The sequence below is a fragment of the Lytechinus pictus genome, chromosome 17 (genome assembly GCF_037042905.1).
Source record: "Lytechinus pictus isolate F3 Inbred chromosome 17, Lp3.0, whole genome shotgun sequence".
NCBI lineage: Eukaryota > Metazoa > Echinodermata > Echinoidea > Temnopleuroida > Toxopneustidae > Lytechinus > Lytechinus pictus.
In genome coordinates this window covers 5,781,334-5,845,139 of record NC_087261.1, presented here as the reverse complement: position 1 = coordinate 5,845,139, position 63,806 = coordinate 5,781,334, and the positions used below count along the sequence as shown (strand labels likewise).

The window sequence follows — 63,806 nt, the reverse complement described above, 5'->3', positions numbered from 1 at the left end:
CGTTTCCACGATTCGTCAAGGGGAAATCAAACTTACCCTGCGAAACATTTCTCATACATTTCCCTTGCACTTTCAGTCAATTGAAATAAAATGGATATATTCAAGCATTTTGTAACAATTTTGCCACCCAAATTGAAATTTCAACACTTAGTAAGCACAAACTTTACCCTTTTTGTGCCAGCTGGATCTGAGGACATAACTGAATCTGAACAAAAGTTTATATCAGACATCTCCAGCATTCTTTCACTAAGTTTTTATCATATAAAGTGTGTTTACATTTCATTTTTCATTAAATTATTGTTTCTCTACACTTTTCCCAAGTTTGACAATGATTAACAAAATGAAAATCAAGCCTAAGCAATGTCATGTAAATCACAGCTCAGTGTAAAGCAAATATCGTCACGATTGCCTCGGTGTGTGGGGGAGAGTGGTGAGGCGCAATGCACTCTTCGAAGTGTTTTGGGCAAGGAAACAAGTTAAAAAATGTAAAAGATATCTTCAAATCAATTTTACTAGCTAAATTCCACGTGTTCTTCATGATTAAGGTCTACTTTTATTCGCAAAGCTATTTCAAAGTTCTGCGCAAATCATTTTTCACTAACTTTTCAAAAGTAAGTGGTGCTCACTGAAACGGAAACATTTTTCAACAGTATATCGTCATTTGCTTAAATGGATCTGTACTAATGTTAAAATGTGGAAAAATCTTCAGGATATTACAAATATATAATTTTACAGGATTTTTGTCTAAGTGTAAACTTTTTTTGATACGCACTGTATAGTCTATTACTGAACAAAACCCGTTTTAACACCATTCTTTTCTTATAGACTTCAATCTCATTACTAGTATATATGTACATTGAAAAAAATGCGTTCAGGAAAAGTTTGATAACATGTAGCGTTTTCCTCAGGTTTTCAGCAGCGTAATGAAGTGAGACTGAGAAATCATATCCTTATCATTCTTCTAGAAGTATTTGTGTAGTGTAGTCCATGACTGACTGAATAAAACCCGTTTAAACTCCATTCTTTTCTTATAGACTTCAATCTCATTAACAGGTACATTGGGGGGAAATACGTTCAGGACAAGTTTGATAACATGAAGCGTTTTCCTCAGGTTTAAGGACGTTCCACAGTTAAAGTGAAATCCATGTCATTTTCACCAAACTTTGCACATAGATACTTTAGAACCTTAATATTCGAAATATGCAAAAATTAACATAGGTCCATGTGCTTGATTTTTTGCTATAGAGCTTCAAAGTTCACCCAAATTGATGTTTTTAAGAATTGCGCATTCAAAAGAATTTGGCATTTTTAGACCGCCCAAGATTACTACAATGAGTTTAAACCTCTATTACTCAGTCAATATACATGAAAAAGTCATCAAATTTCGCAAGAGAGTTAATAATTGTATCGTTAGAATGGAGAATATATTTATAGTGCTATTTGTTTGCAATTTTAAGTTTAACAGCACTGTCAGTTCTTAAAAATGGCGTAAAAGATAACAAAATCCCAATCTAAAAAATGTAAAATTTCAGTAACAAACTACAAACGTACAATAAATGCTGCACTTTATTCAAAATCCATGTCATTTTCACAAAAATTTGCAGAGTTGTAGAGGAAGGTATACCTAAGAGGTACAAACATAAAAAAATAGGGGTTCATGTGCTTGTTTTTAAACTATCACCATTTTTATAAGGGCAAATGTGCTTTTTAAAACACCAAAAATGCGCCGAATGCTTAGTATCTATGTGAAGAAAAAAATCAAAACCACTCTACCATTTATTCAAACTCGGGCTAATATTCGTGATTCTTGGCAGCACTGCAGAGTAAAGTATTTTGAAATTGTAGAGAATATTTTTTTGAATGGTCCATGGGATAATTCCATTTTTTATATTCATGAAATAACGCATTGGATCTGCAGTTAAAGTGCAGAAGATGAGAAAAATCAGCTCATACCCGCAGCTAATTAATCACCTGTTCATCCATCGTGACGTCAGCGCGCAGAGTGTAAATTATGCGCAGATCATAATGTGCACAAACATAACTGTGGAACGTCCTTAAAGCAGTGTATTACCTTGAATTAAAGATAAATGAAATAAGCAAAATCAATATTTTTGTATAACTGCTTGAAATCTTCATGTCGTGCTCATTCACGATTCTCATGATTTATTCTAAGGAATCCAAGATAGGTATTTTTATGTACAAGGCTAATTTGTATAATTCACATAATATTCCTCTTTTCATCCACTACAGGATTAATCAAATAAAGAATTTTGAATTATTCTACATATAACATTACATTAATATTCAGTTGACTACATAAACACCACTGTGATAGAGCGTGTACGCTGTAAAATATGATGTGCTACTTTAGCACTTACTGAGCTTGTATAGTGACTGCACTATGAGTGCTAATTTTCTGGTTTAAATTTCATTTTTTACAGTGTACAAGTATGAGATTAATAGCCTTTAAAATAGTCATCTAATCAAACTAAGTGATTGATTTACATCAAAGAGTCCAACATCGACTCGATCATAATGATCAGGGGCCCGTTGCAGAAAGAGTTGCAATCAATCGCACCTTGTTTTTCAACCAATCAATAACGAGCATTGAGACTAATTGCGGTTGATTTTTTGACTTGCGTTTAAACGCAACTCTTTCTGCGACGGACCCCTGATGTCGTTTTGGGAACAATAAGGGATACCAGTGGCTTTGACCTATACTTGGCCTATAAAGATTCAGAAGGTGGTGCATGGTTTTATAGAATGAACGATGAGTTTGATACCTGTCTTCAGCAATTGCCTGATTTCAGGCTCTGACTACGTTACTGAATCTGTATATTTCCAGAACCAGTGGGTAAACTAACTGTCATCCCGGTTTGGTCTTTAAGGAGGTACTTGATCCTGCATTGTGATCGGGTCAATGAATCTGATATCGATGGATTGGTTGCTTTTAGTTTCTCTTCCCATTCGTTTTTGTTTTTTTGATTTTTTAATACCTTCTCTTTGTTCAAAATAAAATGACAAGACGAACTGTCCCAAGTGTCGTAACTAAAGTTATACTTTGATTCCTTTAAGATTTTCCGCACGCTTTTTTGTTGAAATTAGCGATATTGAATATTTTTTTGGCGAAGAAAAATGGTGAATTACCTGTACGTCTAGAAAATGGAGATTTGATATCTAATCTCTCTTTACAAGCTTTATATACCTACTTAAGTGCTGCTCTGTTTAATCATGTAAATAGCTTGTTGATTTGTTTGACTCAAATATATTGTGATTTATATTTTTATCAATAAAGATTGAAAGAAAAAAAATCCAAAGATTGGTTTATGAGCGCTTGCAGAACCACATGATAAAATGTAATATCTTTATTGCTAGGAAAATTTCACTTGGTTGATTAAAAAAAGAAACCTTTTCTGGAATATGCCATTTGAAATTGTTTTGTCTGCACTACATGTATGATTAATTGTTTCTTTGCTCTGGATGTACAATGATTAAACACTTTTCATACTGAAAGAATGATTTCATGTCATTCATTATCAGTTACAAACATATGTGTATTTCCATTTATATTCAAGAGTGTACATTCAATAATATTGCTATACAGATTTTTCAGGCAATAATTTTACAAAATTGTCAATCAATTTACTACCATTTAATATTTGTTGTTAATATGTAGAACCGTGCGAGTAAAAAAAACTTGGCACCTTTGTTATGATTTCAAAGATCTACTGAGGTATATAGTAAGCCTGTTGAAGTTCGCTATAGGCTGATAAGCTTTTTATCTGAAAATTTACAAATTTTGATTGGTGAATCGTTCTTAGAGTTATAATTGCATGATTACGAACGTTTATTGGCTAGAAATAGTTTCATACAGGAATTAGTCACAAATATTTAAGTGTAACTTAATTGGAGTCGCACTTAAATTCAAGTTGCGTGCGGTATAAAAGGCATCACCGCATTGGTCAAATCGTGCTTTAATAGAGGGCGCGTGCAACTGTGTATTAATAAGATTGTGCGTTAGAAACATGTGCACGTCGGAATTTATTCATGGCCCAAATACTCCATATCTGGCCCTCAATTCTTTTGACTGATTATGCCACTTTTGATACATATACGCCAAAAGTGTTTGTACTGCTTCCAATAGACATTAAATGCAAGTTCGTCAAGATGACAGTTTCGGAGTTCTGCCTCTTGTCTTTTAACTCTGGTCTGTCTTTCCGCCTCTTGGATTTCGCTGGTCTTTTACTGAATCATTTTGAGAACTTATGAAAATGCGTTGCGGTGAAGTAAATCCAATTGCAATTTGTTTAAGGTGAAACCCGGGATTCAACTACGAAATGGGTAGCTGATCAGCGACCTCAACACAGCCTGCGGCTGACCTTCATGAGCGCCCTCTTCTGTTTTTTTTTTACATTCAAACCTCCCGTTAATTTCGTCTCTCTCCGTTCCCATTATATCAATTTTTTTCTCCCATCTAATATCATAATTCATCAAACAAATTTGCAGCTCCCTTCTTATTTGATATGAGTGACCTTTTTCATCAACACAACGAGCTAAAGCATTTGAGGTCTTTGGCGTCTAGCGGAATGCATCATGTCTAATTATGGGAAGCAGAAATGGAATTTGATTAAGGTAGGCACATTTCTTTATTTTTTGTCGACCAAATAAAATAGAATTTCTACCTATTGGAAACTATAGGGGCTTATAAGTTATCGACAGGCCATCCGCTCCCTCCATTGTCACATGTATTTGTGTGTATTTTCGCGAAATATGTTCAACCACACTGAGAGGCGCTGGAATGCTGACTTGTAGGATCCATTTTCTTCCTAACCGTCACACAGTGGGCAGAAAATGAATTCAAATTGCCCCATTTTTTTTTCAAGTTCACCCTGACATAAAGATGATTGTAAAAATAGCAGAAAAAATATTGCCGAAGGTTTGAAAAAAATCCATTAAAGAATAAAAAAAGTTATTACAATTTTAATTACTTGATTTGTGACTTCACAGCTTTCCTATATATGAATTAAATTGAATAGAATAACTTATTGCCCATTAAGGAAATGTTTCTTCCACTGGTTTACACACATTTTGATAAAATGTACAATGTTAATACACAGAACAAAACAAAAAATGGTGATAACATGTCAACATAAGGAAATAATCCATGATTCAAGCAAAATGTACAATACGAAAGTATATGAATAAGAATTCAAAGTTAATGTCTGATTTAAGAATTATTCATATTTTGAAATAATTATATTTGGTTATATAGTTATCGGCAAAAGATTAGTAAAGGGCCGATAGCTGGTATGCATGTGCAATTGTAATTGTAGTTGAGAGTAGTGTGGTGTGGCTGTTTGCGAAAGAGAACCTCTAATTAATATATATGTATAGTAAAAATATCTATTGTGATTATCAAACAATCAATTAAAAAGAGTAGGGTATTGATTACGGGTGGACAGGGACCTTCGGACATGAGCGTTCATATGAAATTGTTTCGCCCAATTTGTCCAGCTAACATCACCTTAAAATACACGGTTTCCAACTGTGCGCACAGCTGATATGCGCGCATAAGGGCGGATGAACACGCAGAGCGAGCAAAGGCGAAGAGTTGGGCAGACGCTTCCATTATAACAAAAAGGGGGTGTTATGCCCTGTGTAAACAATACTGATTATGTACGGGACAATCCAGTGCATGGAGTGTCACTGTCACAGTACAGACACATTCTTTCACATTCCTCACATTCTTTCACACGCACCGTAACTTCGTAAGTGCTGAACGCTGAACGCTGATTGGTCAATGACAATGACAATGATTTTATTTCTTTGACGGCCCCTCCTGGGGGCATAGAAGAAATATAACAACTTACAACAATGGCAATAATAGGCATAGACGAGTACTCAACACCCCTATTTGCCGTTGGTACAGTCTACTGACCTTTCAGCTGCACAGGCCACGGCACAAAAACAAAACTAATACGTGTGAAGGGGTGTGAATACTTCCAAATAAACGAAGTGCACGTTATTTAAATGCGATATTAATTTATACTGTTCGTTTTACAGATGTTATTTTTCATGTCTGTAATATTCAAATTAAAAAATGAAGAGATCAAAAGTGGCGTTTGCTAACCGTTAAAATGACAGTTGTTTCCAGGCCACTGCACTAGTTGCTCACACGCTATAGGTTTTGTGTGTAGTAATCGCGACCGCGGTTTCTTCCCGTTTTGGCTAATCTTCTAAGGGAACATCTGATTAGATGTGAAAAATGACAGGATGAACTTTTATCCAATCCAAATGACCCTTATATCAGAAAAACTGAAGCAAGACTCTTTATTTTGGCGGTGCTACCAAAGGTTCGTCTGCTACCGTTTTCAAGTAACACTGAGATGAAAACCCCCTAAGTGAAAAAAACAAGCGAATAGACCAGTTCGTAGTTACTTCAGGGACAATTTTGGTCAAATGACCTTTCATTTCTTTCATTATGATAGGCAGATTTCAAAGCAAGATATTACGTAAGCATGCCTTACATAGCAGGATTAAGAAATTGAATAGACCAGGTGACTAGAATAGCACACCAATGAACACTTTATGAAGGTATTTGTTGCATTCCTACTTTGAATGCATATCATAGCATGTTGCACAATGTACTTGGCAAACTGTGAAATACCAGTCGTTCGTGGACGCATTGTTGTCGTTTTTGGATGTAAATGAAAAACACAATTCAAAAGAATATATGAATAATCAAGACATCAAAGTTGATGCTTATCTCATTATATTTTAAACCACCATGTCATTTTAGTACAAATGACCTTCCTCTGATCATGCGCAGAATCTTTTGATCGTGCGCAGAAAGGAACTACGAACTGGCTTATTTCACACATATCGTGCACAAAAAGGGGGAAATAGAGCAAAATGTGACTTTAGAAATGTGAAAATTGACGAAATTCAGTTATTTCAAAATTAATTAAAAAATATATTATGGGGATGAGAAAATGTTGGGAATTTTAGATCTGGTTCTGCCAAAGCGATTTGCATACATGATATTATGTTATCGCAATAGTAAGCGACTAATACACGATTTTTCCCATAGGCGTAACGTTATGATAATTGTGAGTTTGGGCGGCGCTGACGGGTGATCGCTTAACTGAACCATGAAATTCATATGAAGTGAATGAATAGAATTGGGGACAAATGATTGTCTCAAATGGGTTTTCGGTGTGCATAGTGTAGCCTACACGAAAGCCTGAATAGCTGAAGTAAAATTATCGTAAAGTGGGTGGATGGGGTAAGGGTTCTGCATAATATGCATTAGAAGCGACTCTCTCTAGGTAGAGATCATCAAGAGATTGTAAGTCTAACCCTAAAGCGTCGTACTATTTTCTGGGCTAATTTAGCCTATTCAAGTCATGTTTTGCCGCATTTGCACAATAACACACAATATTAGATAAAATTACACATCAGGGGCCCGTTGCAGAAAGAGTTGCAATCAAACGCATCTTTAAAAATCATGCGCAACTTCATTTTCAACCAATCAACAGCGCGCATTTTGGACTTGCGATTGATTTTTTTTACTTGTGTTTAAACGCAACTCTTTCTGCAACGGGCCCCAGAACACTCTAGATGGTGGACTTGTAGAAAAGAACAATGATCAATGATATCGTATGGTGAAATATCAATGAAATGTCATTTTTCAGAAAGTTGGAAATGGTTTTAACGTACCTTTATTACATGAAGACAATAGACAATCATTTCACACCCGTTCCTAAAAAGAAAACAAAAATAAGTCTTCACAAAATGAACAAGAAAATGAAATTTATGCATTTTATATTACATAACATATGGGGCAGCTGCTCTACTATGACGTAACAAATCCAAAACATTGAATTCTAATAACTTTCTTTAATTATAATGAATTTTTCTCAAACCTTCACCAATGTTTTATCATTATTATTATTATTATTATTGGCTATTTTACCACAAACTTTTCTTCAGGGTGGACTTCCCCTTTATATGTAAAAGTTGAGCCCGCCAAAAGTTGATTTGGATACAAAGAGACTTATACCGTTTTTACACAGTGACCTGGCTCGGGGGTTCGACACCAGAGTCGTGCTCAACACGGCGATTTTATGCTGTGTAAACGCGATCAGTGTGATTTGCGAGCCGTGTCGAACACGGATTTTTAATCCGCCAAAATCGTAGGTTTCAACCCCGAGCCGAGTCAGACTCGCCTATTTTTTCGTGTGTAAACAGAAAACTGTATCGAACCTGCATGACCTAAGTAAAACACAGTATATTTCCCGCATTTGTGACGTCTATTCTACTTCCGTTGGTGATCCGTGGGTCGTGTCGAATTCGCTTTTTTTGTTTCAGTATAAACGCGATCACAGTTGCCCTCTTCGCAGCGTTCGTTCCTGATTGCATTGATGATTCAATACTCGAGCCGAGTCGTGTGTCTAAACACGGTATACAAGTGCAATTATAATTACCTATTACCTTTGACATGTTCGAGGATGAGAAACGGATATTGTTGTGCACCGATGACAAATGTCAGAATGCTAATTCAGTAGAGTATAATAGTGCTAAAATGATATAGCTATCTTTATGATTTCGGTAGATCCTGGTTTTGGAGGGATTTTAATTCTGATGTCACCAGAGACACTTTCCAAACGATGCTTTGTATTAATACTTTTTTTGCGGATTATCATATTTATACGCAGGGTCAATCTTGTGATTTTGATTTCGCTTTCAGAAGCAAAGGTAATAACTACAAATCACTGATTGATCATTTTGTGAATGATAATTGGAATCAGAATTATAATTGGAATTTAGCAAAAAAAGGATGAGTTGGATAGGTAGGCTACGTGGATAGGTTGTCTGAAATTCTTCATTCGATTGATATTCCGCATGGTTCATTCAATTGCAGAGAAAGGAATAGTGGATATTGAGTGAGTTTCATGATGTAATGTATGTCTATATAGATCAGGGGTTCTCAAACTTTTTATTTGAAGGGCCAGATGAGACTCCAAGTAAACCTGAAAGGGCCTGCGCAAAGCGCAGAGACCCTTGCGGTCGGGGTCCTAGATGCTCTCTTGTGCAATGTTGCCCTTATTTTGGGAGCATTTAATGCAACAGTTTCATATGGAATGCAGGCAATATTAGAAAAGATTTCAAAATACAGCGAGAGTCAATATTAATGATAACAAAATTGCATAGTACTTTGTTAAAAGGAATCTAGATTGTACCTATATACCTGGTATTGGGGAGACAGATAATGTCTTGAAGTATCAATATTTTTTGTAGTCAAAGTAGATTTAATAATAGAGCATGTCTGTTGTAGACTCTAATAAGGGTGTCAGTCCCCTAGTCACTTTCAATGTCTGTCAGCAACAAGTTGCTTGAACCTTGGCACCAAATGTGTAATTGCCAGACGAAGGCACTGGTGCAAATGTTCACTGGTCAAGGTGCTTCGGTATGAATTAGTTCTTTAAAATGTTCATAGTGGAAAATGCACGTTCGCACCTGCATGTAGATCCAAACATGGTGAGAACAGCGCTGGTCATCTAATAAGAAAGTAGATCGAACAGACAGAAATGACTCTACTAAACTTTGTTTAAAAGTCAAATTTATTTGACTGTCATTACTTTTATTACGGTTATGTCTACATGGATACACAATGTAATCATATTGAGCTATGTTTCATATTGTGACTTAAAAGTGATTAAAAAACCCAGCAGTCTCGCGGGCCGGATTGAGAAGCTCCGCGGGCCGTAGTTTGAGAACCCCTGGTCTAGATGCTGCTATGTAATGTGTAAAAGTTCTCAGAAACCAAAATGTAAGGTAAAACCTGGCTGGAATGATCATTTAGATGTTTACATGTATTCATAAATAAATCATTTGATGTTTTTATCATATTCAGGAAACTGGTCAAGGAGCAATTACTTTTGTCATCCTGCTCGTGACGGAGATTACATTTTGTGCAACAGGTAAATTGGCCTACCCGAAAATACTATAGGCCTACATGTAAATACATTAAACAGTTTATGTCAGCATTCCGTACTTTATTTGAACTTTATAGGCATGATGGTGGATTAGTGGCACGAGATTGTATTATTTATATTAATTTCTCGTCTGTACGTAGTATATTGACAAATATTGCATAGGTAAACTTCTCGTATTCATTTAAAACATGAAAGTTATTTGTGTGTGGTAATGCAATACAATTAGGTGGGTTTCGTTTGCATTGACAATATTATTAAGGTATTGGGAAAATGGACATACAATAATCTAGGATAAAATAATGGTTTGGATGAAGCAAACCCAGGTGCTTTGGATCAAAGGATCCACGAAAAATTCCATAATAAGTCGCAGTAAGCTTGACAATTCAATGCATTTTCCGTTATGCTCACATTGCATTTGTCTATACCCATTTAAGTTTGATTTAATTCAGGATTCGCTGAACAGGATCTTTTTTAGGGGGTATTATTATTTTTAGGGTAATATAAATCTCTCATGCTAGATTTGATAAGTAGACCGTTATTTTAAAATATATCGATACAAGCAATTTCGTTAACGACGTTGTGCAGCAAGCGTATCGAATTGATTAAATTAACCTTGGAATTAAACTCGCTTGCCGTGAAAGAGTTGAGTCGGAAATAGGGGTTTCGTGCACACCAACAAATGCGATGCCAGCCCGATTAAAGCTATTGTACTCTCTTGAAAGGCATGCCACCGATCGTATTGTAGTCAGTATAATAAGTGTGACTAATACTGCTTTCACATCAAGGTCGCAGGGTATGGTCGTAGAGACCGTACCGAGCGACCGATCGGACGTGCTTTCACACCGCCGTCAAAAAGTTGGCCAGGCCCAGGGCGATCGGTCGCTGTATAGCTGACCTAGACCAAAGCGGAAGTAGAGATAGCGCGTGGGCATGTATTGGGGGGGGGGGGGGGTATTGCATTTCGATCGGTCGTTGAGTACGATGTGCTTTCACATCAAGCTTTCATCGGTTGCGATCGGTCGCTTAAGTACCTCTCAGACCGTACTCAGCGACCGATTTTTTTTTTAACAAAACGATCGGTCGCTTAGTAAAATGAAATGCTTTCACATCATGATTTCATCGGTCGCCGAGTATGGTCTCTGCGATTGTACCCAGCGAACGTGCCTTGGTGTGAAAGCAGTATGAGACACGGAGGATGCTCTTTTGTGTCAATTTTATCGCAATCAAAAGTAATACATTTTGAAATATTTGCCCTTTAAAGGCCTGGTATACCACTGCACTATACGGATGCAGAGAGGCTATAAAACGGAAAAGAATCTTGCCATCCGTTAGAAAACGTTAGGTATTCCTTATGTAGGCCTACTCTTTGCGTATGTGTTTCATCCGTCCACTGTGATTTCATTGTTCGCCCATTTTGTCCATTGTCTGAAGCGGATGAAAACGGAAATTTTGCTTGTCTGCTGCATCCGTTATGAATACGTCTTACGTCCGTCGGCCAGTGGGACCGGACCTGTACCTAAGCAAATTAAGACATTAATACTGTCATGAAGCATAACAATATTCTTGATAATAAATCCTCTTTCGTATCGAATGTAGATGTTTTCCATTAGTTGCTGATGCAAAACTTTGAAAAAAAGCATGAACATTTTGGCATAAACTTTCATTTCATCCCCTAATAAAATATTACCAGGAATGTCCAGAAAACGATTGCAATCAATTTCTACTATCTAAATCATTGTAAAAAGACTTTAAAAAAAGATTTTCTAATTTTCTAGGCAAAAAATATGAAAACACGACACGATTTGACAAAGGGATCATCGAAATTCATTAACTAAACACTTCAAACATTACACAAAACGTCGTTAAAAATATATTCCGATGGTGCGCGAGAACCCCTATTTCCGAGTAGAGTGTTTTGACTGATAGTCAATAATTCACGTTTTCATGTGTCATGTTGTATATACTCGGCATTAAATATTGATGTTCATTAGCCTTTCTATTGAGGTTAGATGACAATCATCTTAAATGCTGTGACATGATTCGGAGTCAATAATAACGTTTGCTTTTACTTAACCCAGCCTTGACATTTGATACGAAAATAATTGAACGGAAAATAATACACAAATAAAAAAAAAATAAGTAAATGATATGAATAAACAAATAAATAGATGAATAAATGAGTAAAAAGTAAACAAATATAAAGATAATTACAAATAAATAGATAAATAAACAATTGAAAGAATGAATGAATGAATAAATAAATAAATACATGAATAGAATTTGTCCAAGTGACTCATAACAACCCATGACAATTATGATAAGACCAATATAGGCCAACGCGGCTTAAAAAAAGCCTATATATGCATAACATATTTTAAACAGTTACCCTGACGATAACTTGTTTCTAATAAAAACGAAAAGGAACGGTGAAAGTTATTATGTCGAAGAATAACGAATTTTCAAAGCTTTTTATTTGTGACATCACAGGCGAGCGGCTCCTCATATTTCTTGTGATACACTGCCAAAACTCCGGTGTTGATTTAACACCAGCCCGGAATCTATATATATCCACACCAGAGAAGTATTGAAACAACACCAGTTTGGAATCAAACCGATGATGTTTTAATACTAATAGGTGCTGTACAAACACCTATCTGGTGTTAGACCAACACGAAATTGGTGTTGTTTAACACTTCTCTGGTGTGGACATATATAGATTCCGGGCTGGTGTTAAATCAAAACCAGAGCTTTTGCAGTGATAAGTCCCCGGAAATGACATTTCATATAACAAATGAAATTGATTATTGAAATTCGATTTGTTCATGTCTTCATATGATATACTCGAAATTTTCAAATTCCTGTCTTACATATTTTGTTTATTTCAATGTAGATTTGAAGTCAAGCAAATAATAAACACCATTTTTTAAGATTGAACTTAATGCATCCCTTCAAAACCTTTTAATGCAGCATCGTTTGACGTCCATGATGTGTGTCCTCACGTGACCATGACGTCTTGTCCAACCATTACTCGAGAGAATGGCGACACTGTGCAATACATACCGAAACTCCTAACACCCGATCTGGATTGGATAACTCAAGAGATATCCAAAGATCATCAGATTTCTGAGGACGCTCGTCATTATTTTTGCACTGAACCAGGTAGGCCTACGTGCATAGGCATTTGGCCATTTAATTACTTAACGGACAAGTCCATCCCCAAAAAAGGTTGATTTGAATAAAAAGGGAACAATCCAACAACCATAACATCAAAATCGGATGTAAACTGAGAAAGTTATGACATTTTAAAGTTTCTCTTAATTTCACATAACAGTCATATTCACATCCTGGTCGGCATGAAAATGAGGAGACCGATGACGCCATCCACTCACTACAGTATTTCTTTTGTATTTTATTATATGAAATATGAAATATTCTAATTTTCTTATCATTGTCAAATGAAACAACGATTAATTCCTCCAGGAACACGTGGAATCGATTGATACTATATGTTTAATTAAATTGTCAAATCTGTAAAAAATGAAATATTGTATAATTCAAACAGTAGGAAAAAAAGAGAAGTAGTGAGTGAGGGACATCATCGACCATCTCATTTGCATATCATTGAGTTGTGAATAATTATCACTGGTTTTGTGAAAAATAAGCGACACTTTAAAACTTTCTTATTTTACATCTAATTTAGATGAAATTTTCAGCGTAATGCTGGTTTGATTTTTCTCTATTTATTCAACATTTTCTGGGGTGGACTTGATATTTTGTTGTATTGTTCATCTCCTTCATAAAAATCTGTTTCTATTATAGAAAAGTTTATATACCTTGGAATGATTCCATTATTGTGGAGGCGTTGTAATCAGTGTTTAACACTCTCGTCTTTTAATCAGAGGGACTCGGGTTCGAATCCCAGACATGACGTGTTTACCTTCAGTAAGAAATGTACCCACATTGTGCTGCACTCAATCCAGGTGAGGTGAATGGGTACCCGGCAAGATTAATCCTCAATGCACCAAACGCCTTACGCAGCTGGAGCTAAAGCCGGGGTAATATAAAGTGTGGCATTGAATAGGCAACTAGATAATCGGCGCCTAATAAATTCTATATATAATTATCATCATTGTTGTTATTATCACTATTATTATTATTATCTGCGGCAATGTTTAATATCTAAACTGAAAGTATAAGTTGTTTTTAGTTGAGAATTAATATCCCAAACACTCGATTGGGTAAACAGGATATTATCTCATGGAAAGGTGATTATATTGCCAGGCTACCTACCAGTCTTCATGCGATTTCCGGTTGCACTTGAAGATGAAAATGTTGTCGAAACACAAGAATGAAAACAAAATAAGTCAGTTTTTGAAATATTTGTATTATTCAGAAGATTAGATGTAGGCTCTTTAATATGATAGATACCCGTGCTCTGTGTGGGGTTCTGTACGCTACTTCTATTTTCTTATAATCATACAAGGAAAACCGAATTTAAATTTCACAATTTTCCATGATGATTAGTTTTGAAAAAAAGAGAGAGATGGAGAGAGTGGAAGAGAGAGAGTGAAAGAGAGATCCCAACACTGAAAAGGGAACATAAGCCAATAGCATATCGTGCATCTTACATTCAAAAGTACAGTGAACTATATAGGTAGTAAGGGATGTGAAAAAACCCTCACAATTCCAGCTGGGTAAAGGATTATTACATCAAATATACCCCTCTTTTAAAAATTATTTAGAGCTTTCTAGTAAGATTCTTTTGCACTAACATGAAAAATTTACTTGTAGAATAGGAGCACCGAGGCTGATCCTTTCATTTCCATGTATAGTGTATTACTGTATATACTTAGGTTGATTATATTCCCTTTGTTGTAAATGTATTATACTGATGAATTTTTCTTTGGGTTTCTCATGTTATAGAGATGATTTAAAAAGCAGCGGATTTAATGAATGAGGTGGAAAAAATGAACATTTGTAGTGCGACTAGGGATAAATAATTTCTGGATAGATGATGCTCCAAAGTGTCTATTGTCATTTTATTATTATTATTATTCTTATTATCATCATCATCATCATCATCATCATTATTATTATGATTATCAATATTATATCATAATTATTATTATCATCATTATTTTTGTTGTTGTTGTTCTTTGTATAATTACTAGCAGAATTTTACGTGGCATAAAGGGGGGGGGGGCAAGTTTTGATTTCTCAATTAAAGTTTGTTTGTGCGTATAGGGGTAGCCTGTCTACGTATGATTAACTCCCACTTGATGGCTAAATGGTTTATTGATCAAACATTGGAGGTTCGAATGTAATTAAGAATCTAGTAGGTCCATGGTCGAACTGTAAGAATTTAAGTTATCATTATATACATGACGCTGAACAAAAAAACTCACCGTAGATTGGAAAGAAATTTCATCGCAGTCCAGTTACCGTTATTGTGACATTATAATGTTACCTTGATAAGTGTGAGGTTGGAAATAATTAAGTGCATGTACCCAAAATGTTCAATAACTGTATTTCCTTGCAATTGAAGGTTGCCCAATTATTAATTGAAGTATATTATGGACCTTAATCATCTGGGCCCCGTCTTACAAAGAGATACGATTGATCCAATCAATCGTAACTCTATGAAAATCCAACAGTGTCATAACTTTCTACAGGAAATTTGCAAAATGTTCTTTGTAAACAAAGGAGAACACACCAAATTGTCAAGATAATAAGTATACATCATATCTAGAGTTTTTTTATAACAAATATGCATTTTATATGTTGACGTTCTATAGTTGCGATTGATCGGATCAATCGCAACTCTTTGTAAGACGGGCCCCTGGTATAGCATCAGAGAGGAGGGGTCGCGCAACTGTTTTAAAAGTGGGGGGGGGGGGGGCTGACTCAATAGACAACCACAATTAGATACCTCCTCCCCTGATTCCGCGGAGCCTAAAGGATGCTTGTTGAGATTACAGTTTGGTATTATTCGTTTGCAATACTTTTTGTTGGCCTCGATTGTTCAATGAGCTGACAGAAGCTGAATCAATCAATCAATCAATCGATCAAATCATTTATTTCCACAATAATATATAAAAAAACGTTACAAATATGTACAAAATAGGAAATAAACATAATTGAAAAGGAAAGGAAAGTGAACCGAGTAGGGTATTCAAAAATAACACTAAGAAATTTACATTATTGTGGGGGAGCCAAAGAAGACAAAATAAGTCACCCAACATAAAATAAACAGATTAGTGCTATCAAAATAGATATTTTTTTACAATATATAGCATGTGAATATGGCTCTCATTCATAACTTTCAAAATAATAGTTAAGAAAAATCAACACAATCATAAAAAAACAAATAGCGTTACATATGAAAAAAGAATTAAGAATAATAACATAAGTAATGACATAAACAATACAAAAAAAAAGAAAAGATAAGTTTGATTTTTAAGCTCGACTGTTATTTGTTAAATTTGTATCAATCAGATGCCTTTTGAAATTACGTTTGAAGGAATGGAGTGATACTGAGTTTTTAATTTCTTTTGGAAATGAATTCCACAGTTTATGGCCAGTGAATAAAAGAGTGGATTTAGCATATGGTGTTTGAACTTTTGGAAAACGAAAGTCATTGGCAGATCGGGATTCATAATAATGTAAATCTATATTAAGGGGAAATATATCAGAAATATGAGGAGGGTGTAGACGATGTTTACATTTATACATAAAAATTCCAATTTGTAGATTCATGATATCATACACAGTTAATAGTTTGAGTTTATGAAATAATGGAGCAGAGTGTGAATAATATGAAGAATTGGAAATCAGGCGAACCGCTTTTTTCTGCAATTTGAATATTCTATCAGATAGATATTTTGAACAACAAGCCCAGATAATGTTACAATATGAAATATGTGTGAGAAACAAGGTATTATAAATGGAAAGAAGTATTTTAGGCGGGAGAACATGACGTAAGCGATACAATACACTGACAACTTGAAATATTTTAACACAGACATCTTCGATATGATATTTCCATGACATGAGTTCATCAATACGGATAACTAGAAATTTTGAATGATTTGTATGTAATAATTGAAATCCATTCATTTGTAATTTAATGTCCTTAATATCATAATTAATGTTACTAAATACAACGAAATTTGTTTTAGACACATTTATAACTAATTTATTAAATTTTAGCCAATTGCTTACATTTTGCTGTTAATTGTTTAGAGTGTAGGTTATAAAGGAAATATCATTATGAGTAAGAAATATACTAATATCATCTGCAAATTGTATAAAAGTTAAAATATTTGAAGAAAATTGAATATCATTTATGTAAAAAACTGTTCAAAGAGCGGATAGATGTATGAATGAGTGACAAGTTTCAGAAATCGATTGACATTTAAAACTATTTACATTGGTTTTAAAGCATGTACCACATGGAGCAAATGCAAGCCTTGGAGATGAAAAAAATGTCAAAATATAATACACAATATCAGCATACAATTTCAATTACAATTGATTTGGGGTTTTATTTGAACTCGTAATATAACAGTACATATCTCTCAAAGAACAAAGGGTCCTAAAGTGTGTTCACAGTGTGTTTCACAATGTGTTCACACTGAATCCCACCGTGTCTTCCAAAATGTGTTCACAGTGTGTCCAAACAGTGTGTTCCACACTTCCACAGTGTGTTCACATCGACTCCCACATTATCTTTTATACGGTGTAAACGGTGTGTTTACATCAACTCCCACATTATCTTTCATAGTGTGTTCATAGTGTATTCCACAGTGTGTTCAGATCAACTTCCACAGTGTCTTCCATAGTGTGTTCACAGTGTGTTCCACGGTGTCCCACAATGTGTTCCACATAGTTTTAACAGTGTGTCCAAAAGTGTGTTTACAGTATGGAGCATGATGTGAAATTTGAGTATTTTCAATAGTTAATTCACATTTCCACATAATGTGCGACACTGTTTTTCTCCAGTAGGCATGGTAGGTATGCTGAACACATTCTTGATGACGTCGACAAGTAGACTGTAACTGATTAATAGTTATCATGCGCTTATTCGAATGAACAATTAATTATAATTGACGCGAGTCTTAATTTCAGTTACGGCAAGTGATGATTTTTTTTTTTTCATTCAGGGTATAACTGAAGTGTCTAATTAGTCTGGTCTGTTAGTGAAATTATATGGACACGGCAGATAAAAGCATGAAATTCTCTCCTTTGTATATGTATATGGATTAAAATAGGGTATGCTTAAAAATCTGACAGCGGGAACAGTGAACAAAATGGGAGAAAATGGCAGAATTTATAAATTTAACGTGGTCCGATATAGTCTAGTGCCAGTGCAAAAGTCAATACTCGTGCATTATTTTGCATTCACTTAGTTCTTAAATTCAGATCCATTTTGAACAGATATTCTGTTTGTTCTGAAATCTCAATGCGCCAAAATTTCTGAATGCAGATGCATAAACAGTCAGAAGAGGTGGTGGTAGAGGGGGTTGTAGGTATGTATATATATTTATACATACATATATATATATATATATATATATATATATATATATATATATATATATATATAGTGTGAAAGAAACGGATGAAGAGAACAATGGTAGGCGTAGCTTAAATCAAGGTTCCCCAGAGCTATCTACCCTTTTTGGAAAAATTGGTGATGCCGAAAAAATGTCTCTGCCGGGAATCAAACCCGGGCCCCCAGCTTTGAACGCCGGTGCCTTACCCAGTGCACTAGACCACAGAGACGGGTTAGTGGCTAGGGCGACCCCGATCCAATTGACCGTCAGATATATATATATATTGGCCTGTAATAAAGATGTGCAAGACACATTTTCCCATGTGTTGGAAATTGTGTTGCCATGGAAACAATATATTATGGAAAAATAAGGTAAAAATCTTGCAGTTATAACTACTTCCTCTCTTTTTAACAAATTCTCATGAAATCTGGCACACACATTAGTATTGAGGTGCAGATGTGTAAGACACAATTTCGTGTGTGTTTCAGAAATGTTATTGCCAAGGTAACAACACACTATATGGCGAAAATTAGGAAAAAACTTCCGATTCGAACTGCTTAATTAGTTTTCAAGCAATTGTCATGTTGTCATCAGACCTGGTTTTCATAATCAACCGGAAAGACTTTTATTGTATTAATTATAATTCATGGTCTTTACATGACTCTTGATCAGGGGATATACTTGTCTCCTAAAACACCTTTATGAAATAATGATTTATGAAAATTACTCCACGATAGCTGTTTCATGTTTCTTTGTTTTAGGCCTTATTATTTCTAACTAAATTTTAACTAATGTAATTTTTGCTTATGTTCTGTATTATGCCTTGTACATTTTTTTTCTATTATGTTGTTGAAATGCAAATTCAAACAACCAAACACACTGAAATAGAGTCAATAAATATGCATTTTTTGGTACTTTTCGTTAGTTTTCTTAATTGTGTTTTCTTCTTATATAAACAATCATCAGTTTGATTTTAAAGAGTCATTTTTGCATAAACCTCCACTGAATTTGCGAATTGTTTTATCAAAGAGTAAGACGATGTTTATATTGGCAATCCCAGGTAATACCTCCGACACCTTGAATTTTTTTTTTCAGCTATACCCTGTTCATATATACGATAATACCTGAATACTACGGTAACATTAATTTGTCTGGGGCCCTATTCGCTAAAAATGGAGGAAAAAATGCAATTTGATTAAATGACCCTTGTGCACAAACGCCATGGAAATGACTACATCTGTAAAATATTCGCAACATTTGGCGGATAGCTTGTATATAAACTCTTGTATAACAGATAATATTGCTATTTCAGAATTTCATTTATTGAATTGAGGTCAGATATTCATATAAATTGGTATTGGGAGAATACAAAGGTTGATTATTATACAAAACGTAACTGACCCTCTCGATTTTTTGGTCAACGTTGACCACCGATAGCATTTAAATTCATCCATTTTAATTTTCAAGAAATAACAATATTTGCAATTGGTTGCCAATCAATCATCGATACAAATGGTACACTGGCCTCTGAGGAGCAGAAGATAATTTAGCAGCTGATACATATATATTACTTAACGTTATGACAATGATAACTGACCTGATAGAAATATCCCGTTTGTTGCTTATGTCAATTTTGTAAACATTTTAGGGACAGCAGTACTAGATGATTAATGATAGACCTATCATTCTTTTAATCATCAATTTGAAGAAATATTATGGAATATAATATAATAACATACTTATGCAGGACCCGATGGTAGAGCAGTTGCATAACTGAAGTGGCTATTCTGGTTAAATAAAACGTTAGTATTATTATTTTATATGTTTACAAGAATAATTTTCTATTTATTTTGTAGGGCCAGGCTCGATTAGCACTTGTGCTATTTTCTGGTCCCATTTACCATCGTATTTTTATACATTTGTAGCTGTTATGCAATTTGTTTCATAACCTGTAAACATGTGAATATTGTTGGTAAATAAATAAATCAAATCAATTCATCAATTAATTAATCAATCAATCGATTAATTAATTTATTTCAGAAATGGGAGAATCTACATTAAAGGAAAATATAGGGAGAGAGAGGCAGAGGTATATATAGAGCGAGAGACAAAACCACCACCACCCCAAAAAAAAAAACAATTAAGCAAAAACACGTACTTGTTTCTCAAATATTTTTCTTGCAGAAAACGCATGAAAATACGGGAACTTGGAGTCCTTTCCATGTAGAGTAGGCATAAAGGGGAGGGTGCTCTATACCTGGGGAGGGGGTTGGGGTGGGAGGATGAACATCAATTTTTGTCATTGTTTTTTTCTCTTTGGTAATTAATTTAATACATCTTGTTAATATTTTATTTTGTAATTGTTGAAACGTATTAATTTCCGGTATCTTGAAGTTTGATGTATATTTTGTATAATCATATGGGATATGGATTTATTGTATAATTTATGACCATGTTAAACAAAATATGTACAACTTGTTCATGAAATGTGAATGTGTATTTTCATTCTAGTTTTTATTTGATATGATTTTTCTTTTGATTTACTAATTAAATAATAAATGAATGTTTTTTTTTCTTTTTATATATTTATTTATTTTTAGTTAATTAATTAATTAATTCATTCATTTATTTATCTTTTTCGGGGGGGGGGGGGGGCTTCGGTAAGTTGGAAAATATGTGACAACCATTTCAATACAAAAAAATGTCTTATCGTGGGCAGCATGTAAGTGGAGTAATATAAGTTTCCACCGGTCGCAATAAATCATTGTCAATTGTAATAGAAGAGAGCGTATATCAAATGTATGGTTCAATATGAGGATACGCGTTACTCTCTTTGCAAATGATTTTTCCCCTTGACAAACAATAATATCGAAAATATTGATAAAGTAAATTTGGTTGATGCCACAATCAATACCGATATATCACATTTTCTTAAGTATAAAGTGATGGTGGATTATGATCATACAACAATAACAAAAAGATTTTCATAGAATATCATTATGGTCTAGGGGTTAAGACTCTCATCTTTCAATCTGAGGGACGAGTATTCGATTCCCAGCCATAGCGTGTTTTCCTTCAGCAATATTTTTTTCTACATAGTGCTGCACTCAACCCAGGTGAGGTAAATGGTTACCCGGCAGGAAGAACTTCCTCGAAAGCTCAAGCACCCGATCTAGTCAGATGTGCTCCAACCGGGGTAATAATAACAATCGTGTTAAGCAGGGCTCGCTGGGAGAACAGTTTTCGGAACTGAAGTGGCAACCATCGGGAAATATGATGTTTTTATTATTATCATTAATCGGTATAATGTAAATGTCAGTTTTGCTACCGGGTAATGTCTTTACATATTATCAAACATAAAAAACACTATTATGTCCTACAAACGATATATATATGTTATCCATCTTTCGTTCTGTCCGTGCTATTGCAGCATGTCTTTCGAACCCTTGCCTGCATGGAGGAACTTGTGAGGAAACAGAAATTGGATTCTCTTGTATCTGCATCAATGGTTACCAGGGTAACAGATGCGAGAATGGTAAGTGACCCTAACCCTAATCCTAGCTCAATCCTAAACCTAAATCTAGACTTTATTTCCTGCAATTCTTTGCCACGATGTGAATCCATTTACTTGCAGCAATATTATCATACACTTCATTGTCTATATGAAATAAAAATAGAAATAATGAATAAATCCCATTTAATCTAAAAATTGAATCTGCGACGCACACACACGAGTCCTTTGGTAGAAACAATCCTCCCTAAAGCCGATGATGCATAAAACCATTTTGGCATTGGGATTTTTTTTGTCCCATTAAATAATTATCCAGTAGGAACTTTGTGTTTTGGGATCTAATCTATTCTGTGTTCATTTTCTTTCACTCACTCGGTATTGCAAGATCGCTGGAAAATATCAATATTTTAAAAAGAATTATGGTTTTGTATTTCATTTACACCCAATCAATAATTGAAGGATCAAGCAGTCCTTGAACCATTTCTTAATGATAATATTAATAAAATTTTGTGTTTTTATTGGATCGAAATCTATAGACATGAATATCCTGTCTGTAAAGCTTCTTGGTGATAATGTATCCGAGGGACCACTAGCTCTGACATCCCGTCCGCGCTCTAACACGTATGTCTTGATACATCAACAACAATGGAACATGAATCTTTCTCAGCTGGCATGTCAGTACCTAGGTTTTGAAGGTATTCAACACCCAGGGGGGGGGGGGGGGGTTCTCAAATTATAACAGGATACCTATGTGCCGCGCCAAAGCCGGGGGTCGGGGGCTCTTGAACTAAATCTTGGTCTTAAAACGGGGGTCTCCGGAACGGCTCTTGGATCAACGATTGCTAAAATGCAATGCTCTGGAACTGACCACATAAAAAAGCAGAATCTCCGGAACTCATTAGATCGTAGGCGTAATTGGTAGCGGCTATATTTAAAAAAAAAAGAAAAAAACACGCGCGCGTCTTGCTAGATTCATATCGGGCTTGCGCAAGCTAGCTGCGGGCGTCGGAGCTCGTCGCTCCGACCGGCTGAGTAGTTCATGATAGTCCAGGATAGGCCCCATAGAAACTTGACCAAACCTTGTTTTTTTATATATACAATATTTTTTGATGGTTTCTTGTCAATTCGAGGGTGTTGATTACGAATCTGGATGATCCCACTCGTGTAACCTTGAGCATTTTCCGCAAATTGGCAAAATCCAATATGGCCGCCAAAATATGCAAATTACCCATGAAAATCATAAAATTGTCCGCACATTGGCTATGAAATGCATGAAATCGTGTGGCAGGAGTGAAATACTCTCTGAAAAAACGATTTTTGACAAAATATTTATTTTCCTGATATTCGAAATGGCCGCCATAGGCCATTGTATACTCTATTATGTACAAAAATGAGCACTAAACCGCAAAAAATCGATGTATGAACGAAGTAATATATGCAAATCATCATTACTAACGAGATATATCATTTATTATGTCATATATGGGAACATTGCTGTATTTTTATATGTAAAATAGCCGCCACTGGCCAAAATAGTATTATGTACAAAGGCTAAGGCCGGGGCCAAAAAAATGACAAGAGTGATCACTAAAATGCATATTATTAAGATAAACGAGAGGACTACTGACTAAAAACATTATTGTTAATATGCCATTTATGTGATAAATGCTGTATTTTGAAATTCCAAATGGCCGCCATAGGCCCTATATTTATCATGTACAATGCGAATGGAGAAACTAATTTTCACACGAGTAAGAAACATAAAATGCATGTAATTGTAATCTACGAGTAAAATATTGTCTCACAACATGTTTTATAGCAAGACATATCATTTCGTTTGTCATGCATGAGATAAATGCTGTTTTATGAAATTCAAAATGGTCCCCTAAGGTCCTAACAGTATTATCTACAATGTGAATGGGGACATATAATTTTGTAAGAATTTTGATTTGCTTGACTATGACATCCATATAATCCTGTTGTATGAGTAAAATGTTATTTGAAAACACATATTTTTTTATTATAGCATTTCTTCTGCCATATAGGTGATAATACTGTATTTTGACATTCAAAATAACCTCTACAAGCCCTAAGTAAATTATGTAACATGCGAATAGGGAAACTAATTTTCACAAGAGTGAGAATCATAAAATGCATATAACTGTGATGTACGAGTAAAAATATTGTCTTAAACATGATTTCTAACTAAATACATCACATATTGGTCGTGGAGGTAATAAATGCTGTACTTTGAAATAAAATAATGGCTGCCATAGGTCCTAAAAGTATTATGTACATTGTAACATGGGACATATAATTTTGACGGAATTTGGCTTTGCTTGACTCTAAATATTGCATATAATTGTGAGTTGTGATGTAAGGGTGAAATATTGTCTAAAACCATGGTTTCTAACTAGATATATCATAATGTTGTGTAATTAAGGTGATAAATGCTGCATTTTTAAATTGAAAATTGCCACAATAGGCCCTTATCGTATAATATACAATTTGAGTGGAGACAAATAATGTTCACAAAAAGGGCATATGGCAGTCATTTTGAATGTTGAAATACAGTATTTATCACCTAAATTACATAAGATATGATATATTATGTTATAAATCATGTTTTCAGACTATATTTCACTCATACATCACCATTTGGCCAAGCAAAGCCAAATTCTGTTGAAATAATTTGTTCCCATTCACATTGTGCATAATACCGTAAGGGCCTGTAGCGGCCATTTTGACTTTCCAATAACAGTGTTTATCACCTAACTGGCAGAATGAATTATATATCTTAATAGAAATTATGCTTTCAGACAATATTTTACTCATAGATCGCTATTACGTGCATTTATGGTGCTCACTCCTGTGAATATTGGTTTCCCACTTTGCATTGTACATAATTATTACTGTTAATGTCTATGGCGGCCATTTTGAAAGTCAAAATACAGTATTTAACACAAAATTGAAACCTGAATGATATATTTCGTTAGAAAATACGTTTTTAGACAGTATCCCATTAATTTATCACATGTATATGCATTTTGGTGCTCACTCTCGTGATTTCTTTGCTCCTCTTTCTCATTGTGCATAGCACTTTTAGGGCCTCTGGCAGCCATTTTGAATATCAAAATACAACATTCATCACATACATGGGATATTTATAATGTCGTGTTGGGATCGGTTCGGTGATTATTGAAGGGAAGCGTAATAAGGAAACTTTGGCGAAAGGTATGCAGTTCAAATCACAAAGTATTTAATCATCAATATTCAGCTACAGTTCGAAGTACATGAAGATTCAGATATAATAGAAGACGATGAATATAAAATAATTTCGAAGTATAAGATTAAGATTCGAAGTGAAGTTAAATTAATACTGGATGGACATCTAAGTCTTGAAGTCAGTCAGTCAGGATTCGTGTGGGTCTAGTATTTTATCGTTGGTATTCTCTATCTCCAATAATCAAGAAGTCTTATTTATATCATTAGTTTTGGGGGTGTAACAATTTAAGGTGGGAGTGATCTCTAAATTCGATCTGATTGGTCTACATGTAACTGTCTATCAAACTTTCTCTGGTATAAGGGGTGTGGTGATTCTCTGTGCGAGTGACTGGGGCTGGAAGTGTGAGTCATACTTCATACTTCAGTCATACTTCAGTCAATGTTCATATATATGACATAATAAATGATATATCTTGTTAGTAATGAAGATTTGCATATATTATTTCGTTCATACATCGCAATTTTTTGCAGTTTGGTGCTCATTTTTGTGAAAATTAGTTTACCCTATTCATATTGTACATAATAGAGTATACAAGGGCCTATGGCGGCCATTTTGAATATCAGGAAAATAAATATTTTGTCAAAAATTATTTTTTCAGAGAGTATTTCACTCCTGCCACACAATTCCATGCATTTCATAGCCAGTGTGCGGACAATTTTATGATTTTCATGGGTAATTTGCATATTTTGGCGGCCATATTGGATTTGGCCAATTTGCGGAAAATGCTCAAGGTTACACGAGTGGCATCATTCAGATTCGTAATCAGCACCCTCGAATTGACAAGAAACCATTAAAAAATATTGTATATATAAAAAAACAAGGTTATGCCTCTTCTATCCTGGACTATGATGGGTGTGCAATGGAACGAGAAATGATAAATTTGAGAGTCTCCGGAACGGGGAAAAATAAGAATTTTTATGGCTTTCTGAATTGGTGATGCTCTGGAAGGGAAAATGGGGGTCGCAACCGCGGCAAATACGTATCACACATTAATACTGAGTACTCCCCGGGATTTAACACCTTATTGAGTATTATTTGCCGATCATCGTGGCTATCCATGTCATTGTCATCCTCGCTATTGTCACAGTCATCATAATCACCATCGTCATCATCATCATCATTATCATCATCATCATAATTATTATTATCATCATCACCATCATTACAATCCTCATCATTGCATATTGATATTTGTCTATACGGCATGCTAGTTAGCTCTTAATTCAAGTGCCCCTTTTTACTTAAATATTCATAATGATTAGAAAAAAAGAGGTTCGGGTAAGTGGAATCAAAGGTAGTGGCACAGTTTATTATAAGTATCATTTTAACAAATAGGTTTCTATGGCAAGGAATAGATTGGAGCTTGTTATACAAAATATTAAGATTAATGTACAACTAATATTTCAACACTTGAAGACTCCGGTACCTTATCAAAATATGATTTTATGATTGCAAGGGCAAAGGGGAAGGCTGATTAGTTCTTGTAGTACCTGTCTACATGATACAATCGTTCATATTTTTATTCAATGTATGGAAGCATCGTGTTCAGTCACACGTTCTATATATGTATGTGTATATATGTAGTATATGTATATATTTGTTCGACAAAGCTTGTGATTTTCTTTCTTTACATTCCCGCATCTCAAACAAGGAGTATTTGCTACTGTAAGTGGTGCGGTGTATGATTTCATCGCCCCTTCTGAGGTTGTATCAGTGGTGTGTCCTGATGACGTCATGAACATAACTGAGTGCTGGTACGAGACTAGAGTTGGTGGAATCAACGAAAGCGAGACTATAGCCGTAATATGTTGCCCTGGTGAGTATATCTGCTATGCAACTATTGTTGAACTACTATTACTACCACTACTTTTGCTATTAGTTTTTAACTAAATACATAATCATCACCATTATCATCAAGATAGCTTAAATCAAGTATTTATTAACTCTTTAAATGCCGTTGGCAGCTATGCGTGCCCTTAGCCCTCTAATGCCATTGGCACGTATGCGTGCCCAGATAACTTTATTTTTTTAAACCAATTTTACAGCCAGAAAATCAACACCATATTCTCTGTTTTTTATGTTGTTATACTGGCCAGGAATTCACAATTCATTTTATCATATAAAAAATAGTGGTTTACATAGACATTTTTTGAGTAAAATTGTATTTTTGCATCATTATTTTCAAGAGTTGATTTCGGATATTGCTGCGATCTGAATCAAGATTTCCCCTATTGACACGTGTGATATAACGGTTGTGTGTAGCAATACACGTACTTCTATGGGCAGAGCAAAGGCGAATGTGCGAAGACATTCAGCTCGGAATTGACCAATGACCGAGCGGTACGATGTTCCTCACCCAACACTACTCGCCCATTCGCTATTGTTATATGAATATTCATGAGCTATCGATCAGGTCTTTTGCAGGCCTGTATGGTAGTATTCTTGTGTCAAGGCTTTTTTCTGCCTGCAATTGTGCACGGTTTGGGGATTTTTTTTTTTTTGGGGGGGGGGCGGGGGAAAGGTCTTATACATTGTTTTTAGCATTGTCACAAAATTGTTCTCGTTATAAATATATTAGTAAAGAAGCCTGTCATTTCCAACTCTCGTCTGCGCACTGCAATCATCACACTCATTATTTATTTATTCATTTATTATTGTTATTAATATTATCATTATTAGTATTAGTTGAGAACACCAATGATTGATGCAATTTAATGTGTATAATTCTACATGTTTGTTACGTAACATTTATATTTATATTTTATTTCTGATTGTAAGCGCTGTGATACTTTTTGTGTATAAATAACCATTATTATTATTATTATTATTATAATTATTATTATCATTATTGTTATTGTTATTGTTATTATAATTATTATTATCATTATTCTTCTCTTTCACCTTCTTTTTAGTATAAAAGGGATGGTCCCGGCTGAAAGTATTTATAGTTTTATATACAAAGCAGAATTCACTGAGCAAAATACCGAAATTTTCATCAAAATCGGATAACAAATAACAAAGTTATTGAATTTCAAAGTTTAGTAATATTTTGTGAAAACAGTCATAAATATTATAATTATATATTATGTCATAAAATGATTGTAATCATATCAATTTCATTTCCGCTGCAGCCAAACTCTCTCTTCATAAACTTAAGATCAGGTAAATAATGGTTCATATTCGTTTGTGTTTTTATAGCCCATACCATTATAAAAAAGAATTATTGATATTGTTACGCTTATTAATATCATATTCAAACTTCTCACAAAAATATTAATTGTTCAATTTTCTCCTCGAATAAAATAGGACGAAGAAAAAAGAGAGTGATAATTAACCCTTTGCGTGCGGGCCCGCGAATCCCGATACCTTTCCCTGCGGCGGAGCCGTTTTGGTACATTGCTGGTATTTGGATCTGTGGCGGTGTTTTCCGAATCAATTGCTAATTGCGCCAAACTAAAGTATTTTCAGGATTTTTAGTAAATGTAAATATGAAAGAGCAGACATTTTTTTCTTTCTAGAAACAAAGGTATTGCTTCTCAAATCAACAGAATAGTTAAGAAATTTACGAGGAAAAAGTCGTGTTATTTTGTAAAATCTTCGCTTTTCCCCAAGTCATGATGACCGTTTTGATAGATTTAATTGTGACATACTTAATTTTTGAGAATAGGACCTCCCGCCTTCGGCACATATACGTTGGAATTATGGAATTCATAAATGGCTCATTATAACCATATTCACTTTATACTCCCTTTTTGCCAGCAAAACGATGATGGGTAAATTCCCCTACACGCTGAGCTCATATGTCAAATCTGATATCATATACTACTAAATGAAAAAAAAAATGGATCAAGAAAATTTGATAACAACACCAAATTACGTACCAATTTTGGTGGAAAAAATAAGCATCAAATTTGCATCAGTTACGGAAAGAAACCTAAATATTATTTTGATATTCAACAAAATATATGATGTCAATGTGGCAAGGGCGAAATAAAAAGTATGATGTGTGTAAGGAAGAAAAACAAGAGAAAATGGGAGTGAGCGAATCAAGCGAGTAAACGCACTTTTCATGATCTTTTCACTTTTCATAATTCTGTGAATGTCAATTCTGTGAATTCTGTGAATGTCATGCATTTTCCGCAATGCTTTTTTTATTCTTCCTCATTTGTTTTATTAGCGAGAAATAATTTATATCAATCAATGCATAATTTCTTCCGATGTTCCGCTTTCTTTTGTTTCTCCCTTTTTGCCAGCAAAAAGATAATGGGTATATTCCCCTACACGCCGAGCTCATATGGCAAATCTGGAAGCATAAACTGGATTACTACTAAATGGAAAAAAAATATATATCAAGCAAATTTAATAATTGGAAATGTAAATTGTACTAACATATCGAGTATGTTGATTGTGCATAAGTCCTACTGCATGAATATTGACAATGCACGGTATAAAGAAATTTAGTGGTGTCACTTATATATCATTTGAACAGCAAATAATGTCCATTTAATTTATTATTTCAGGGAAGGGGAAGTAAAAATAATCCTTACTAGATTGATATTTTAATGACGGGGTAATTATAAATATCACAAATAAAGAGGTGTAGAAAATATAATTTCTGATATTGTCGAAAGCAATATCTTACTTTTCTGATAGATGATCAATTACAAACATATTATTTGAATAAACAATCGTAAGGTTCAACAATTTATAAAGATCTAAATTTCTACAAATTGTTAGTAATTTCTACCTTCACACCCCATTGCTTCGTTATTTATGTTCCCTCTTTTATCTTTCAATTTCCTGTATTTTTGATTTGTCAAGGATTATATAGCCTATACATTTCTTCAATCTTAAATCTTATCTTTATCCTTTATTTCTAAATTTGCAAAATAGGCTTCAGCTACAAGTTAATTAAATTATTTTAAACTATTTGTTTTTCTTTATGCTTTTGATAAGTGGAAGTAACAATGCCAGTGTTTGTGCTGGTGGTCGTGGTGGTGGAGGTGTGCTGTTTCCCCGTGATTTCTTTCTCGACATTATCCATGCCATCTTTACCATCATCACTATCATCATCATCATCATCATTTAGATTACAGGAAATTTGACGCATATTGTCGATGCTAAATGTCTTAAAGTCGAAACAGTGTTGGGGAAAGAGACAGAGGAATCTTAATCTTGATCTCAACGGAGAGAAAAGCTATTGTGCGTATCGGAACCTTTGAAAGTATTCAATTGTCAAATCAAAAGACGCGCGCGTGGCACGATTTCTATGAACATCCTGTGCTAAATTGCTCTCCTCGATAATAGGTCAGGAGGGAGTGCGGATTAGACATTCCTCATGAAAGAGAGTCTGGGGATCTATTGTTCATGACTTGGTGGAATGAACAATAAAAATGCAGTCGCTATCAGACAGGTGGCTACTTTGCTCGCTTGCGGAATGAATGAAGCCTAAAGTTTGAAAATAATCAATTATTCAAAGACATAATATGCAATGGGGCCCTTTTTTTGTCTAAAATTTCCATTATATTTTCATATTCATATTGCATTATATTATCCACACGAAAAAGAATATCCGGCATGTATTGTCCATTCCTTGGCATGTACGAGATGCATAGTTGGCCCAGATTACAGTCTGTAAATTGTCAGAATACCAGTATTATAATGACTGTAATCACAAAATTCTAATTGCGTAATTATTCATTATGTTTATCTTAATTTTGGTTACCCTGGAAGCCGCGGGGGGGGGGGGGTCTCTTACTTCAAAACGGCTCAACATTAACATTTTTTGACAGTTTAAAAATGAGTGTTCACAAATATCAACGTTCATAATATTTTAATACTTTGCCAAAAACGCCCATATTATTTTGTGGGATTTTACACCCCAAACCTGTTAGTATTGAATCTGTCCGATCCCTCTTTATCTATATTTCAATATATCATCTTTAGTTTTCTATATTTTGTCTCCTTCTGACTGGCAATAACTTTGTTACAGTCGAAAGCCCGTATAGTATGTACGACGAATCGACCCTGACAAAATATGGCCAAACTTTTCACTGATTCATGCTTAAAGCCCCTTTCACAATTGACGTACGACCATTTGCGACCTTTTGGTCGTGCGACAGGCTGCAACAGGCATCAATCGCTAGTCATCTCATAAGATCGCACAGAGGCTTTCACAGTTGCAACAGCTGTCGAACAACAAAAACAACCAGTAAACCCCGTTGCACGAGTAAGTCGCATATGCTCTTATTGTGCTCGTGCGATCACATGCGAGTGTTGCACGAGGGATTGCGAGTGGAACGGTCGCATACATGCGAATGAAACGGTAGTGCAATGTTGTAAGCCGTTGCGATCGGTCTTGCAACAGTCTTATGGCCCATATTATTATCGCAACCAGTCGCAAGACAGGTCTATGTACATGTAGGTCGCTTGCACATGTGCAAGTGTTGTACGACCTCCAGTCAAGTAAATGCGACTACTTAGTTGTGCCACCTCTCGCACCAAGTCGTACAACGTTGAACAACACTCGCACGATGATCGCCCGAGCGATGGTACGACCCCGGGTACGGCCTGATGCGAGTGAATCGATCGTATTTGATCGCGTTCGGATTTTGAACATGTTCAAAGTTCAGATGTGACCAGTCACGACCACCTCGAGTTCGTGCGACCGTCTACAACGACTGCGAGTGCTCGCAAGACACCAAGAGATCGATCGTGCAACAACAAGAAAAAACTGTTGCAGGCGGTCGTAAACTGGTCGGACGTCAATTGTGAAAGGGGCTGAACAGTCGCATACAAGCGAATGCAACGGTAGTGGAATGTTGTAAGCCATAATTTCGATCGATCTTGCAACAGTCTTATATTATCGCACCCAGTCGCAAGACTGGTCTCTGTAGGTCTCCAGCACATGTGCAAGTGTTGTACGACCTCCAGTCGACTAAATGCGACTATACTTAGTTGTGCCACCTCTCGCACCAAGTCGTACAACGTTGAACAACACTAACACGATGGTCGCCCGACCGATGGTACGACTTGTTGCGAGTGAATCAATCGTATTTGATCGCGTTTGGATTTTGAACATGTTCAAAGTTCAGATGCGACCACTCACGATCACCTCCGACCACCTCGAGTTTGTGCGATCGTCTACAACGACTGCGAGTGCTCGCAAGACACCAAGGGATCGATCGCGCAACAACAAGCAAAAATTGTTGCAGGTGGTCGTAAACAGGTCGTACGTCAATTGTGAAAGGGGCTTTAGAACGATAGTTGAGTGGGTCGCAAATGTTTGTTGCCGACACTGGATAGAAATCGCCTACATTATCCAAAACAGTATATAGTTGAGTGCATCGCACACCACAACTCGTATCCAGGTTACGATTTTTCTAAAACATGTTTTGCATTACGACAATATTGACAAGAATTGAAATGACATAATATTTACACTGCGCTAATAATTTTGTTTCCCCAATAGCGGTAGTTTCGGAATACCGCGCATTCTGAAAAATTACAGGGTCTTGTTTTGAAGACTACACGAATGTAAGGGTACGGTTGGCTGCACTGTGAAGATACATGGCTCCAATATATTATTGTGTGTGTTTGCGTGGGGATCGCAGCTGTGCTGTGATTGGTCACTTGATCGACGACAATGCCCTTTTTTGGAAAGGTCGGTTTCAATTACGTGTGTATAAACCCTCTCACATTTCAGAGGAAATAACTTGAATAGCAAAATAGTATTTCATTAAAAAGAGCATTATTTTTCATATTTCTGTTTGTTCAATTTCATCAATAGATACGTCATTTGAAAGGGTAAACATTGAACTTTCATTTTATCCTCTTAATTTGTTGGTATCTCTATAATTACTGAGGTTATTTACTCTTTGAAATGTTCATGAAATCATAATTTTCTATGTTTTACTTATTGAAAAAAAACGATGTAAAATATTTCATCTTTTCTCAATTTTTCCGATTGCAAATATGAAAGGTCATAACATGATCATAAAGTTCATGAACCATGCATCATTTCATATGTAGAAGGTTTCATTATACAACGTATGGGTAAAGAGATATGACCGTTTTAAAATCGGTCTCTGCTTACGTTTCGGTCAATTTAGGATTCCCTCGAATATCCCTGGCACTAGAGGGGTATTGGGCATGGCATAGTAAGAGTTAATTACTGATATTATGATAAGACATATGGAGAGGAGTAGACGTATAGTAGTTTTTATGGTATTGTGGTAATATACTACAGAGGGAGTTGAATTTATATTTCTTCTAATAATCATCGCTATTGTGAGTCTTTTTTTAACTGATTGAAAAGAAAAACCCAGGCTTGATTAAAAGAATCATTGAGATTTTGTCATTTTGATTACAGCCCTGTCACCAACATTTGCAGTACATTGATATATATTAAGTTATGGTGTGATCAGGGGAGCATTATATCAACATGTTGTCAGATCTGTCAACTTTCCTTGCTTTTGATTGGCTGAAAAGCAGTGTTACTATGGTAACTCTCGGATAAAACAGGACCTGTCGGGGAAAAAAGTCCTACAAGTCAATGGAACGCTGTTTAGTTGTCACTGATAAATAATTATAAAAAAAAACCCGGGGGCATCATAAAATATACAGTCAAGCTGCCAAATAGACATGCCAAACTTAATTCCAGATTAACAGTTAAAGACATGTCTGGTGTTCGATGCCAAATTGTCCCAGATGATTTTCTTCTTCTGTTAACAATGTGTATATCTTAAACCTTGGTTTATTGCACGGACAAGAACATGGGCTCAGGTAGAGTGTGTGTGGAAAAAGAGGACAATGTGATCTAAAATGAAATGAAATGATTAGCATGATTAGGACGCAATGTATTACCGTATTCACTTCTATTGTTTATTCAATATTATTTCAAAATATGATTTTATAACGAGTTTCCTTCCATTTACCACAGTGAACTCCTGTAATGTATCTGGTAGACCTCTTGGCCTTGAAAGTGGTGCGTTGCCTGATTCGGCAATATCTGAGTCGGGTTGCTATGGAACTGGTAACCTGTACTGCGGTCGTTCTGGTCGGTTAAACGCTCTGTCTACCTGGATTCCATTCTATTCCAATGAGTATCAATGGATGCAGGTCCAATTCGAGTCCAGTTATATCATAACGGCTGTAACCGTTCAGGGAAGGCACAACGCCTATCAGTGGGTCACATCATTTGTCGTTTCTTCTAGTCTGGACACCATTACTTGGACTGATTACCTAAATGTGTACTCTGGATCAGTCGAGGTAATTAGAAATGAAAAAAATAACGACTTTAGCAGGTTTTGTGTTCTGTATGTAATGGATTTATAATTGAAATATTACTATGGAGCCTATGGAGTTCAAGTTATTCCATAAGGTGATATCTACATCTTCTCATGAATAATACTTATAATGTAACAATATTGAATAGAAATGTACTCATAAAATATGTTTCAAGGGTCAATTCTCGTTCATCTGCAGTTTCATGTTAAAAAAAAATAGAAAAACTCTGTTTCTATTTTATGATCCAGATGTCTGTATCATTTTTCATAAGAAAGAGAATTCAATATAGCTTGGAACCCAAGATTTACTTTAGTATACATTGAAATCATCGAAACTTTTGTCCAGCCAACCATCAGACATTTTTTTTTTATTTGAAGTTACCTGAACATGACGCTATTCGTTCTTGTTTTAGTTTGCCCCCCCAACTTCCTCCGAATAAAATGAAATGGTTTGGTTTACAAAAGAAACAACAGACAATGTTATCTATGTTGCTCAGAATTCTCACTTATGCTGTTTGTAAAATTAAACGAAAACTTTACTCATAGTCATAAGGACATTTTTTTCTCTAATTATCCTTTTAATTATTCTTTAAATGGAATCCTATTCCAATTTTAATCAAGCCAAATTGTACCCGTAACTGTAGTCAGAAATATTATTTAGTCGAATTGATATTCGATATTCAGTATTGATAATGCTGCTTGTTTGCTATGGGTAAATTGGTTTCCGATCGAATCACCCCCAAAGAAGATAATAATGAACTTTGGTAAAAAAAACATATATAAAAAAAAAACAAAGAAACCAGCCCCTCCGACAAATTTCGCATTTTTTTAAATTACCGATTACATCGCTACAATGAAAACGATACGCATTGCTTTATTATTATTCTGAAACATGTTTTCTGACCAGTTAAGAGGAGTCCTCCAGCACATCGAGAATAATTTGTAATTGATATGGTTTTTGTCTCTCTACTATCATTGTTATAAACCTTTGCTTTTATTTACCAAATGGCGATTTTTCACAGATAAATATTCCTAGATTTATGATTTCTTATGTGTGTAACCTGTTGAAATCATAAGTCTTGTATTTTGCAATCATGCATACAGTATTTTTCGTCCAATTAAACATTGTCCCATATAGGATTACGATTGACTTGTCAAAATTTTTTTTTAACGATTTGTCATAAAAGATTTGGTCGTTAAGTAAGCATGTATTAGAGCATGACTAATGATCATGGGTGAACTGCATAGACCTTTGCCTAATCTTTTTATTTCTCTTCTCTTTCCCTTCACATTGGCAAATCATTACGTAATACATACTGCACAATCGAGTGACAACCTATACCAAATGTCAAGTTTTTTGTACTTGCTCTGTAATTACAAACGCTGCTGGTTTTATTCATAAAACAACCTTTGTTGGTTTTGCTATTATTAAAAAAAGAAAAGAAAAAAATCTTTGTATAATAAAAAGAAAGAAAGGGAGAGAGAAGGGAAAAACACCCTTTCACGTATCGTTGCCAGTATGTTGACTATGCTTATGAACTACAATGGCTGAGCCATTATCGTACTTGACATTCCTTAAGTATTTTTTCCCGCCATTTCTCAAATTTCATCCCTATACATACGCCCATTGTATGTCAACCGCTTAATCTCTCAATCCAATTAAGCATTGTTCCAAATTGGTTTACGATTGACATATCAAAATATTTTAAACGGTTTTTTCTTTTAAATTAAAGATTTGGTTGACGTGCGAGCATGTATAAGAATATGACTGTTGACCCTGGGCGAACTGCATTGACCTCGCCTAATCTTTTTTAATTTACTTCTCTTCTCTTTCCGTTTACAATGGCAAAATTCATTACGTATCATTCATGTATCATTGCCAGTATGTTGACTATGCTTATACAACTGTATGTCAATTGAACTACAATGATTGAACCATTATCGTACTTAACATTCTTTAAAGGAGAATGAAACCCTTGAAACCAGCTGAATCCATATCAAAGAGAAAAATACTTGTATACTATGTTCCAATTGATACACGAGCACCACTTTCAAACATGAACACACCTTCACGCACACACACAATCACCTGCACCACTTGCATACTTGCAGTTGACCTCTCTCCAAACCTCCGGTACTTTACATTTTCACGCCCCCCTGTCTGAATCACATACTTTTACCCCGGACATTATCATTGATAATTCACAAGATAGCAAATATTACACTCCCCAAGAATTCAACAACAAATTTAATAATACTTCAGACAATATTTCACTTTTTCATGCAAACATACGAAGTATAAATAAGAACTTTGAATATTTAGTTAACCTCTTACACTCGTTAAACAACTTTCCCTTTTCCGTAATTGGCTTAACCGAAACATGGCTACATGAAAATTCCCCAGATATTTTTAATCTACCTAATTATAATTTAATAAGGACAGACCGTAAAGAAAGAAGAGGTGGTGTTGCTTTTTATATTTCACATAATCTTAAATTCTCAGTTCGTTCTGATGCAAATTTATCTCATGCTGAGTCTTTGTTCATAGAGATCGATCATAGGATTGGTTTATAGACCCCCTAATTCAAATACAGACCTCTTTCATGATGAATTAGAGCAACTTCTATATAACATAAGAGATGAAAACAAACATATTTTTCTACTCGGCGATTTTAATATTAACTTCTTGCCCTCAACCGATAATAATAATGCAACTAATTTCATGAAATTGATGTACTCATTTGGCTTTCTTTCTATTATTAATAAACCCACCAGAATTAATCTGAATTCATCAACTCAGATTGATAACATTTTTTCGAACGTCCATAATAGCATAGCTATCGGAGGGATCCTCTGTTCTGAGGTTTCGGACCACCTACCTATATTTTTAACTTGTAATTGTAAACTATCTTACCCAAATTCCAAAAAAGAATATCTTTATCGTAAAGAATCTAAACAAAATATAGAATTATTAAAGCAAGATTTATTTTTAGAAGATTGGGAAGACGTTTACGATGAAGTAGATCCCAATAGTGCTTACAATCACTTTAATAATAAATTAAAACATTATTATGAACAAAATATCCCTTTAGGTAAAGTTAAAACCCAACGTAATAAGCCCCAAAATCCTTGGATAACAAAAGGTCTACTGAAGTCAATACAGACACGCAATCGACTCTACAGTGCGTATCAAAAAAAGTTTACACTTTGGAAAAATCCTGTAAAATTATACATTTGTAATATCCTGAAGATTTTCCCACATTTTAACATTGGTACAGATCCATTCAAGCAAATTACGATATAACTGTATAAAAATATTTCCGCTTGAGTGAGCACCACTTACTTTTGAAAAGTTAGTGAAAAATGATTTGCGCAGAACTTTGAAATAGTTATGCGAATAAAAGGAGACCTTAATCATGAAGAACACGTTGAATTTAGCTAGTAAAATCTATTTGAAGATATCTTTCACCTTTTTTTAACTTGTTTCCTTGCCCAAAACACTTCAAAGAGTGCATTGCGCCCCACCCCACTTCCCCACAAACCAAGGCCATCAAGACGATATTTGCTTTACCCGGAGCTGTGATTTACATGAAATGGCTTAGGCTTGATTTTCATCTTGTTAATCATTGTTAAGCTTGGGAAAAGTGTGGAGAAACAAGTATTAAATGAAAAATGAAATGTAAACCCACTTTAAATGATAAAAACTTAGTGAAAAAATGCTGGAGATGTCTGATGTAAACTTTTGTACACTTCAGCTATGTCCTTAAATCCAGTTGGCACAAAAAGGGTTAAGTTTGTGCTTACTATGTGTTGAAATTTCAATTTGGGTTGCAAAATTGTTACAAAATGCTTGAATATATCCGTTTTATCTAAATTGACTAAAAGTACAAGGGAAATGTATGAGAAATGTTTCCCAGGGTAAGTTTGACTTCGCCCGTTCCCCTTGACACAGCGTGAAAACGAGCATTTCTGCGCAAACAGATTTCTGCGAGCTTTACAAAAATGGACAGTGCTCACTCAAGTGTAACATTCTCTCAAAACTTTTACTTTCATTTGATAGATGAGACCCAAACCCAAGATTATATGTGAAAATATTATCCACATGTTGTATATTTTTCAATTCCCAGGGCTTTTTCAAAGTGTAAACTTTGTTTTGATACGCACTGTATAAGTCCCATTTGCGCAATCCAACTGATAATTCCTTAAAACATATAAGATATATGGTAATAAACTAACTAAATTGATTCGAATATCCCGAAAATTGCACTATACTAACAAAATAAATAATTCCAGTGGAAATACAAATATAACTTGGAAAATTATTAAAGAAGTCTTGGGTACAAAAACCCACCCCCCACCTAATGAAAACATTACTCTTAATGGATCAAAAATACTTCATCCCAGTCTTAATGCAAACTCATTCAATTCTGTCATTATTCATTATCTGTCAGATCCAAATCAGGAGTCTCTTTTTTAACCCCAACAAACCCTTCTGAAATTATCAACATTGCCCGTACCCTTCACAATTCTAGATCTTCTGGGTCTGATGGCATCAGTATGATTTTACTTAAGCAAATAATTCACCCTCTTGCTAGCCCCTTGGCTCACATATTTAATAACTCCTTATCTCAAGGCGTTTTCCCAAATTTATTTAAGATAGCTAAAGTCAATCCAATTTTTAAGAAAGACAATCCCCACGAAATAAGTAATTACCGTCCCATCTCTTTACTTCCAACAATATCAAAAATTCTAGAAAAAATAGTATACACAAGACTTTACAAATTTATCAACAAACACAATATTCTCAATTCGAATCAATATGGTTTTAGAAAAAATTATTCAACAGACTCAGCTTTACTTCAAATTTATGACAAAATAACTAATGCCATAGCAAATAAAGAACACGTAATTGGTATTTTTTGTGATTTAAGTAAAGCATTTGATACTCTTAACCACGATATTTTACTCTCCAAACTCAATCATTATGGAATACGAGGCCAATCTCTCTTATGGTTCAAAGATTACTTGAATAATCGAAGGCAATATGTCACTTTTAATAATAATGACTCTGATTCTCTTTTAGTTCGATGTGGTGTTCCCCAGGGTTCGATTTTATGTCCCCTTTTATTTTTACTCTATATTAATGATATTATAAAAACCTCCTCTATTTTGTCATTTGTCTTATTTGCCGACGATACAAATATATTTTATTCTCATCAAGACCTTAATTCATTAAACAATGTAGTAAATCGTGAAATTTACAAGGTATCTCACTGGTTTAAGGCCAACAAACTTTCTTTAATTACAAAAAGACACATTTTATGTATTTCAGACATCAATCTCATAATATCAACACACCGATTTACATTAACATTGACGGTACGCCTTTAGAACAGAAAACCAATTCTAAATTTTTGGGTGTAATTATGGATGAATTTCTGTCTTGGAACCAACACATACACCATAATACAATGTGCGTTTCAAAAAGTATTGGAATCATTTCAAAGTTAAAATTCCTTCTTCCTCATAAAACTTTATTCTTATTATACAATTCGTTAGTTCTTCCATATATATCATACTGCAATATCGTTTGGGCAAACTGTGGCTCTTCTAAACTAAACTCTATATTTAAACTACAAAAAAGAGCTATCCGTATATGTACAGGCTCACATTACTTGGCTCATACTGACCCATTGTTTCACAAACTCAAAACATTAAAAATCTTTGATATTAATAAGATTCAAATTGCAATATTTATGTTTAAGTATTTTAATAATCAACATCCTCAGTCTTTTAATAATATGTTTAGATTCAACAGGTCTGTCCATTCCTACCCAACCCGCATATCTGGAAACCTCCACCTCACTAACCCCAAATTATTAATAACCCACAAAACCATTCGACATTACGGTCCCGATATTTGGAACAACCTTCCAGACAATATTAAATCATGTTCAACAATCTACTCCTTGAAAGCTAAAATTAAACGTAACATTATTACATCTTACGCAGCCCCCTTTTAAACTTAATATCTCAACTGCTCTCTGCCGCACCTGCACCTACACCGGCACCGCACCCACTTGATCAATGAAGAACCATTATGTACCTTTTACGAGGCCTCCATCATCATCAAGCCTAATCGCTCACGATGGCGGTCTCCTGCATTCATTTATAATCTTGTTTTGAAAAAAATGTATAACACATCTTTTTTTATTTAATATTTGTTTACAGTATTTATACTATGCAATTATTATTTTTTGTTATAATTATGTATTACCTTGTATATATTGTATATATGTATTTTGTAATTCTGATACTGATGTGAATGCAGAAATAAAATCAAATCAAATCAAAATTACTGACTTTACAACTGTAGAAAGCCTTCAGCCATGTCGTCTCAAGGTTAGGAAAAACGATGCAATATTGCAAACAAACGATGATTGTTTTGTTAACTTAACAATTTGTGTGAAATAAAATGTCATAATGCCCAAACACTACGATTTTTTTAACACTATTTTATTTAATAATTGCTTTATTCTAGGTATTTCCAGGAAATTATGACAAAGATAACCACGTGACTCAAATGTTCATTAGACCAATCGCTGGGCGATCTTTTCGGATTAATCCAAAGACATTTTACGGACATATAGCGATGAGGATGGAACTATTTGGGCTTGGACCTGTAACAGATATCATAGGTAGGTTCAGGATACAGTATTCAATTAATTTTACAAATATGGCCTTCGGGGAAATCGGGGGTCAAGGGTCGGAGAATCGAAACAGCAGTTCAATCCGTGAATCTGGACAAACGACATATTTGCAATTTCTCGTCAGCTCTGCAACGTGGAACAAAGCTGCTGTTCCGATTAACCGACCCTCGACAAATATTTCATTGTGCACAGCAAAAACTGTGGTGTTAACCGGTGTACATAGAGGACCACGCCAGTTATTTTACACCGGTGTTAAATTGGTGGTGTTAGTTTTACAACTATATGTGTTATTACAACACCTATGGTTGTTACATTTACACTCTTTGGTGTTATGTTCAAGCTCTAGGATGTTATTTTAACACGGCTCATCAGGGCGTGGTCCTCTATTAACACCAATTGGTGTCAGTTTTAACACCACAGTTTTTACAATGTGGTGACTTGCATTTTCAATGGATTTGATGTGTTGTAGGATTCATTCTGCGCCGCTTTGCGAAAATCCCTATTACTCACTACTACTTTGCCATCCAATGGTATGATTGATTGATTGATTTTATTCGTCAAGAATATCACAGGAGATTACAATGAAATTGAGGAAATACCTTGACAGGATAGCACATGAAAGCCGAAAGGCTTATTTCCATTGGGGTCCTATAGTTAGTATAAAACATGTCACACAAAAGTATAAACTACGACAAGTACTGGAATATTGGGGAAAAAAATAAAATACATGAACACATATCCATCAGTCATATAATTTGCAAACATCTGAAGCAAACAATAACCTTCCTAATATGTGAAACAAGATTATATTTTAACATACCCTAATGTATACATTATCTACTATACTAGAAACCAACTGTACAAAATGTGTTATTTTACTAACGTGGTACTCCACAGCCAGTCAGAATCAAGAATTTCAGGGATCCATTTGCATGGCAAATTTAATAAATAGTTATTTTTATGCAATCGGGCTCAATTGAAATCGTATAGATGTATGCAGGAAAAAATGAAAAATAATAAAGTTACGAGTCTACTACTGAATGTTGACATCTTGGTCGAAAAGACTTTAAGAGCACGGCATTAGTGTTGCTGACATTCAGATGCTCACAACTTCCTTATTTTCTCAACAGTTTGTTGATCTTAGGATTTTTTCATTCTCATTTAGAAATTTGATCTGTCTGTTGGCTTCAAGGCATCCAGTGTGTAAATCAAATTGGGTCGGGGGTAAAAGAGCCATAATAGGGTCAGTTCCAGGGGATATATCATTAGACTTGATTTGAATATCTTGAAGGAATCGCTAATTTGAGTTCCATGACCAAATCCACTTAAATCTTCTCTTTTTTCTGGAAGAGGGGAGGGGGGGGGGGGTCACCGTAACATAAATTTAATCGCATTGAAAATAAATTATAACGGTTCATTGGCTAGCAACGTTAGGAAAAGTTATATCCACAATTGCTTTAATTGGAATGGGTTATTTGCAGGCTCGAATTTATTCTGTTCTCTTATTTATTTCAGCGGCACTCACCGTCGATGGAAAACATGGTTGCCGTCCTCTGCGAGGTGAGGGACTCGGCGTAGAAGACGGTGGTATACCAGACAGCAGTTTAACTTCTTCATCAGTCTGGGGAGCCGGACATGAACCGTACAGAGGAAGACTTAACAAACCTGAAATTTCAGGCAGTGTTGGGGCATGGGTCGCCGTAGATGCGGATAGCAACAAATGGGTGAAAGTAATCTTCTTTAAATTCTGTTTCAATGTAATGGAAGCGTATTTAAAGGTCAAGTCTACCTCAGAAAATGTTGATTTGAATAAATATTTAGAAAAATATCAGACAAAAGATAATGCTGTAAATTTCATCTAAAACGAAATGTGAAATAAGAAAATTATGAAATTTTAAAGTTTCGCGTATTTTTCACAAAGCAGTTACATGCACACTTTAGTCACATGCAAATAAGAGAATTGATGATGTCACTCACTTCCTATTTCGTTTGTTTTTTATTGTTTGATATATACAATATTTCAATTTCTACAGATTTGACAATTCGGACCAACTTGACTGAACCATATACCAGGCGCGTATCAGGATTATGCAGCCCGGGGCCCAACCTAATATTGGCGCCCCTGTGAACTTTTCGGAACATGGCGCCCCCCCTTTTGAATTTTTAGAAATATCACAATTACATCAACCATTATTATCAATAGATAATTGAAACCAATAACAACCAGATAGTAAATCTTTATAACGATCGAGAATTTCAGTATGGAATTGGGTGGCCTGTACCAATTGACAAAACTATTGGGTGTGTCTTTTTCAAACGAATAATGATAAGTATAGCTTCTATAACAGAAAGCGAATCATGATCTAATAAACTATAAGCAATGCTTTCATGAAATAGGTGGCAACACCAACACCATATCGATTTCTATCCTAGCGAATAATGACATAAATTGGGAACATGCTGTTCACTTGCCTTAACACTACAATCCAATCTAGGTTCATTCAAGGCAAATATATGAATCTTATTGTTGAGAATCATGGATTTTATTTCATCTATATTCTTTGGTAAACTGACAATATTCAACTATGCAAACCTTAGTTCCTTGGCTGCAAATTGCCCATATTTACAAAAGGTATTATCTCGTATCATACGATCGTTGATAGGTCGATCCATATTAAGACTAACTGTAAAGTGTTAAAGGTTGGTTGCTTCAGCAAGTGAATGGATTTGTTTCTTTGTGGTTTTTCCATTTGATGTTGGAAGGACTACAACGATTCTACCATCTTTGGACCAGGTTGCAGTCACCTTCTTCGAAGACCTTGCTTTTTTAGTATCTCATAGTGAGAAAAAGTCAAGTCTTCCGCGATGGCGACTCCCTTATGTTTTAGTTTCCTTCGTGCTGTCATGATGGACTGTCGAATACGGTACGTCCTGAGTTTGACGATGATTGGTCGATAATACTCTTTCTTTTTGTTGTTCACTGATGTCGGCGATTATATCGCAGCAGCATAGGACTTTGCAGATTTATCTGATGATGATGACGACAACGAACTCTGCAGCGGTGTGTTTTGATCCTGGTTGACTATTATACCTGGTCTACCCGTCCGATGACTGCTATCGATGTCGCCGTGTTGAAGATCAATCTGGAGTTTCTCTTTGGCGATTTCGAGCATCATGTTATCTATGTCGAACATAAATTATGCGCCACCTAGGTTGAACATAAATTTGGGGCCCCTAGGTCGAACATCCAATTCGGCGCCCCTAAGTAAAATATCAATTAGGCACCCTCTTCCATCTTTTCCTTTCCCCCTTTTTTCTTTTCTTCCCTCCTTTTCTTTCCCTCTCTTTTTCTATCTCATTTGGCGCCCCTTTTTCGCCTAGCCAGGGGCTCAGGCTCCGAAATCACCCAAGGAATACGCGTGTGTAAAATGTCAAATATAATTCCACGGGTTCAGAGAGGAATGGAACTTTATTTCACAGGATAATGAGAAGAAAATTAGAATATTTCATATAACAATATAAAAAAGAAATAATGAGGGAGTGATGTCATCAGTTCCCTAATTTGCATACCAACCGGGATGTGCATGTAACTGTTTTGTGAAATAATCAAAACCTCCGACTTTGATGATATTTTGAATGATATATTGGAATTTCTCTTTTTATTTGACTCAACTTTTTTATTGGGGAAGACTTGTCCTTTAGCGTCATAGCGTAGGCTTTAGTACACCACAGTTCGTGTTGAACTCGAGTCATTCCGCTCAGCGACGTAAAGGGTTTTCAGCAACGGGATGCTATGGCAACACCTATAAAAACTATTTATACATACGTTTTTTAATAAAAAATGTATTTCTTGATATCAAGAAATAAGGATAAATGTTTAAGGGGCTTGCCATACGCCCGCGTAAGTTGTTGAAAACGAAGATGGTGGCTGACGTTTGGGTTTTCAAATTCTGTGGATGAGAATTCCGGCATGAGCAGAAGCCCGTTCACCCATATGGTTTCTTTGAAACTGAAACTTGTAAAAGATTAGAAGTTGAGGGTATTAAGTTTCACAAGGGTTGGTAGATATGGATCGAACATTTATTGTAACTGGGGGAAGATGTGATAGACCAAAAAGAAGTATTTTGAAGACAATTGCCCTCAGGAGCAAAAAGATTATTTTTTGTTAGTTATTTTTATATTTTATCCTCTCTTCGACATTCCAAATTTTCTAAAGGTTGAGTTAAACGATGAAACTTTGGTTACTGGTGTAATCATTCAAGGACGAGCTAGGGAAGCATATGGTCAAATGGTCACGTCATTACATATCTCATACTCCAGGGACAATACCAATTGGATCTTTGCACTGGAAGACCAATGTGGCGTGAGGAAAGTGAGTATTAGCCCTATGTATAATTATGATAACGATGTACGCAGGAAATTGATTTTGGGGTTATATGATAGGAGTCTACTGGTTTTCGTTATATTTTGCATTTATTATCATATTATATTTTTTTTGTTTTACCAATATTGCATGTTTTTATGATTGAAGTCTTTTGAATTTGTGTTTTTGTCATTACCATATTTATTTGTATATTGTACTTTTTATTTTGTGTGTATGGACCCTACGATAAGCAGCATTGGCTGATAGGGTGTCCCATCCCACGAGTGGCACATGAAGATAAAGAAATATCGACTGTTAAAGACAAAAATAAAATGAAAAACATGAAACAGATATCGATATTAAAAAAGAATTATGGAGATGATGCTTACCATAATTAAGAGTTGTATGATTATCATTATGATAATTTAATAAGATATTGTTTCTTCTTGTTTTTTCTTCTTCCTGAGACCTATGCAGGAAACTTTGATGCCAACTCGTATGTGACGATATTGTTCCCTCATCCTGTAACTGCTCGATTTGTCAGATTTCATCCTGTAACGTTCCAAAATCATGCGTCAATGAGATTTGAAGTACTCGGTATTAACAACTAATCTAGTTTATAACCATAACTAATTATTCTTTAATCGCCAATACCTATTTGGACACTTCTCAGGCTCTCCCTGAAATATGCATACCCACTCCTACACACGTGCTTGCACTCTTATTGAAACAACATCAAATGCATAGAAACAATACACACACCGACACACACACATGTCAGTGGGGGACTCGGTTTGGTAGCTAATGTGGGGATGTGTGTGAGTGGTGCCATGCACTCGATTTCCTGAATTTAATTACACAATCCGAGCTAAAAAAACCCCTAAACATACGCGTTACTTCCCGAAATTCGACCCCATACATACACACCTATTTAAAGTAGTGGTCACACCGCCAGAACTTTGCTGGAGCGGTTCTTGAACGGTAGGGAGAGGGGGTCGAATTTCGATAACGCTCGTCACCGCGCGTAAAATGGGGAGAGAAAAATCGAAAACACGCGGGCGTTGCCTTAGCGGTGCACCGCTAAAGCCGGCGTTATTGATTTAATGTCCAGGGGGTAGATGTCCTAGAATCGTCGGGCGTTGAATATAGCGATTCACTGCGGTGATGAACTTTGGTTTGGCGTTGGTATGGAGGTTTCATCGCTAAACCAACGCTAAAGCAACGCTTGCTTTAGCGGTGCACCGCTAATGCAACGTCCGTGTTTTCGATTTTTTCTCCCCATTTTGCGCGCGGTGACGAGCGTTATCGAAAGTCGGTCGAAACTCCAACCTGAAACTGGACAAAACTTTTTTGTAAACTGGAACAGAATGAGTACCTTACTTAACGATAATTGATGCGAATGCAAAACGAGGGCCAAAATTTGTGATATTCCAACCAGAAAACTGGACATTCTAAACATTTTTATAACCATGAAGAGGATTAGTACCATACTTTACAATTCATGCGAGCGCGATCCAAAATTATGCGATTTTCAAATCTAAAATGTATTATGTTTTACTATGAAAAGGGTATTTCTTTTTGAAAAGGGTATATTTCATTTGGAAAAAAGGCATTTTCGATTTTGAAAAGGGGGCATTTTTTCCTGAAGGGAATTTTTAGGGGGGGGGCAAGAGAGCACAAGTTGACATTTTCAAATGCTGAACTAAAATAGGGATTAAAACTGCCTGCAAACTCGTTAGTTGAGAAGTCCAGACATACGATCTAACGTTTCAGCTGGGCTGGCTGTGCACAGCCAAATCTCCACTGCAGGCCCAGGCAGCCGTAGGCACTGGCCCCCGGCGCGGCCCTGGCATACACACACAGCTATTGGAGGTCTGAGGCTGCCTCATACCGGTACTCATAGATCTAGACTAGTCAATGCAAAGCTGTATCTGGCATTTTGGGTATAATAATGCCTTTGTGCCAACATATTATCAATTTAGGCATACATATTTATGTTGTCCAGGGTTATTAAAGGATCTGCATTACATTTTGGTATTTTCATGCATCCGGTAATAAATCATGCGTCCAGTAAAAAAAATCATGCGTCCAGTAAAAAAAATCATGCGTCCAGTAAATATTTTCATGCGTCCAGTAAATTGAATTTACCGGACGCATGAAATTATCATGCATCCGGTAAATCATTAATTTTTGTGGTTTATTCAATAATTTTTTTCCATTCTATAAAACAGATGATGCATGGGTTTCTTTCGTGGGTCAGTGGAACTGTGTGCACGCGGTAACTTTGGCATTATGGTCTAAACCCACTCGGCTGCGCCTCGTGGGTTAAACCATGCCAAAGTTACCTTGTGCACACAGTTCCTACTGACCCACTCTAACCCATGCATCATTTGTATATTAACTGATATTGCAGTATGAATATTCTGCCTAACCAGCCAAATTTGTCGCCCCATCTTTTTTACGCCCTCACACGTTTCTCCTCCCCCCTCTCTCTCCATTCCTCTTTTCTCGCCTGTTTAAAACATATCAGACCCCCCCCAAACAAAAGGAAAAGAGAGAGGGAGAGAGAAGTTCTACCACCACAAAAAAAACCTTTTTAAACAGGAAAAAAGGAAAAGGAGTAAATGTGATATTATTTTCTTAACATATTGCCACAATCGCTCGTTCGCTTCAATCGCTTTCAAAAATTTTTTGTCAAAAATGTTGCTCTTTATGCCATGCTTGGCCCCTCAATTTTTTGGCTTTTGACATAGTAAGTTTATTTTTATGAATACCTTCTTTTAAGATTGATAAGGTAATGATCATTTTCAGTGATCAGTAAATTTTTGAGAGAAACAAGTGTTAGGTTCATAGAGAAATATAATGTGTAAAAGTCCAAATCGATACAGATGTGCATGTGATCACTAACCGGATATCATGTGATCTAATCACAGCGGGAAACATGTGCGTTGTGGAATATACAAGTAACGTGTGCACGTAATAAAGCCATTGCAGTCTGAAATTACTACGAGGCAACAAATTTTCCCCTCCAATCCCACCCAGGTACATTGGTAATAATAGTCCCGACCTTTCGTTTGGGGACGCGCACGCTTATTTACGACGTTAGTTGATTTTGGAAGAGACTTTTTGGGCCCGTCATCATGGTCGTCCTGCAATGCAAAATGTGTGACATGAGATTTTTTTTTCGTTTCGCATCTGCGACGGAAACATTCAATATGCGTTTCGTGTGCAAAATTTTGGTTGCTACTATGGTAACAGCGATAAATCTCATTGAGGACGACTTTCCAAAGCCACATTTGACTCCTCCTCGAGCTCGAGAGGCCGCCCCGGGGGCGAAATTATTTTTCCCACCGAGTTCTGGACCAACATATGAATATTCATGACTTGCGTCTTCGGATTAAGAGTACGCATGCGCGTGGACTTTGCCTCGACCAGTGCCGGTCGTTGAGCATTCACGTTCAGTTGCTCAGAATGAATTAGCATCGCCAAATTACCGGTACCCTTACATAGTTACATAGGCCTTATAGGCTAGCTGTCATTAATGGCAAATGGCAAGACATGTGCTAGGCTAGGGCTAGCTTAGGCTAGCGCATTAACTTTACCTCAAATCTGGGCATGTCTAATGCCTAATACTAATAGCCGACTAATGCCATGGTTAACTTCGAACCGGTAAATTCCGAACTTTACGTTTGATTTTATTTACCATGGTTTAATATGTCTAGTCCATATACAGAACCAGTCTTAGATCTAAAAAAAAAATTCTTAGTTCTAGTCTAGTCTAGTCTCTAGATCTAGACTCTGATCTACGCTGTATCAGCATGGAACAACTAGTGTACCAATTAGGGGGGGGGGGCAGACTGCCCCCTGACGATTTACAACTGATCCAGGGGACGTGCCCCCCCTCCTTTGAGAAGCCAAATTACTAACTTGTAATGTCAAAATGCAACAAAAAAAGACTTATGTCTCCTCTTTTGAACGTGAAGATCTTTTTTTTTTTTTTTTTTGCTTGTCAATTTTTTTCAGCTAAGAAATCCTTAATTTGGGGTGAAGACGGGGATCAAGATCACTGACGTTAGTTTGTGCCTGCGTTAGAATACGTTCCATGCACTGCAGTGGCGTAGCTAGGATTTTTTTCCTGGTGGGGGGGGGGCACTGGGGGGTCCTTGCTTTTTCAGAAGGGGGGCACTGGCCATTTTTTCCGGTGTGTGTGTATGTGTCACAATGGCGGATCGGACTTTCACCAATAGAGGACGGGGCCCGAAATTATCTTCACCTATATTTTCCCCGATCGGTCACTTCTTAGTTTTATTCTTATGGAACAACATAAACATGAAATAATCTCATAAGATTTATAAAAAGTGTGAGCGCGAAGCGCAAGCAATTAAAAAAAAATATTATGGGCAATGGTATGTGTGATCCTGAACAAGATTCGTATGTAACTAGATGGTTACTGCAAACGCCAAGCACGAGCAGAAATTTGTATTAACTGTTCTAGCATTATCGGAAAGGGAACTTTGTAATGACTACTTTCAGTTACAAAGACGGTATATATTACAATAATGCGAGCGCGAAGCGCGTGCAAATTTTGACATTCCGTCCTAAAAAGTGGTCATTCTAAGCACTTTTTGTATTAATAAATGGGATAGGTATGAAACTAAACAATTGATGCGAGCGCGAAGCGCGAGAGGAAGAAAATTGAGATTTTAGACCTAAAAGCTGGACACTCTATTCATTTTTGTAATCATAAATAGGATATGGTTAATTTGGTATCATTAATAATGCGATCGTGAAGCGTGAGCAGACAATTATTGATATTCTGATGTGAAACTGGATAATTTAAGTACATTTTAAATAAAGAACATGCAGGCTATCGCGCATGTTTTAGATTTAGACCTAGAATCTGGACATTCTGAATACATTTGTCTAATGGAACATTATGGAATACACGTAGACATTATGAACTTGGCAAATCAAACAATGTGACCACGCAGCGTGAGCTTAAAATGCTAATATGTAGACCATAAAACGGACATTTTACAGAGCACTTAAATTTGTAAATGAAAAAAAAAAATAATGAAAGCTCGAACGAAGTCCGAGCTAAAATATGTTTTGTATATTGACTTCAAAACTTGCTCCATATCAGCCTATTGAGCAAGATATGAATCTCATCGAACAGGCAATTCTGGCGCGAAGCGCAAGCAAAAAATTTATATAGTCTTTATTCTTCTTTTCCTTTTTCTTTTCTTCTTTCTCCCCCCCTTTTTTTTTTTGCTCTGCCAATTTTTTTTCTAGGGGGGGGGGGGGGGGGGCACCGGGGGGCACATCAAATCTCAGGGGGGGGGGCACGTGCCCCCAGGCCCTCCCTCCCGTAGCTACGCCACTGATGCACTGGCGTACCTAGGATTTTCCAAAAGGGGGGCAAATTTTTGTAGGATATTTCGTCCGCGAAAAAATGTGACAACCCCCCCCCCAAAAAAAAAAAAAGATCTTCACGTTCAAAAGAGGGTACATACGTCTTTTTCATTGCATTTTTACATTACAAATTACTAATTTTGCTTCTCAAGGGGGGGGGGGGGCACGTCCCCTTAATCAGTTGTGACTCCTCAGAGGGGCAGTCTGCCCCCCCCCCTTTGGTACACTAGTGGTTTCATGCTGATATAGCGTAGATCAGAGTCTAGATCCAGAGACTAGACTCGAACTAAGATAATATTTTTTTAGATCTAGGACTGGTTTTGTATACGGAATAGACAAACCATGGCAAATAAGCTAACATTTGTCTAAACCTAATTAAAAGTATAGTTCGGAATTAACAAGTTAACCATGGCATTACTCGGCTATTCAGTGTTGTAGTCAAGGCCCAAAATTCCAAGGCCAAGGCTTCAATACCAAAGGCCAAGGCCAAGGCATGGAAACCCAAGGCCAAGGCCTGAAAACCCCAAGGCCAAGGCATTTCAAACTTACTGCGCTAGCCTAAGCGAGCCCAAGCCTAGCACATGTCTTGCCATTAATGGCAGCTAGTTTGATAAGTGTTTAAGAATTGTATATATATATATATATATATTGAGGTGGAAGATATATTATATATTTCATTTCATTTCATTTATTTCCATATTCAATTAAAGAACAGACATAAAAACAGACATAATCATCGAATCACAAACAAGAATATATACATATATATCACATACAGAAAAAAACACCTATATAAAAAAAGAAAGTGAGAGAACGCTAATTTACACACATATAAAAATACATAACAAATTGAAATATGGTGGAAACACCAAAAGCCACAAGGGCTTATCGAGGGTATTCCCATACGATTAAAATACAAATTAAACATATTTTTATGGAGAGATGTCAAAGCCAAGATGGAAAGAGAAAGAGTTAGGAGAAGAGACTGTAAAGGAAATGAAAATGAGATTGCATAGTAAACAGGAGAGACTGACACACTGTAGCATGTTTCTACAAAAATCTATTAATTATCATTTTGCAGTATATAGTATTTATATTTTCTTTTAAATGATGACAAAGTAGGACATAATTGTAGCTCAAGTGGGATATTATTCCAGCATTTAGTACCCATGAATATATTAGTTGTTCTTGAGAACTTCAATTTCAATAAAGGTAAACATATATCCCCTTGGCCCTAGTACTGTATGAATGAATTGCACTATTTTGGGTAAACAAATTGTTGAAAATTGACGGTAATAAACCTTTAAAATAGGAATACATAAGTATTGCCAATTGCAATTTATTAAGTTGAAAAATTGTTAAAACATTTAAATATATATATATATATATTTGGATCTAAGCCTGTAAGGCCTATGTAACTATGTAAGGGTACCGGTAATTTGGCGATGCTAATTCATTCTGAGCAACCAGCACTGGTCCACGCGCATGCGTACTCATAATCCAAAGACGCAAGTCATGAATATTCATATGTTGGTCCAGAACTCAGTGGGAAAAATAATTTCGCGCCCCGGGGGCCCACTTCCATTGATTAGTGGATACCAGGAGCGACCACGCGTAAAAGGGGACAGAGTGGGCAGGTACGTTACGTATAGGCCTATGTAACGTTATAAGGGTGTCAAAACGATGTTTAAAATGCTGACAAAAAAGGGATATCCAATACTTGTAGGGTTTCACAAGCCAAATTCTTGTTAAGAGATGCATTTTCATAATCTGGAAAAGAATTACTTCCCAGCTTGTTTAGGGTACTTTTCGAAACCCCATGGTCGTGCCTGGTATCCACTCATTAATGGAAGTGGTCCCCCCGGAATTTGAATCTAATCCCCCATTTCTGGGGGAAGTAAAACATAATGCCCATTACATCGTGTGCGAGAGGCATATCGTCTGTGTAGAAGGAATAAACAAAAGAAACAAAAGAAACGAGTTCAAACGTATTACATAATGGTGTGCACATATCAACTCATGCGAAATGTTCGGCTGGAGAGGTTGATCTGACCCATGAAATCAATTGCCAGTGATACACCAATAATCCACATTAAATGTAATATCGATTCGATGGACTGTAATGATCTATATCTAAGCCTTCATTCAGTAAGTTTTTCCTCACTCAATATGTACTCGATTTGTTTGAAAAACCACTTTCTTATCCATGTCATAATCTATTTTAGGTCTGCATTTCGAATATCTCAAGCCATCAGTCGTAATATACATGCTATGTATGGTGCGAGTGTCGCAGAAAAGGATTTTGCACACGAAAAAGCAGATCTGTAGGGCCTGTAACACACAGTTTAGCATTGATTGTAGAACAGTTTTCTACGTTTGATTCTATTGACTATAATGCACATTCAATCTTAAAAATCAAGTGTATGATTAAGCGTTAACTTTTGTGTTAGGGGACCCTAATATTAGCGTCCGGGAGGATTGCGAAAGGTCCCAAGTATCGGGATGGGAGGACCCGGCGTCCATACAAAATTTAGTCACGGGATCATTAGGGGGTTGCATATTTCTGAGGCAATGCAGTGTAGCGGTGACTTTAGCACATATGTTACCATACAAGCTGATATCTTAGTCCATGCGTAGAGCTGAATTACTGTTGAGAATTACCATGTGTAGGAAATTTTGTGTATCACGATTTATGATATTCTTATTAAACATATCACGGTTGGGAGGTTGGGCAGAGTTACGGCAGTAGATCAGCATGGTTGGTAGGTTGGAAAGACATTGATTTCTGCATTAAGGCTGGGAGGTTGGGCAGAATTTAGACAGTCAGTCATCATGGTTGGGAGGTTGGGAGAGATATTGAATTATTTTATGGTTTTATGTTTTAGATTAGGAACAAGGACATCTGGAGGTAACTTTTTTTGGCCTGCATAAGGTTGGAAGGTTGGGCAGGGCACTTAGGAGTTTATCAAGAAGGCATATATACAACATTGTTGAATAGACGGCCATAGGATAGAGGTATACTGTCCAGATAGTCATATTAGTGAGCTTTCTATTTGCACGTCGACTACTGGACTGCGACGAAAGTACGTCATAATAGTCTGCTTTGTGTTTACGGTATACCGAACCGCTGGAGTAAATCACTACGTGGCTTCAATCAATGGGCAAGGATTTGGTTGCTCATTTACTACGTTTCGAACGAACGTGATCTGAGCGAAATCCACGTTCGTCATCATGGAGTTGACGTGTCAGGAATGGCTTGCACATGCTCAGTGTCTTCCAATCATGTGCTCGAATGACTTTGTATACCATCAACACAAAGCAGACTATTATGACGTACTTTCGTCGCAATCCACTAGTGGACGTGCAAATGGATAGCTCTCTATTAAAGTGACTAGGCCTACAATATGGCTGTGAGGTTGGGTAGGACTTAAAGGGGAAGTTCACCCTGAAAAAAACTTTGTTGTAAAAATAGCAGAAAAAATAAAAAAAAATATTGCCGAAGGTTTGAAAAAAAATCATCAAATAATTAAAAAGTTATTAGAATTTTAATTATTTGATTTGTGACGTCATATGCGAGCAGCATTCCAACATAGCGAATGGTAAAAAAATCAATGAAATGTCATTTTTTCAGAAAATTGAAAATGGTTTTCACTGTACCTTTTGTATATCAATAGACACAATTATTTCACACCCGATCATGAATAGAAAACAAAATTAGGTCATCAGGAACCATACAAAATTTGAAATTCATGCTTTTTATATTACATAACACATGGGACAGCTGCTCGTTTATGACGTCACAAATCCAAAACTTTGAACTCTAATAACTTTCTTACTCTTTAACGGATTTTCGTCAAACCTTCACCAATATTTTTTACTATTTTTCTGCTATTTTTACAGCAAAGTTTTTTTCTGGGTGAACTTCCCCTTTAAGGACAAGCAGCATAGAGCATTATGTGGCTAATTATAACTTTTATACGTAAATGGTAAGGAGAAGCATGTCGGGATACATTGCTTTAGAAGTGTAGGTTTTTGTTCAGAAACAATTTGTTTGAAACCTGACAGATCACCAATATTGATATCAAAGTATATGCTCCAAAGATGTTGTTTACCAAGATTTAGGGGAACACCCGTGGGAACTACTATCCTGCGGGTGGGTCACGTGATCAACAGTCCCAGGGAGGAGTACGTTACTACCCTTCCTGGCGATCAAGTGACCATATCTTTCAGTAAGTTTAATAGGATGCCACAGATGTAGTTTTTCGTTATGTCTTACGACATTGTTCAGACTGTTTTGAGGTTTATCACCTCTTATGTTATTCAGGCATATTGCCTCTGTGTTTTGATGCCTCGTACGGAATTAAACGGCGAGCAATGGCATATCATTTGTCCACGTGTTTTCTTCTCAAAAATTCCATTTGATACATTTCCATTGTAAAATAGGTAGTTATATACAGGGATCCCCCCCCAAATATTTATTCGCAATTTTGATTCCTTTTGTCCTTATTAGAGTCTCTGTGTCAAATTTTAGAGGTGTTTGAGTTCACCATATGTATATATTAAAAATCTCATAGATAACTAGATTTTAATTTGTCATGCGGACGAATTAGGTGGTCTGTCCTTATTCTCGCCATCATGATCACTATTACCATGTTCAAGCAGATCAATATGATCTTCATAACGACAACGGAATGCTCATTATGGATGGAATACTTGTGAAAGACGGGAGATGATAAGGCACTGTGAAAAGGGTCTCTTTGATATATGAAAATACATGTGATATGAAAAAAGTAATAATAATCTGTTTAATCTTGCTAAATTTTAACTTTTATACCTTTTAATTATCATAAAGGATCATGTATGAGGTGGTAAAAAGAAAAAAAAAGAAGAAAAAAAAAAATCATCTTGTTCACCCCCCAGGACTCGAACCTGTGCCCCCGAGAACTCAAGTCAAGTGCGTTGTCCATTGAGCCACGATATTCCCCATAGACATTATACGTTCCCATAGAGATTACACGTAAGCAAATTTGAGAATTACAAATCCAATTTTGCAAGCGAAAAACGGGCATGATCCTGGCATGTGATCGAAAAATGGAGGGCACACTTCCGAAAGCTTAGAATCTCAGCTACATCACAGCAAAAAAGCTCAGGGATAACTACCAAGAAAAAATGGAGATATAGCTCACGAAATAGAGGAATGTAGAATCTAGTTTTGAGAAAAAGTCATGTCCCATAGAGATTACACGTAAAATTAGGAAAAATGACATGCCTCTTATCATCGCAATTTTACACCATGATGCGTTTTTCAAAATGAAAATTCATGATGACTGACGAGGAAAGAGTACATTTTAAACTACAACATATCGAAATCTGGGCGAAAAATGATCAATATTCACGGAGTTATGATCAAATTTGCATAAATTTGATGACGTCATTTTTGAAAAAATGAAATTTTCAGTTTAGGCGCAATTTTGATGACGTCATGATCAAATTGAGGGACAATGGTGACATGAAATCAAATGTACAACTCATACTCTATCGATATATGAAAAAAATTGGGTCAACGGACTATTTAAAGAGCTTCAGTGAATTTTCAATAGACATGTTTTTGCCCATATATGGCCTGTAGTGAGAGCTCGCGCGCACACGTGCTGCAAAGTTTAACGGGTGATAATTTCGTTATTACTTGTCGTAGAAGGTTGATCAAGGTATCAAATTGTTCAGAATTATATTATCGGTGCATTGATATAAACAAATTTGGCGATTCTATGTTGGAAGATGCAAGTACGCGCGAAAAACGCGCACGCATGTGCATGCGCGCGTTTTTTGCAAAATGCTTAAAATGGCCTGAAACGTATGGAAAATTAATTTGGAACGAATTTGAGCATTTTAAAATTTTGATGCGCGCGTACGTGCGCGTCGAGGTGCGCGCGCAGAATTTGATGAAATTTTTAGTTGACCGTTGACCTGAAGTTGATGTATACCAAATATAGTTGATTTTTGATGACTCGTTATCGAGATGTGATAATGACCTGATTTTTACAAAATGGCGCCTGGATGACGTCACGATGACCTAATGACCTTGAAAACGTTGATTGAACTTAAAATCATAGGGCTTGATGACTGACAGAAATTTGAAGGAAATTGACCATGTCGATTTCGAGTGAACGTGTGTACAAAAAGTGTACGGAAGAAATAAAAATTTGATATATGAAAATACATGTGATATGAAACAAGTAATTAAAATCTGTTTAATCTTGCTAAATTTTAACTTTCATACCTTTTAAATACCATAAAGGATCATGTACGAGGTGGTAAAAAAAAAAATTATCAATATTCACGGAGTTATGATCAAATTTGCATAAATTTGATGACGTCATTTTTGAAAAAATGAAATTTTCAGTTTAGGCCCTATTTTGATGACGTCATGATCAAATTGAGGGACAATGGTGACATGAAATCAAATGTACAACTCATACTCTATCGATATATGAAAAAAAATTGGGGTCAACAGACTATTTAAAGAGCTACAGTGAACTTTCAATAGACATGTTTTTGCCCATATATGGCCTGTAGTGAGAGCTCGCGCGCACACGTGCTGCAAAGTTTAACGGGTGATAATTTCGTTATTACTTGTCGTAGAAGGTTGATCAAGGTATCAAATTGTTCAGAATTATATTATCGGTGCATTGGTTAAAAAAAATGGCGATTCTATGTTGAAAGATGCAATTACGCGCGAAAACGCGCGCGCATGTGCGTGCGCGCGTTTTTTTGCAAAATGCTTAAAATGGCCTGATACGTATGGAAAATTAATTTGGAACGAATTTGAGCATTTTAAAATTTTGATGCGCGCGTACGTGCGCGTCGAGGTGCGCGCGCAGAATTTGATGACTTTTTATCGAGATATGATAATGACCTAATTATTACAAAATGGCGCCTGGATGACGTCACGATGACCTAATGACCTTGAAAAAGTTGATTTTACTTGAAATCATAGGGCTTGATGACTGACAGAAATTTGAAGGAAATTGACCACGTCGATTTCGAGTGAACGTGTGTACAAAAAAGTGTACGAAAGAAATAAAAATAAAGAATAAAGAAAGAAAATTCTGGCGAAATCAAGAGGTGATCTGTCATAGACAGACCACCTAATAAATATGCAAATGTATGCAAATAACCCGCTTATTTAAGTATACAGAGTGTCTCATTGGATGAATCTTTTTCTTTTGACCCAAGGAACTTTCTGTCGAGCGGGACATTTTTACTAAGAAATGAATTGAATTGAATTGAATTTATTCTCATACTTCACAAGATAACAAAATAACATAATACAAGAAATACATTTGATTACATAGAAAATACAAAGATAATGGCAGCAAATAAAGTGAAATATGAAGGAACCTGCATAAAAAGCAGAGCTTGTAATGTCTGCAGGTTCCTTAAAGTAATTATGAAGTTCGTAAGGAGATCGGACACTAAAGAAAAATCAGACTACAAAGGAAAAGCCAAAGATTAGCACAAAATCACGGGGTAAAGAATTTGAGGAAAAGTGGACAATGTGAAATATAGGAGGGGGATGAGCGAAGAATGAAAATTAAAAAAATTAGAAACTACCACAGTATACCTTTAAAAAGGTACAAATCAAATACATTATATATATTCAGCCAGTGCGTCTTAACGGTGTCCATAACTGGACAAAAGAAATGATTTCAGTTTACATTTAAACATACTTAGGGATAAACAGCTAGTTATTTCGTTTATTGTTCTTTGAGCAAATAACGTACGAGTCCGTGGAAGGTGAAATGAGTCACTTTGGCGGGTAGGATAAGAATGGATGAGGTTGTTTCTTTGAAACAAGGAAGAGAAAATTTCCGGTAGATCATCTTTTGAGAGTTGAAACATGAATGTACCCAAATGAAATTCGTAAAGATCATGAATTTTCAGGATTTTCTTTTTTTAAATAATGGATTTGCGTGTGCATAAAAGTCAGATTGGTTAATTACCCTAATTGCCCGCTTTTGTAATTTAAATAACATTTCTAATACAGTCTTGTTTGTATTAGCCCAAGTCAATATACCATAATTTAATCGTGATGAAATGAGAGTCATATATAAGTTCAATAGTATATAATCAGGGAAAAAGAATTTTAGCTTGCTTAGAATACCAATACTTCTAGAAGTCAATTTACTCAAGTAATTAATGTGACACTTCCAAGACAAATCTTGATCAATATAAAGCCCAAGAAATTTTGTGGATTCAACCTGTAATAAATTTACATTATCCATGACTACTTGACCAGGTAAACTTTTGAGAGAATTACTGAAAATTAGTTTTCTTAACATTAGGTGACAACTTGTTAGCTCTAATCCAAGACTGAACTGATAGAAGTTCTGTATTCAAAGTATTAAGTAGCGTATGTGGGTCACGGTGAGACAGAAAAAGATTAGAATGAAGCGTTCAACCTCTTCATAAGTTTACTAGAAAAAAAAGAACGAAAAGGGAAAAAAAGGGAGTTGGGAAGAAAACATTCAAGAAGAAAAGCAGAGGAAGAAAAGTGAACGAGATAAGGGGAGTAGAATTGTTGGAAAAAAACATGTGATTATATCAAAATGACAAGTTCGCGCCTCCCTCTCACATTGACAATTGAGTGAGATGTTAATCTAGTATGACAAAATATAGCTTTAAAGATCCCATTATGAAGTCAATATGCACAAATTACTCTGCTCGCGATTCTTAATTTGTTGTTTTTAAAGAGATACGCACCACGTTCATGCTCACTAAAAGTGCTGAAAATAAAAATCTTTATCCAGCGCTACGCACTCGCATGATTTTATTAGCTAAGATAAGCATCCTCTTCATGAAATAAAAGTGCTAAAAATAAAAAAAATGTTTATCCAGCGCTACGTGCTCGCATGATTTTATTAGCTAAGACAAGCATCCTCTTCATGAAATCCGGCAAACAGTCCTTGGGATACGGGGTTAAATGTCCGGGGGTAGATGTCCGGGGCTTAGATGTCCGGGGGTAGATGTCCGGGGGTAGATGTCGGGGGTAGATGTCCGGGGGTAGATGTCCAGGGGGTAAATGTCCTGGGGTAGATGTCCTGGGGTAGATGTCCGGGTGGTAGATGTCCTAGGGGGTACTTGTCCTAGGGGGTAGATGTCCTAAGGGGGTGGATGTCCGGGTGGTGGATGTCCTAAGGGGGTGGATGTCCGGGGGTGGATGTCCAGGGGGTAGATGTCCGCGTACGCTCCAGCAGAGTTCCACTACTTAAATCATGCATATATGGATATACCATACATGAAAATGTTTGAAATGTGATAAAGGAAGTGATTGACATGGTTATCTGGAAAGGAGAAACCCCTCCCTGACGGATGTCCCCGGTTAGTTGGTGAAAACACAATTTGTTAACACCTGAAGGTCCTCCCACTCCCGGCCAAATCATCCTCCACACTTACCCACCCACACACACACACTCCCGACACAAGCACACTTATATTGTTGTTCATAATGTATTGAGACTTAGAAATCATATCCTAATTCTTGTAGTAGTATTCATGTAGTATAACCTATGACTGTATAAAACCTGTTTTAACACCATTTTTTCTTATAGACTTCAATCTCATTACACTGAACAAACAAATACATGCGATTAAGGACAAGTTTGATAACAAGACGCCATCTCCGCAGAATTACAACAGCGTATTACCTTGCATTAAAGATAAATAAAAAAACAACAAAATCATTTACCATTTTTTTATAACTGCTTGAAATGTTCATGTAGTGCACATTCACCAAGAACATTGTCATGATTTATTCTAAGGAATTCAAGATAGGTATTTTGTACATATAAATAAAAATAAATAAAAATTAGGCCTACGCTCTTACGATTATGTTGACCTATATCATGTATAAGAGAAAAAAATGAAGCATGGGCTTTGCAACCGAACACTTCACTCTCTCACGGAAGATACTTTTTTAACGGTTAAAAGCAATCTTTTTAAAAAGAAATATCTTGTTAGAAGGTCACGAGTAGAATACATTTCTTTAACAAAAATTAACATTTTCCTATAAAAATTTTAACAATTTAAAAGAACATAATTCATTCATTTTGACAGGAATGGTAGGCGGTTAAGGTGCATGAGTCTTAACAGTATATTGCAAATTATATCTGGCTATCGGCAGAGAAACAACAGCGTTTCATTTTAGTAAAACAACGAACTCTTTGATGCCAAGAATCAATATCCTCCTGTTTTAAGGTAGATTACTGTGACGTTCAACCCCTGACACCATCGACGACAGAACTAGCCAAGTCCTTGTAAAGTACCGTGCAACTGTGCAGGTTCAGTCTGCAATTTAATATAAACAATAAAGACTTGTTAAGTCAACATGCCTTGTAACAGATACATTTTCTCACATGTATCATGAAATTATGTCTTTTCCTTTAATATGCAAATAAATATCATCACGCAAATAAATATCTATCTTGCTTGAAATACTAATATTTTGTTGTATAAAGTGTCATTCTTTCAATATAGCCTACGCTTACATCAGCTGTATTCTCACAACCTTCTTCGATTAAATCAAACCTCTACTCGAGCCATTCTCATGAGCCTCTACCAGCTTTGAAATATCTCAACTTTGTCTAACATTGCCCTTTTTTGTCTCACATGAACTACACTAATTATCATAAATGTACTCCAAATGTATACAGGCCTTTGTTTTAGTCATAGCCCTCAATACATTTATATTAACTGTAGCCAAAGAACTCATAGTCATATTTTCTTGTAATTAAAAAAACCTACAAGTATTTGGCGTCGTCAAACAATAAGGAATAGCGCACTCTACGACAAATTAACGTAAGTGCCCACGTACCCAATTCACTATCCATTATGTAACACACATAGCGTGCACTTTCACATGCACTTTCATTCACATATTGAAACTCACGATACATTAATTCACTTCAAATAATCATTCTTAAATCCCATGAAATTACAATTGAATCAGTTGTATAGATAATTAAACTATTTAACTTCAAGATTAAATGCTCGTGTACTCACATCATTGGGCTTGTATGCAATTTTAAACCAAAATCAATGGCATCGTCGGGCAACAAAACAACTCCAAACTCAATATTTCTAGCAGCACGCGTTGACAACGCCCTCACTGGCCAAACTTGTATTTCGCTTCGAAATCATCGCTTATGACGTCAGTCTCGACATTTCACACCCGACATTTCGGCCCCTTTAAATGCGAAGCTTTACTGAGCATTTAACCAAAAATTACAAAAAAATATATGTACCACTACTTATTAACTCTTTAAGTTCACTTAAGCTGAATTGTATACTAAAGTTGCTACAAATAAATCAGATCTCATCTGCATAAAGAAAAATAATCATTTCAGCATATGTACTTCTGGAACTGTATGGTAAATTCTCATACAATCTGTAAACCTTCAATATAGTCTTATTAATTATAAAAGCATTTTCAATTGGAACAAAGGTTCATAAAGCCTGCAGGTATTAAGAACTTCTACTCTGTAGTAATATGTAATAAACTCTCAAAATATCTATAATGAAATATTACATCACAATAATTTCATTTAAGTTTGTTCAGTTTGACACATCAAACACCAATTAAGACTTTAGAAAAACATCACCAAAATTAAAAAAATGGTATAGCAAAAAACTCTTCAATAAATCTGATAACCCTAAATCCAGATATTTCACTTCTACGTGACAAGATCAGTCAGCCTATTCATGAATGACCTTGTTATTAAGCCAGTGTCAAACAATTTAACAAAGTGTAACCATGGCAACCAAGCAATTTCCATATTGATGAATAATTTGATCGATTTTATTTCATTTTATTTCTGCATTCACATCAGTATCAGAATTACAAAATACATATATACAATATATACAAAGTAATACATAATTATAACAAAAAAATAATTGCATAGTATAAATATTGTAAACAAATATTAATAAAAAAAAAGATGTGTTATACATTTTTTCAAAACAAGATTATAAATGAATGCAGGAGACCGCCATCGTGAGCGATTAGGCTTGATGATGATGGAAGCCTCGTAAAAGGTACATAATGGTTCTTCATTGAACAAGTGGGTGCGGTGACGGTGTAGATGCAGGTGCGGCAGAGAGCAGTTGAGATATTAAGTTTAAAAGGGGGCTGCGTAAGATGTAATAATGTTAAGTTTAATTTTAGCTTTCAAGGAGTAGATTGTTGAACATGATTTAATATTGTCTGGAAGGTTGTTCCAAATATCGGGACCGTAATGTCGAATGGATTTGTGGGTTATTAATAATTTGGGGTTAGTGAGGTGGAGGTTTCCAGATATGCGGGTTGGGTAGGAATGGACAGACCTGTTGAATCTAAACATATTATTAAAAGACTGAGGAAGTTGATTATTAAAATACTTAAACATAAATATTGCAATTTGAATCTTATTAATATCAAAGATTTGTAATGTTTTGAGTTTGTGGAACAATGGGTCAGTTTGAGCCAAGTAATGTGAGCCTGTACATATACGGATAGCTCTTTTTTGTAGTTTAAATATAGAGTTTAGAAGAGCCACAGTTTACCCAAACGATATTGCAGTATGATATATATGGAAGAACTAACGAATTGTATAATAAGAATAAAGTTTTATGAGGAAGAAGGAA

At 35.7% G+C, this 63,806-nt stretch overlaps 1 protein-coding gene across 1 annotated transcript; it reads left to right on the top strand.

Moving 5' to 3' along the window:
- The first annotated feature begins 4,467 nt into the window (after positions 1-4,467).
- Positions 4,468-48,293, top strand: LOC129280424 (lactadherin-like). The gene is made up of 11 exons (XM_064112487.1): positions 4,468-4,632; positions 9,917-9,983; positions 12,966-13,157; positions 21,984-22,088; positions 22,601-22,759; positions 27,002-27,166; positions 34,292-34,620; positions 41,179-41,335; positions 42,863-43,077; positions 45,564-45,719; positions 46,178-48,293. Exons 1-11 carry the CDS (start codon positions 4,594-4,596, stop codon positions 46,319-46,321), a joined length of 1,728 nt encoding a protein of 575 aa, XP_063968557.1. The 5' UTR covers positions 4,468-4,593; the 3' UTR covers positions 46,322-48,293.
- The last annotated feature ends 15,513 nt before the right edge of the window (positions 48,294-63,806 follow it).

Coding starts and splice junctions, on each gene's coding strand:
- LOC129280424 (XM_064112487.1), top strand. CDS start 4,594: ATGTCTAATTATGGGAAGCAGAAATGGAATTTGATTAAG. Junction 22,760..27,001: donor TCAGTACCTAGGTTTTGAAG/GTATTCAACACC, acceptor ATCTCAAACAAG/GAGTATTTGCTACTGTAAGT. Junction 34,621..41,178: donor TGTACTCTGGATCAGTCGAG/GTAATTAGAAAT, acceptor GCTTTATTCTAG/GTATTTCCAGGAAATTATGA.